General features: G+C 44.6%; 1 long non-coding RNA gene across 5 annotated transcripts; it reads right to left on the bottom strand.

The window, feature by feature from the left end:
• Positions 1-17,053: 17,053 nt before the first annotated feature.
• Positions 17,054-54,897, bottom strand: LOC123618733 (uncharacterized). 5 transcript variants are annotated; one of them, XR_012506937.1, is made up of 7 exons: positions 53,919-54,897; positions 28,148-28,276; positions 24,817-24,947; positions 21,963-22,126; positions 21,656-21,875; positions 21,251-21,475; positions 17,054-19,381 (listed from the first exon to the last, which is right to left on the bottom strand). It is a non-coding gene; the product is annotated as an uncharacterized LOC123618733 (long non-coding RNA). The 5 variants fall into 5 exon arrangements; XR_012506936.1 differs by having other exon boundaries at positions 24,152-24,947; XR_006727196.2 differs by having other exon boundaries at positions 21,251-21,398; positions 21,963-22,204; positions 24,152-24,947.
• Positions 54,898-72,089: the final 17,192 nt, after the last annotated feature.

Below are 72,089 nucleotides of genomic sequence, written 5' to 3' on the forward strand. Positions count from 1 at the left end.
GGCCTTTAAATATGCTTTGCTGAACCCTTCAGGGAGTTCGTGGTTTTCTTGGGCACAAGCCACCCTGTCCTCCTTGCTCAGCCCTACCCTAAACCTTCCTCTGCTCCAAACCCTAACATTTCAGTTTGGCCTCACAGTGCATCGGGCACACGAGCTTGCCTTTGGTAACAGTCCCAGAAAGAAAGGACAAGGGTCACCCACAATGTGAGAGACATTGCATTTCCCACCTGGACATCCTGCCTCATGAAGAATCCTCCTGCGCCGTCAAATAGATGAATGTTAACAGGCAGGGCACTACTGTCCTAGAAAGGGGTTTCCAGTGAAGGGGCTGGGAGCCCAGCCAATTAGAGTGCGTTTAGGAGAGACTCTGAGATGAAGAGGTGTCATGGCATCTGGTTTCATATGACAGATTAATACTTTCTAGAGACAATGTACATTTTGATTTGTTTTGTAGTTACAAATGCTTGAGAGGAAACCTTAAATATTTGTCACAAGCCTCTGTGTCTTGTTCCACTTTGAATTTCTGATCTAGTGTCTCTGCTAACTACTCCATTCAAAAGAAATTGAGCGATGACATGCATCGCAAATGGCATAAAGTGCATTAATCTTAACATGCACAGCTCGATGGTTTGTTATGCATGTGTAGACCGTGTAACCTCTGCTCAGACCAAGATATAAAGCATAAAGGGAACCCGTCTAGAACATAAGGTTCCCTTCTGCACTTTTCCAGTCCATTATCTCCCAGAAGTAAACCAATATTCTGACTCATATAAACACCCATTAGCTTTCCTACAAACATTTTGGAGGGAAACAAAAGAAAACTCTCAGGGGCATTTAACCGGAAACTGCATTCGTGTAAATTGACCAACTGCCTTGAGTAAGTACACCTGCCAATCATGTGGCCCCCAAATCCTGATGCGGACCTTTAAGCCGGTCCTCTCCAAAGCCCCGCCCCACTTTCTACGCCATGCCCCTCACTTGCTCTCCCTCCTGAAGGACACTGGGGCAGACCAGGAGGTGGGAGGAGACCCCTTTTTTGTCATGCATACTAGGGAACAGGCACGTTCCTTCTTTCTCAAAGAAAAGAAATCTCCTGCACCAGGTCCCATCTCCAGGGTCTCATTGATCAGATTTTGTGAGATAACAGGAAAAATACATATTATTCTGCCCCCAGTTCCTGGCACAGAGCTTCTAAAACCCTTGTAATTTCCTAAGTAAGAACAGTAGAAGCATCTCTTTTCCTAATATTTGTCTTCGACCCCATCCCTGACTCTAGACTTGACTCCTGGATGGAGGCTGGTCACCAGAAAAACCAAGCCGTGATTAAAAGTTTGGAATTTTCAGCTCCATCGACCCCCTCCCCCATCCTCCAGGGAGAAGAAGAGGAGGCAGGAAATGGAGATGATTACGGATCATGAGGAAGCCTCCATAAAATCCCAGTTGTAAGGGGTTCAGGATTTTCTGGTTGGTGAACACGTGGAGGTGCTGGGAGAGGGGTGGCCTGGAGAGAGCCTGGAAACTCCTCACCCCTCCCCACACACCTCGCCCTGTGTGCCCCTTCCTCGGGGCTGTTCATCCGTAACATTTATCGTATCCTTTAAGAAAATGGTAAACGTAAATCTCTTCCTGAGTTCTGGGAGCCACTCTAGGAAAGTAACTGAACCCAAGGAGGGTCATTAGGATCTCCGATCTCTAGTTGGTTGGTATGAGACAGGAAGGAAGGGGGCAGGGCACAGCCATTCAAAGACTAACACAACAGTTAGCACCAAGATGGAGAAATGCTCAACTTCCAGCAGGACTTGAGGCCCAAGATGGCAGGAGATTTGACTTCCAGTGACCTTGAGCTTCATTATACACATGTAATACATTAACATGGTAAATGGCACTCCCACAGGTGCCATGACGGTTCCGAGGCTGACCATAAAAGGTCAAAAAGTGCTCAGTGGGCCACTTCCTGGGAATCCCAGCCCCTTGCCCAGAGTAGTTGGAATAATCCTGCCACTTGTTAGCTTATGAAGTTTCTGAGCCCATAAAAATTAACAACCCCACACCCCATGGCCTTTCTCTGGCCTTCTGGAACAGCCTGCACTCTGTCTATGGAGTATGTATCTCTCTGAATAAATCTATCTTTACTCAACTGTGGGTCACTCTTGCATTCTTTCTTGGACTAAGTCAAGGACCTTCACTTGACGGGGTTTGTCCCAGAGACTGAACCGAGACCTGGGACACAGCCCTCCTCTCGCCCCACATTCCTTCTCCTGTATCAGATAGAAACACAGGTGACAACCTGGACTATGGACTGGCCTCCGAAGTGAAGCAGGGGCCCGTCTTGTAGGACTGGTCCCTTCACCTGTGGGATCTGGCACTTCCTCCAGGTTTACAGTGTCAGAATTGAGATAAATTGCAGGACTCCCTGCTAGTGTCCTGGAGAATCACTTGGTTTGGGAAAACCCCCACATTTGGTGACCAGAAGTGAAGTGTTCTGTGTGAGGAGAAAAGGACACTGTCAGGAGAGACACAATGGGGAAGAACTGGGCTTTTCCCTACACGGGAAAGCAAAAAGCTGAGTTTTTCATATATGGATTCCCTACCAGGGGGAGAGAGGAAGTGGAAACTCTAGGGTCCCTCACACACAGCAGCACAGAGGGCCCCCCTCCTGCCAGCGCATGTGGACCAGAGCACTCAGGCAGCAGCATCCCTGAGTGCAGGGGCAGGAAGGGGACGGAGCCCCCGCTGCTTTAATTCAAAGGGGCTCAGGTCAGGCCACAGAGGACTGGGGGGCTCTGGTGCCCTTACAAATCATGCCCAGTGCTGCAGGCACTCTGTCCCAGAGTCCGCTCCAGCGTGTCCCCAGTGCAGCCACGGCTCTTCCCAGGGCATCTTTATTGCCTCCCAGATGGTTCTTTCTCTGCACCCTTCTTGTGTTACCGAATACAAGTTCATGAGCCCAATGAACCATGAGGCCGAACAAATGGAAACATCGGAATTCAGAGTAAAGAAAGTTTTACTGCAGGGCAGTGCAAGAAGGAGAGGGTGGCTTATGCCCAAGAAAACCCCAAACTGCCCAGAGGGTTTCAGCAAAATGTATTTAAAGGCCAGGTGAGGGAGTGGGGTCTCAGGGTGAATGATCAGCTTGTGTACGATTCTCTGATGATGATTCTCTGATGGGTTGATGCTGAGGGAACAGGGCGGTCAACACTATCAACCCCCAGGTGCCAGAAGGTCTGGGGCCACGTGCTCTGGATCATTAAGTAGTGAATTTCTTCCCTTTGGTGCTGGTTTTGAGCATCTGAAACATTCAGGAAATAAACATGAGATACTGTTATCTGGGTCCTTCAGAGAGGAGCCACAGCAGAGGATACAGGGAGGGGTCTGACCCTGGAAGGCCCTGCAGGGTCCTGCTGGGTTACATGTGGGGCTCTGGTTTATGGATCCAACACCTTCCCTACATTTCTTCTGGGTTTGGGACTGGGCAGCCTCTCAATTCCTTCCACCCTTGTTCTAAGAACTGTAAGTAGTTCTGGCTGAGGGCCCTCTGGCTTGGTGTCCAGACCCTTCTTTCTGTGCGGAGGGGAGACCAGAGCCCCCGTGGCATCTCCCTCCCTTGACAGGACACTTACCCGTCACATGGGGCCAGCAGGGCTGGTGGGGCTGGGGGCCTGCATAGCGTGTGGGCAGCCTGAGGAGTCATTCCCTTTCAAGGCAAGTCATTTCCTTTCTTCCAGAGCCTCCCCTCACTGGAATTATAACTCCCAACCCCCAGGGCTCCCTGCTCAGTGTAAACACCCCGAGGGGCTTCCTCCCACCTCCCGGGTGGCCTCAGTCCTGCTCAGAGCACAGACCTCAGGATGCACACAGCCCCCAGACTCTCTCCACTTCGAAACGACATTGCCTGTTGCAGGGGTAGCTGGCTTGGCCATCAGCCACACTTCCAAAGGGAGCATGCTCCCTCTTGCCTGGCAGATCTTCGGTGGCCCAACCATACTCTTCACTGTCCAAGTCGGGGCACTGATAGAATGAACAAAGGGGCGATACTAACTCTGCTGGGACAACAGGTTCACATCTGGATGGAGACAGGCAAACGGGATGTGTCCTATTTGCCGAGGAGTTGGGAGAGGCAGGAATTACCTCACTGATCTGAGATCACCCAACTGATTTGAGCTCTGCCATTGGAGTTACAGGAATTTTCCCATTCCCAGGTGCCTGTGACCTTGGGGGCTTGTGCTTTGGCACAGGGGTCAACCCGAGGCCCTGGGAGCCTGCCTGGGGGAGAGCAGCCAATTCATCTAGAAGACAATTGTTTCTATTCATTACAGAAACTATGCACATTAGGACCACTTAAAGATGAGGAAATAGTTCTGAGAGCAGTACACTAGGTCCCCTTAGGTCACAGCTGGCCAGGCCAGGCTTTTCTAAACTAACTCGAAGCGTCTGTGTTCTATTTATGTCCTAAAAAAATCTGATGACAAAACTTTTTTTTTCCTCCTATTTCAAAACCATAACAATCTCAACGTTTCCCATCTGAACTCATCCATCTTGTCCTGAAGTCAGCAGTTTCCTCTTAATCCCTTATCTCTGTCCACGCACTCCTGCTCCATGCGTCCGCAACAGCGCAGAACCCAGCTGGGGACCTGGATGGAGTGGAATTTACTGGAAGACTTGGAGCATAGCAGGTACTGAAAGTTGGCCAGGTCGGGGGAGGTGGGTGGCCAGGGTCTGGAGTCAGTGCAGCTGCGGGTGGGAGCCAGGTGTGCGAGTCGAGGGCAAGCACCCGGGTGGGGATGCCAGGCCGTGCCCTCGCCTGGGCAGATGGGGCCCAGGCCGCAGGGACTCCGGGCGAGGTGAGTAGAGGGTTGGCCAGGGGAGGGGGATGTGGGAGCAGAGGAGGCTCGGGATGGAAGACCAGCAGAGTTCACGTCCATCCCCAGTAATGCACTTTCACTTTCATTGTCGAGATGTAGAAAATCAGAAAATCTAAAAGTGGAGGAAGACCGTTACCCACAAGCCCAATGCCGAGTCATTAGTACCATTGATCTTCAATAAATCCTCTTTGGGCCCCTATCTTTCAAAATTTTTAAGATTGTGTTTTAACCTTATCATAATGTTACTCAACTCTTCACCTACTTTTTTTCTCAAAATATGGCACAAGCATTCTCCCATCTTATCAAATGGCTAGCAGTCACCCTATAATGTGGGTTGCAGAACGTTCTGTCAAATTCATGGGCATCTGGTTTGTCTCCTATTTTCATTATTACAAACAGTACCCCAAGACACACAAGTATTCTTGAAACGTTGTCCTCGTTTCAGATTAATTTCTCAGAACTGGGATGAGTGGGCAGAAGCTTAACACATTAAGGCCATGGATACGTGTTGCCAGATTGCTTTCTATAATTTCTAGATTGTGAAATGACAGCTATTTTAGCAGTAATGTTACAGCAGGCAGAGAGCTAGATATGAGCAGAGAAAAAGGGACGCAGGCCAAATGGCAGGAGTTGGGCAAAAAAGGAGAGGAGCAGGGGCCAAGTGCAGGAAACCACACATCATGTGAGCACCAGGGGTCCCTGGGCAGACAAAGAAAAGCAGGAACCTCTGGGCTGATCAGCGGTCACATATTTTGGGGTGACAAGTGCCCTGCAGGCCTACAAAGAAAGGTGGGAAAAGGCAGGAATCTCCAGTGTCTGAATGAAACCTTTTGCTCATTATGCCCTTATTTCAATAAAATTAGCCTTGTAGATTAGAAGCACCCATCATGCACCGAGGCTGTGACACTTCCGATTCAGACTAAATAAGGACAAAAATTCCTCCTCCCTTCGGGAAGGTGGAGCTGGGATGATAATCAGGGAATAGGACCCCAAACCCTTCCCTTCCCAGTGAATATTCTGCCCAACCATTTGTACACCCTATGGAACCAACTTGCCAAAGAAACTCAGGGCATCTGCTCACCTGAGCCCGCCGCTCTCCCCTTGAGAGTGTACCATCCACCCCTTAATAAATCCTCACTTTACTTTCTTAACCTCCATGTCTTGACTCTGAATTCTTTCTGCGACGAGACGAGAACCTGGTCACCGGCAACAGTAGTAACAGGAACATCTCACCTGATTCTTTCCTTGAGGCCTTGCATGCACTGATCAGAAATGTTCAAACATTTTCTAAGCACTTGCTCTAAGCCAGACCCTTTGCTAGAAACATATCCTTCCCAGAAGTGACACCTCTGGTCCCCGTTCAGCCTTCTGCTGAGCCCAGATGGGACATCCCCACATAACCCACCCTGGACAAGCTTTGAGGATCTGACAGGGATGGGGACACAGCCTCTTGTACCCTTAACAATCACACATAACTCCGAGATCTCAGCCAGGGCCGAGGGACCACCACCAGCCATGTGCTGGGACACAGGGGGGCATGTTCTTCCCCAGGCGGTGTGGTCAGACCAGCAGCCTCGTGGGCTTCATGTTAAGTAACAAACATGGATTATCCTGACTTATGTAAGGGACAAAGATGTGTGTGAGTAAAGGGAGTGTGTTAGATTGGACTCTATGAAATTGCCAACAGTCTGCCATTTTTTCATCATCAAAAAACGGCAATTTTATGCAATTTTGTGCAATTTTAATTGTACATTTTAACCTTCAAAAATAGCAATTTCATGCGGTGCAAACTAATACAATTTATGAAATTATTCATCACACAGAGTTTTCAGAAAATGGAGGGCTTTGGAGTTAGAATCCCTAGGTTAGATTCCTGGTGATATAGTTCATTTTGCTGAGCAAACATGGTCAAGTTGCTCACCCTCTCTGAGTCCTTAAAATAAAGGTAACTATGTCCTCATTTCAGGGTTGCTGTAGGATGAAGCCAGGGCCAACTTTATGGACCCGCAACCCATGTGGTCATACAGGCCAGCACTCTGTCATACAAGCCAAGTCCCCTGGTTTAATGCTGTTGACTCGATTTTGAAATTATTGATAATTTCTGAGCAAGGGACCCTGCTTGTCATTTTGTGCTGGGCCTTGCAAATCGTGTCCCAGGTCCTGGGATCAAGCCACTAAGACTAGTACTTAAAGCACTACCCACATCATACTATATACTCAACATGTTTCCCTTCCCACCCCTTGACCTTGGTGTGTCTCAATGTCATTCTCACTCATTCTTTCAGAAATTCATTTAAAATGAATTCTGTGATTTCTTTCTGGAAAGAAAAGTTGTGTCTGACAGCTTTTGAGTTTCTTGTCTAATGCTGTAGGTGGCTAATAGCCAACTAAACCTCCCCCAGTCACTGTCGTGTGTGGGGACCGTGCTCTGCCCCACACAGCCGCTTCCAGCAAGGTGATCATGACCCAGTGGGGTGGCCCCAAAGCAGACAGACAGCTGGGGCACAAGGGAGGGGAGCCAGGAGGGAGCCCTGCAGCAGGAGTCCTTTGTTCATTGGGAGCCGAGTTCAGGACAAGCTTCCAGGGCCAGTATTAGAGGCTAGCAGACAGGTATTAAAGTCCCTGGTGGGTGGGAAGGTGAGTGGAGAGATGGTACTGGAGGCAGAAAGGATGGCGCAGGTAAAGGCCTCACACACTTCACCCCTCGTCCTCATTGCCAGGCCGGGGAAGCTTGGAGCTGACTTTCAGGAATTCTTTTGGGATAAAGCCTTTGCCTTCCTGACGCACCCACTGTACACAGTCTCCCTGGGCAACCTCATCACCCCACCTCCCTCTCCTTGGCTCCAAGCACCAGATCTCTATCCTCAGCACAGATTCTCCAAGGGCCAGCTGGACATTTCTGGCTGAACGCCCCAATGAACTACATGCAAAATGAACTGAGTTGTGTTGCTTCTTTGCTCAAGGACTCCCTAGCGTGGCGCCTGGTGGTTTTGCAGTGTGGCTTCCAGGAACCTCGTCAAGCCCTATGCCCAGTCACCTATGGAATCTGTGTGCCTCCAAGAGCCCAGGCATGTGCTGCTCCCCTGTCTCAAGCTGCTCGCCCCATCCTCACCCAGCTTCATCTCGGTGACTCCTCCTTGGCCTTCAGGTCTCCATGCAGAGCTCCTGTAGCATGACCCCTGCCCTAGACCCAGCATCTTGCCCGATCTCCCCTGGTGCATCCTCTCCAAGGCATCCCAGACGACCACACCTTCATCGGGCTTCCTTTAGGATGCTTGCTGCCCAGTCTGAATACCCATCTAATGTGGAATCTGGCATCTGCTCCATGAATGAAGGACTCAAGTTCATATGAGACCTGAAGGTGTTGCAGACTTTCTTTCTGTCACATGGATACGTATTCTTTGCCTGCGGCTTTAATTGTACCTTGTTAATTTCTCCTAAAACGCTCCCTACGTACAGTTGGCTGTTTCAGGATGGCTCCCTTCTCCAGAGTCCCCAGAAATTCTTGACAGTAGATCCCTGGGCTTCCTACTAAGACTAAACATAACATGAATAAATAAGTCATATTCACTTATAAAGGACACAATGGTTTCAAGATTCCTTTCTGTATTTCACATCGTCTAATCCTTCCATAACTAACCCTCCATAAACCCTTTCCACAATCTGATACAGATATACAGCTTCTTTCTCCTATTTCTCCTGCTCCACTTTCTTCTTCTCCTCCTCTTCCTCCCACTCATTCTTTTTCAGCCCAGCACTGCTCTTTCTTACCCTTTAAGAGTAAACAGTACCTTTAATGGTAAAACTGAACGTCCAGAGGTCCAGCCAGGGCTTCAAAATGTCAACGTTAAACCAAGCTCAGTGTTCAGACCCCTGGGGATTTCAATTTGGGTAATTAAGACCCCAAAGTTTAGGCAGCCAATCATCTCTTGTGAGCACATACCCCAACACCCACTCAGAGCCCCAAAATACATGAAACAAAACTGACAGAATGAAGGCAGACATAGATAACTCAAAAATAATAGTTAGAGACTTCAATATCCTACTTTTAATAGTGGATAGAGCAACTAGGCAAAAGATCAGCGAGGAAACAGAAAAATTAAACAATACTATTAACCAACCAGACTGAACAGACATTTATAAAACATCCCACCCAATAATGTCAGAACTCACATTCTTTTTAGATACACATGGAACATTCTCCAGGATAGACCGTATGTGAAGCAATAGAACAAAACAGAATAAATTTAAAATGATTGGAATTGTATAAAATATGTTATTCAACCATAATGGAATTAAATTAGAAATTAATAATAAAAACCTTGGTGGAAATTCATAAGTCTGTGGAAAGTAAATAACACACTCAATGGGTCAAAGAAGAAATCATAGTGGAATTAAAAAATACTGAGATGAATGAAAATAGAAACACAACATACCTAAACTTATGGGATGCAGAAAAAACAGTGCTCACATGAAAATGTATAGTTGTGTTTTTAAGATATATTCACATATTTTTTTAAAAACTGAAAGCTAAATAAATAATCTAAGCTTCTGTCTTAAGAAGCTAGATAAAGGAGAGCAAACTAAATCCAAAGTAAACAGAAAAAAGGACATAAAAATCAGAATGTAAATAAATGAAGTAGAGAATAGAAAAACAATTTTTAGAAAAATCATTGAAAGCCAAAGATGTTTGACAAGTATTTAGCCAGACTGACCAACTGAAAAAAGAAGGAAGATTCAAATAACTAAAGTCAAGACTTCACAGAAGAAAATTATATAAGTGAATATCATGAACAAGTGTATATCATGAAATTATATATCCTAGATGAAATGGACAACTTTCAAGAAAGACACAACTCCAGAAACTGACTCAAAAGGAAATACATAGTCTCACCATAAAGTAAAGAGATCAAATGAGTATATTTATGACTTTGGACAAATAAAATTCCAGGCCCAAAAGGCTTCACTGATGAATTGCAGCAAATGTTTAAAGAAGGAGTAGTATCAATATTTCATAAAATCTTCCAAAATATAAAAGAGGGAACACTTTCCAACTCATCCTATGAGGCTTGCATTACCATAATACTCAAATCAGACAAAGGCATTACAAGAAAAGAAAACTACAAATCAATATTCCATGAATATATGCCTTCAAATATCCTCAACAAATATTAACAAACCAAAACTATAAACATATTAAAAAGATTATATACCATGGCCAAGTGGGATTTATCCCAGGAATGAAAAGTTGGTCTAACATAGAAATTAATAAATGTAATATACTGTATTAATAGAGTAGAGGACAAAACCTAATGATCATCTCAACATGATGAAGACAAAGCATTTGACAAGATCCAACAGATCTTGTGATAAAAACAGTCCATAATCTAGGAATAAAAGGGAACTTCTTCAACCTGACAAAAGACATTATTGGAAAAAAAAATAGCTAACATCACACTTAATGGTGAAACACTGAATTTTTCTCCCCTAAAATCAGGAACAAGACAAAAAAGACTTCTGTCAATTGTAGTCAGCATTGTACAGGAGGTTCTAGTCATGGCAATTAGTCAAGAAGAGGAAATAAAAGGCATCTGGATTAGAAATAAAGAAGTAAAACTACTTCTATTTGCATATTACATGATGTTTTATGTAGAAAACCTAAGGGAATCACCCATACAAAAATTATCACTTCTAATAAATAAGCTTAGCAGTATGACACACTACAAGATCAATACACAACTATCAATTAAGAAAATAATTACATTTACAATAACGTCAAAAAAAATAAAATACTTGAGAAAGTTAATAGAAGTGCAAGACTTGCACACAGAAACTACAAAACCTTGCTAAAAGGAATTAAAGGAAATCTAAATAAATGGAAAGACAGCCTACATTCATGGATTTAAAGACTTAATATCGTTGAGATGGCGACACTCTTCAAACTGATCTACAGATTCAATGCACTCCTTATCAGACTCTTATGTCGATTTTTTGCAGAATTGACAAGCTGATCCTAAATTTATGTGGAAATGGAAGGGACCCAGAATAACCAAAGCAATCTTGACGAAGGACACAATTGGATGACTCATGTTTCTTAACTTCAAAACTCACTACAGAGCTATAATATTCAGGACGGTGTGATACTGGAATAAGAATGAACATATAGATTAATGGAATAGAATTAAGAGTCAAGAAATAAACCTTCACATTTATAGTCCTTGATTTTGCCAAGGATGACAAGACCATTCAATGCGGAAAGAATGTTTTCTTCAACAAATGGTGCTGTTACAACTGAATATCCTCACACCATATACAAAAATTAACTCAAAACTAGATCATATTTATATTTGCCTTCACCAAAGAGAAATTAACCCGTGCACTTACAGTCAATTAATCTATGATAAAAGAGGCAAGAATATACAATGGAGAAAAGACATCTCTTCAATAAATTGTGCTGAGAAAACTGGACAGCTACATGTAGAAGAATGAAATTAGGACATTCCCTCACACAGTATACAAAGATAAATTCAAAATGAATTAAAGACATAAATCCAAGACCTGAAACTGTAAAACTCCTAGAAGAAAACATAGGCAGAACATTCTTTGACATAAATTGTAGCAATATTTTTTGGATCTGTCTCCTAAGGTAAAGAAACAAAAGCAAAAATAAACAAATGGGACCTAATTAAACTTAAAAGCTCTTGCTCAGCAAAGGAAACCACTAACAAAATGAGAAAGAAAATCTACTGAATGAGAGAAAACATTTGCAAATGATTTGACTGACAAGGAGTTAATACTAAAAATACATAAACAGCTAATACAACTCAACATCAAAAAAGGGAACAATGCAATCTTTAAAATGGGCAGAAGACTTGAGTACACATTTTTCCAAAGAAGACATACAGACAGCCAACAGGCACATGAAAAGATGCTCAACATTGTTAATCATCAGAGAAATGCAAGTCAAAACCACAGTGAGATATCACCTCACACCTGTCAGGATGACCATCATCTAAAAGAGCACAAATAACAAATGTTGGCAATGATGTGGAGAAAAGGGAAGCCTCTTACACTGCTGTAAGAACACAAATTGGTGCAGCCACTGTGGAAAACAGTTTGGAGGTTCCTCAAAAAACTAAAACTTGAACTATTATGTGATCCAGCAATTTCACTCCTGGGTATATATCAAAAAAAAAAAAAAGCTGAAATACCAATTCAAAAAGATACAGGCACTTCAATGTTCATAGCAGTATTGTTTACAATTGCCAAGATATGGAAGCAACCTAAGTGTCCATCAATGGATGAGTGGATAAAGAAGATGTAGTGTTATATATACACACAATGGAATACTACACAACTATAAAAAGAATAACATTTTTCTGTTTGCAGCAACATGGATGGACTTGTAAGGTGTTATGCTAAGTGAAATAAATCAGACAAAGATAAATACTGTATGCTATTTCTTATCTGTGGAATTGAAAAAATAAAACAAAGTAGTGAATATAGCAAAAAAAAAGAAATATACTCATAGATACAGAGAACAAACTAGTGGTTACAAGTGTGAAGAGGGAAGAGGGGAGAAGCAAGATAGGGGTAGGGGATTAAGAGGTACAAGCTACTTATGTATAAATTAAATAAGCTAGAAAGACATACGGTATAGCACAGGAAATATAACCAATATTTTATAATAACTATAAATGGCATATAATCTTTAAAATTGTGAATCACTTTGTTGTACGCCTAAAATTTATATAGTATTGTAAATTGACCACAGCTCAATTAAAAAAAAAAAAACTGTTTCATAGACATAAAGGTAAGAGAAGAAAACACAGGAATAAATATTGCTTACCTTAGATTAGGTGATGATTGCTTACATGTAACATCATCAGCACAAGCAAAAAAAAAAAAGGAAACATAAATACATTGGACTTCATCAAAACTTTAAATTTTTGAGCTTCAAAGGATACCATAAGAAAGAAAAAGGCAACACATAGGATAATAGAAAATATTTGCAAATTTTATATCTGATAGAGGACTTGTAAGCAAAACATATAAAGAAATCCTACAACTCAACAATGAAAGGATGAATAATCCAGTTAAAAATAGGCAAATTATTTAAGTAGATATTTACTTAAAGGAAATACACAAATGGCCAGAAATTACATGGAAAGTGTTCAAAATTGCTATTTATTATGAAATGCAAATCAAAACCACAATAAGCTATCACTTCACACCCACTAGGTGGCTAAAATTAAAAAGACTACAATAGCAAGTGTTGGTGAAGATGCAAAGAAATTGGAACCTTCATGAAGCATGGGTGGGAATGTAAAATGGTGAAGTCACTTTGGAATATAGTTTGGCAATTCCTAAAATTGTTAAACAAAGAGTTCCCATATGACTTAGCAATTTTATTCCTTGACATACGTTGAAGAGAAATGAAAACATGTCTATTCAAAAACTTCTACGTAAATGTTCATAAAAGTGTTATTGACAATAGCCAGAAGGTGGAAATTACCTAAATATCCATCAACTGATGCATGGATAAACAAAATGTGATCCATCCATACAATAGAATATTATTCAGCAATAAATGAAATATTGACTTGCTAGCTATAACATGGAGGAACCATGACAACATGCGAAATGCAAGAAGCCAGGCACAAAGTGTCACGAATTGCATGATTCCAGATGCTTCAGTATATACGTACTGAGTGGCTGCCATGTGCCAGGCACTGTTCTTGGTCCTGGGGGTTAATGACTAAACACAGCAGCCTTGAGAGCCCTCCTCCTGAGGCTATCATCCCAATGTAAAGAAGACTTGAGAAACATGATTGTGCACATAGTTAATTAAACAGAATTACAGTTGTGATAGACGTTAGCAGGCAGAAGTATGGAGGACCATGTCTCAGTCTGGGAAGTCAGGGAGGGCTTCACTGCAGAAGTGAGACAATTGTGTTTCCTGCTTTTTTTTTTTTTTTTCATTACATTATATTGTAAGACTCTCCCCATGATTAAAAACTCTTTATATATATAATTTCCATGTCTTCATAATATGCTTCTTGCATCGTGTCTCGCCATCCCCTGGACAATGGAAAGGTAGTTTGTTTCCATTTTCCCCCTCTTCTATGTACTGATTCAGGCAGCACCTTTATGTCATATCTTTGCCCAGATTCCTAATTAGAGTTTGAGGATAAATTCCTGCTAAAGTCACGGATGAGCCAAAAGATGCGAGCTTTTTAAATCTCTTCGCATGTATCACCAAAATGCTTTTCAGAAGGGCTGTAGCTTACACACACTGCATTCTCACCACATCCCACGGCGTAAATTGGAAGGCGCTCCCTCTCTTTGCATTCAGCATGTGGAGCTGTCCAGCCTCCTTAAAGTCCTTCCATCCCGTAACAGGGGTCCAAAAAGAATCTCCTCTTAAGTGTCATTAATGGGTCCAGTTCTACCCCAAGGAGTGAGAAAGAATATATCGAATTGCGATTCCACCTCCCACCTCTCCATTTCAGTATAATCGGAGCTCAACGCCAAAAATCTATATATCCAACTATCTTAGCATGATTCCTTATTGTTGTTCATTTATTAGCCCGATCGGAAGTCATGCAGTGATTGTTACTGGTTTTAATATATAAAATTTGTTCAAATTCTGCTAGGACAGAGCTGGATCGAGGCAAAATTGGCAGACAGGTAATTCGGTTTCAGAGCTGCCTGACTTCATTTTTCTAGCCTCAGAGAATGAGATCAGACAGGCTGGCCTCCAGCTCTCGGATCCTACGCTCAATAGTTCTGAAACCTGGGGCTTGTTCCTCTTAACCTGTCTGAGTTTCTGAAAACGTGGATAGCCCTTGTTTCAGCAGGGCGCGTGAAGATGAAATCAGAAAGCGTGCTTCCTTCTGAGCTCCAGTGTCCTGGCGTGAAACGCATCCACCATCGGCAAAGACCCCAAGACTGTACACAGAGTCACTCTGGCTGGCAGACAGACATCCGTGGAGCTTCCACCCAGTCCATCAGGCACAGCAATCATTTGAGCTTCAGTGAGTGTCCATGATCCTCACGGGCCATAGTTCATGGGAGTGTAAGATCTTCAGGTCTACTGGGTACACGTGAAACCTCGAACAAGTTCCAAAAGAGTCTTCAGAGGAGCCCTCAACATTTAGGGAAGCTGCAGGCTGAGGATGGGAGTGGCCTGGCCTGAAGGATGGGTTGGGTTTGGAGACGGATAAGGAAGGCAAGAGGATGGAAAATGGTCCTCTCCCATTTCTCTGCTGCATTTCTCTCCTTGGAACTTATCATGATAAAAGACTTAATATCTTCCATTTACTGATCTTTGTTATTATCTGTCTCTTTGCAGTAGAAGGTATATGCCATGAGAGGCAGAGATTTATGTCTGTTTCGCTCTCTGCCACATCCCCACAATGTGATGAGCATGGCTGGAGATTTTGACGTTCGTTTAGTATTTGTTGAGTGAGTGAATGGATGAATACATAAATGAGGCAGCTGAGGGAGCAAGGACAAAGGCACATGTGTATTTCCAGAGAGGAGAAGTGGGGTCTGGAGGGAAGAGAGGAGGGGCTCGCAGCCCTCCAGAGCCTCAAGGGACTGGCAGGCCAGAGGCTTGCATGGAGCTCAGGACCTCAGCTGCCCGGGGCCCCATCTACATGCACACATTCACATAAATCAGTGCTTCCATCTCAGCTGACTCGTCAGTAGACTGAGCCACCTGCTCCCTCCAGAGAGACAGTCTGCCACAGCGACTGAGAAGAGGCTTGCCTGTGAACACCTGCATTTCACGTCCTGAGGGATGGGGAATTCCACAGGGAAAAAGACACCTGTCCGGGTGCCAGTACACTGACACCAGTGTGTTGTGTACGCAGGTGCGCCTGGCTTGGTTCCTTAGTCCCAGGTTCACTGCTCTGCCTCTTTGCCACAGGAAGACTGGAAATGCTGGCAAGCGACAGGAAATTTGAGGTTGCCGTATTTGCTCTCCTTGGTGCTGGAATACCATGGTTCTGAACTTACGGGAAAGTATTTGAAAGGTCCCTTCATTAGAGCATTTCTCCCAAGACGTTTCTTGGCTTCGCTGCTGCCTGGGGAAATCTGGATTAGACAAGAGGAACTGTCTTGGACCCCTTGCTAAAAGCTTCTATGGAGCACAGATGTCTCACCTTCCTGAGCATGTTTGCAAGGTGTGAGAGGCCCCTAGAACCAGCAGGGGGTCAGGGGAACGACCCCATATTATCAAACCATGGAGCACACAGACCGTGGAGGCTGGGGGCTCTGGAGGGTCTGAGGCCCATGGGAACTGGATAGAAAATCATGTACTATCCTTGAACATCTTCTGGAGGAAAACATCTTTGTGTTTTAGTAGGTCACCAGGTGATTTCAAAGGCTGAGGAGAAAGCTAGCCATTCACTCATCCTGCCTGGGAGATCCTAGGTCCTAGCTGGGGAAGAGGGCGTGAGACAGCCCACCCTGGGGAAGGGGATGTCTTCCTGTAACTAAGCAGGACCCTGCGGGGCCTTCAGGGTCAGACCCCTCCCCATATCCTCTGCTGCAGCTCCTCTCTGGAGGACCCGACAGTAGTATCTCAGGTTTATTTCCTGAGTTTTTCAGATGCTAAAAACCACCCATAAAGGGAAGAAATTAACTACCTGAATATCTAAAGCACATGGCCCCCAGACCTTCTGGTGCCTGGCGGTTGGTGGTGTTGACCGCCCTGTTACCTCAACATCATCCCATCAGAGAACTGTGCACAAGCTGATCACATACTCTGCAACCCCCCTCCCTCACCTGCCTTTAAATATGCTTTTCTGAAACCCTTCAGGGAGCTCGGGGTTTTCTTGGGTATCGGCCACCCAGTCCTCCTTGCTCAGCCCTGCAATAAACCTTTCTGCACAGTTCCCACCTTAGACTTAGTGACCTTAAAAAAAAAAATTCAGTTATTTTACCAGTAAAATGAGGTCATCCAGAAGAACAGAGAATTGCAATTCGGATCAAGGAAACCATGGCAAACCAGAGGTGAGTGTGGAGAGCTTTGTAGAGGGAAGGAGGGACCCAGGCAGGCTGTGGTGGTCCTCGCTGGGTGCAGGCTGTTGGGTGGGGAGCTAGTTGTTACGGGGTGGGGAGGAAATCCTCCTCCTGGGTTCTGTGAGCTGCTGCTGCCTCTGCATGAGAGCTTCCCACTTCAGGGCCCCTGATTCCACTTTTATTTTTTTTCAGAGTTTTTTATTTTTTTACTTTATTTTTTATTGAAGTGTAGTTGATGTACAATGTTAGTTTCAGGTATACAGCAAAGCGATTCAGTTATACATACACATACATATTTTTTCAGATTCTTCCCCATTATAGCTTATTACAAGAAATTGAATAGCTCCCTGTGCCATACAGTAGGTCCTGGTGTTTATCTATTTTATATACCGTAGTGTGTATATGTTAATCCCCAACTCCTAATTTATCCCTCCTCTGCCCTTTCCCCTTTGGTAACTGGAGTTTTTTCTATGCCCCGACTCCACTTTAAGTGAGGGCTCCCTTATTTCCTTTCACAGACTCCCCAGTGTGGTGCCTGTTTTTCCCCATTGACCTGAATAGCCTTTTCCCCCAACTCAGTGCCCGGCACATCCAGGAAGCGGCCACCTCATCATCTGCTCTCCAGGCTGTGATCAGCAGCCCAAGTCTCCCTAACAGGTCCCATGACGGCCACACCTCCAGAGAAGCTCGGCCCTGAGACCCGGGAGTCAGGGTCCCTGGGGATCTGCCTCACCACAAAGCCTCCTGAGGCAGCATCCCCTTCCTCTGCGGATTTACAGAGGAGCTCTGCTGCCCTCACTCCAGGGGGTGGCCTCACCTGGCACAGGTGGAAGGAAGGACCCCGCCCCAGGCCGGGAGGTACCAGCCTGGAGACTGACACACTTCACCCGGGTTGGCCAAGGCTTGAGGGGTTGCCTGGGGACAGAAGAGTGAGGACTTGAGTCAGGGAGGCAGGAGGAAGCTATGGGGTGGGAGAAGGGAGTCGGGCTCCCAAGCTTTCGCAGAGGGATTTGACCATGAGTTTTGAGGTCCTGGAGAGACAAGTGCACAAACCTTGCAACAGGGCAGTTCTCGCTGGCCCCCAGCACAGTAGCGGGGCTGGTCTGGGGAGGCTCGGAGGGCCTGGCAAACTATTTAGGACTCACTCACGAGGAGACCTGAGAGGGATGCACTCCTCCATCCTGCATCCCATGTCCCCCAGGCTCTGGAGCAGGTTGACTTGAGCATCCTGACTGACCCCTCCATCTGGAGTGTGCCTCCTGCTGGGACAGGTCCACTCAGAGAGTGGCCTCACTTTCAAGGCTCACTCAGAGTTCAAGCAGTTTGCAGCCACCCAAAGCACCAGGACCCTCCCTGGGCACAAGAGTTTGTCTGTCTCCTCATCCATGTCCCCATCAGAGTGAGCCTTTCCTCGGGTCAGCAGTCCTGAGTGTCAACTCTGGGGAACCAGGATCTTAGCCAGTGAGAACCATAGTACTGTCATTTGTTGACCGAATGAGTGACTATGACCAAGAAGTTCTGATTGGAAGGCTCAGTGTAATAGAAAAGAACAAACCTGACTCCATATTAGATCTGTTCCTTTGGCTCTAAACCTGTTCTCTGTCTCCTGTGCTCAGTTTTGCTGGTTCAGCACCTTTTGTAAAAGGATGTTGCCTAGAGCCTGAAACAGACAGGAGAGCCTGTTCTCAAGGCTCTGACCTTTAAAGATATTAACACTTTTGCACTCATAAAGATAAGTTGCAGAATAGAAAATAACATTTGTTTTGTTGGAAGTTTTACTGGGGCACTGTGACTGGTCCAGGTGGACAATAACAAAGGATTCTAAGAAGAAAGGATTCCTACACCAAGAAGTTTGCAACAACCAACCACACCCTCTCCCCTTTTTAGTATAAAAGGAGCCTGAAGTCGGACTTGGGGAAGATGGTTCTCCAAGACATCAGTCTGCCATCTTCTCAGTCTGCCGGCTTTCTGAATAAAGTCGCTCTTCCCTGCCCCAACACCTCGTCTCCCAATTCATTGGCCTGTTGTGTGGCAAGCAGATTGAGTTTGGACTCGGTAACATCAGGTCATGGGCCTTTACTATACACACGAAGAAGCCAGGGTGAGAAGGGGGTGCCAAGCAGACCATCCATCCTTATAGTCATATAGCACATATTTATTATTATATTATTTAAAATGAACTTACACTGTGACTTAGCAATTCAGCTTCTAGGTACTTCCCATAAAAGACAAAAATCAGAAAAGTGGCAACTTTCAAAGCTCAAGAACATTCTCTGCCGTTATTTTGACACTAAAAAAGAAAAAAGAAAAAAAAAAAGAAAACAGACTAAATGTCCCAAAATTGGAAAGCAGTCGTTGTAAGTGACAAAGCAACCATGGGGGAGGACAACACGATCCTTGCGTGTTGACATGGAGAGGTTCTCAGTCCACGGCCAGATGTGAAGGACAGCTGTCAAACACCATCACTGCAGGTCCCTACGCACCTGTGGCTATAGACGTGACAGAGAAAACACACAACATTAAACAGGGATGGTCGGCATATGGTGATGCCTTGTGTTTTTTAAGAGTGTTTGTTTTTAGTTTGAGTGTATTGACTGTGTAATTAGAAAAAACCCCAAGAAGAAGTAAGAGATAGCCAAGTTTTCCTTCAAGATCCCACCCCTGGTTAGTGGGAGAATCAGGACTGAAACCTAGAACATGACCTTTCTGTCCAGTGCTTATCCCACTGGTCTGCCTGGGTCCAGTCAAGGACTCAGAGCTTCCTTCTGCCTCAGGCTTGAAATACGTCTGTCTCCTGTCCCTCTTGCCAAACCTCCTCTTAGCTGACTAACAAGGGATTTCATAACACTATCGGCATGAATGCCTGCGTGTCTCAACCAGATACTCACATTTTAACATGCTTTATTTTTCTATCCCATTTGGAAAACAGGTTTACGTTTTCCCAACCAGCACCTTGCTCTGTGCTGCTATCAGTTGTCATGGATGCACCTCTGGTTTGACCACACAGGTTTTGCACATTTCTGTTTGACATCACTCCTGATGTTTATTTTTTTTCCTGATTGGACATTGTTTCCCACTTTATTTCTCAACTGGTTTTTTGTTAGCTGTGTAAGAAAGCTTTGGCTAGTGGATACTGGTTGTGTAACTGGCCAGTTCATGTGCCCCCTGTCTCTTGGCATCCAGCCAGCAATGGTTCCCAAGGCCAGTGGCAGCTCAGAATTTCCTGGGGAACTTGTGAAGAATAGAGATGCCGTCACTCAACCCTTGGCAAATCTGCTTCAGTAAGTTTGGGGCAAAGCCCTAAATATTTAGGAAGCTTCCTGCAGGGGTCTGGTGGGTGCAAACGCTTCCCAGGCAGGCATCAGGAATCCCTTAATGTCACCATTGTCTCTCCCCTTTGCATGCAATCTTCCCCAGCTTGACTTCAGTGTTGTGTTAAGATATATGTCTGTGTGGATCTCTTTTTACTGATTCTGTTTGGCCCGTGGTGATGTCTTTTGATCTCAACATTGATGTCTTTGCTTAGCTCAGGGGAAATGTTTCATTAGTTCTCAGCTAACATAGTCATAATGTCCTAAGTGTACCCCACGGGGCCCTAACCCATCTTACCTTCATGACATCATCATCTTCTCCCTTGGTTTTGGAAGAATTTTAGTCATTTTAGTAATTTGTCTTCTAATTCACTTGTTTGGTTTCGTTTCCCATATCTAATCTATTATTCACTATCTACAATACATTTTCAAATAAATTCATGTATTTTCATCTGAAAATACATTGTCATAGTGCAGTGGCCTCTTTTAACTAGAGATTTCTGGCATGTCCTCCTACTTTTTGTTTGGGGGAGGGGACAATTCCATGGCATCTTGGGAGAACCTTTTCTTTAACTCTTCAAATTAAAACTTATATATATACATATATTTCTCTCTTTTTTTCTCTTTCTAGTCAATTACAATGGTCAATTTCTGGTGTGCAGCACAATGTCCCAGTCATGCATCTACATACATATATTTGTTTTCATATTCTTTTTAATTAAAGGTTATTACAAAAAACTTTATTTTGAATGTTGAGGGTTTTCCTATTATCACTGATTTTGTCTGTTTATTCACTCTTAGAAGGTCTTGGAGACTCTGTGTTTATCCAGTACTAGGGGTTGATCTGGGTCTTCTCAAAAATTCTAGATCCTTTTCATATGGTTTCAAGTCAAATGAAAAGCATGAAAAGTCAATACATGTTGTATTGCAGAGATATACTTAGGGGAAAAGTTCTAACTCTGGCATTCTTCTAGTTGCATGATTTTGTACATGTAGCTTAACTTTTTTTTCTTCCATGCTCCTGTCTGTATCAAGGGGTAGACTTACATGAGACAATGTCTGTGAAGCACACACCGTGGTTCCTGACTCCTCGCGAACCGTCAGTAATTGAGGTGGGTCGACCTGGTGCCAGTGTTGATGCTGCAGTCTCTAGCTTCCTGTTCCTGGCAGGTCTCTGATTCTCTTGGGACTTGTCCTGTGTACACGTGCAGCTCAGACCAGAGGAGGGGCCTGAACCCTGCTCTGGAATGTTCTGCAGCATCCTGTACCTTCCTAGGCACCCATTTGGGAGAAGGGAGGGGAGAGTGTTAGTATAAAGGAGGACAAGCTAGTACAACCACCACTGGCCATCAGTACTTAGAGTGAATTTCTGCTTTACTGCCACAGTCATTGCTCTTAAATTCAGCAGCTTGTCCTGACTCTTATAAGCAGATGGTCCCCTTCAGCACTCACCCACACAGGACTTTGTTTCTGTCTGGGGTCTGATCACCCGACTCGACTCTGGCCCAGACCTGTGGCTGCTGCGACTTCAGTCCGTATCTGTGAGGCTCCAATGAGGCTTTAGCCCAGGCTCCCCCGCCTAGTCGTCTCCCATGCTGAGCGTCCACTGCACTTTCATGTGATCGGAAGCGACTTCAACATCCTTCTTCCTCCTCCAAATTTAATTTCCTAACTGCAATTTTATATAGCGCAAAATGAAGATGCTGAGTCTCTGATCTCGCGAAATAAAAAGAAAGAAAGAAAAGAAACAGTTTCTCACCTGTGGGGGAGCAGGGATCCGACTGATGTGTTAATGCAGTACGATGCAGTCCTGGAAGAAGGTGCTTCTAAATACACACCATATGGGGCCCAGTGCTGACTGCTGTTGGCTGTGCTGTCAAATTAAATGGGATAAGGATGGGAGAGCGAAGCCAGATCTTCTTCCTGCCAACAGAAGGGCAAAGGTCTGCAAAATCCTGGCCAGCCACTTCCGAACCAGGGAAAGGGGGCCTCGTTCCGTAGCTGGAAAAAGGAAAGCCAAGTTCAAGCTGGGCATTAAAATGCTCAGGAAGGCACTCTGCCCCACAACCAGAAGCTACACAAGACAAAGAAGTTTAAAAAAATTCCAAGAGCTCTCCCGAAGCTCCTGCATTTGGAGAGAAGGTGATGATGGGGTAATCAGGCCAGCATGAAAAATACAAAGACCAACTGTAGGGAACGGAAGGAGGCCCAGCTGGCTTCTTCCTGGCCCCCAGAGAGAGGGAAGAGCTCCAGGGTGCCCTGCCATTGAGGGTTTCCCATGGAATGTCCCAGGAATATTCCGCCGCGGGGACAGGGAGAAAGAAAAGAAGCTGATAAAACACAGTTCAGCCCTGGAACTAAGACCCACAGAGACAACGTCACAGAAGGCAGAATAGTTCTCGAGGAGAATTTTCCTAATGATATTAGAGCAAACGGAGTTAAGAACAAGACAGACAGAAAGAAATGACACAGTAACCGGATGAACATGTTTCGGGGAAAACTATGAAAGGGGAAGGCAGTACAGAGCACGCTGCAGTCTGATGAAGAAAAGTGGTCCCAGCGAAAATAAAACCTGAAGACACAGAAAGACTCCCGTGAGCCCTTCACATCAGAGAAAGCCTGCGTGAAAATATGAGTGAGTTAGACCGTGAGATTAAAATGCACAGAATGGGCTTGGATGAAAACTTTTTTAAAAATTTAGTGCCAAAGCAACATCATTAACTGAACTAGTAAATTAACAAAACAGCCAGGGACACGGTGGGTAATCGGTTACTGACAGAGAGGAAGACAGGCTTGAGAGGACAGCTGTGAACACCCAAGAAAAGACTACAGATCAAAACAATTATGGAAAAAACAAGAGAAGGAAGGACAGGCAAAGGAGAGTCAGATATGACTCCTCGGTGTCCCTGGGGTGGAAACCTCACAGAAGGGGATAGAATGTCTTTTAAAGTATGTAATAGAAGAAAATGTTCGTGAACAAAGGAACATGAACTGAAACCAACCTAAAAGATGAACTCTGCTCCTTTTATTAGTTAAGAAACATTCATTAAGAAACATCAATACAGAATGAACGCCACTGAAATATTTCCTGGTTGAGTCAATAAACACGAAGGACAAGGCTTGCTTCAAGCATTCAGACACAGAGAGCAAGGGAGGGAGCTGGCCGGGGACATGCAGACCAGCAGGCAGTTCTCAGTCACGGCAGCACTCAGAGTTAGAAGACAGTGGTGTGGAGAGGAAATTCTGGGCAAAGAACATGTTAACCAAGAATATTATACCCAGCCAAGCTGGCTTCTAGGAACCATAGTCACAGGGAAGCACACCAAAAATAGGGTCTTGTCTTGAGACATTTAAAAAAAAAAAAATCAGCCCACTAGCATGAACAGAGGAAGGACAAGTCAACACTTAAAACCAGAAGACAAATGGTTAAAATGGTACATTTCATATTACGTATATCTTACCGCACAATTTTTCTTTAAATCAGGGAAAAGAGAAAAAAAGGAGGACATGGGGTATAAATTTTGAGAGAAAGATAAAGTTGTTTATCTAACTAAGTTTCCCTTTGATTACAAAGGCCACAGGCAATCTTGGACAGGCAGGAATTTAAGAATCCAGCAGCAGTGAGACCCTGGTAGGGGACAGAGGAGTGGAGAACGGCTCAGTGATAAAAAAAATCCAGCCGAGCAAGGAGATAAAGCTAAATAGAAACCCAACCAGGAGAGGGAAAGCTATTGGGAAAAGGACTCCTAAGTATCAAATCTACTTAAAAATAGAAAAAGACTCAACAGTGGGAATCACTGTTACATAATAGATTGCAAATGCTATTCGCCTTGCAAATATCACCAACAAAAATCATGAGAAATAGTCAAAGTGTCAGATTGCCGGTTTCCCCCTTATTAAAATTTTCTGAAATTAAAACATGGAGTTAAAAAACATAAAGGAGCCCACCTCAATGTTTTTTGCCTTCTTGTTCCTGAGCTCAGAGGGCTCTCTTACAAAAATTACATCTTTTGTTGCAAGGCAACATTTATTTGGAGATCTGTGGTTCCCTTCGTTCAAACATCACCCCATCTTCTCTGAAATTACAGTAAAATTTAATAAAGTACTTTTATATTGAAAATAGTAGGTGGCACTAATCCCATTTTTATTGAAAGATATTTCTTGGTTTATCTACGCCTGCCTCTTTCACAGTTGATACGGGGAGAGAGATGTCTGAGGTGAGGGCCACTGGAGGCTGAGACGTTTGTGGCAGAGAAGTTGGATGTGAAGTCGTTTTAAATCTTTCTTTTCCTGTTTTAGTTCCATTCTTTATAACGAACAGGCTTCATTTTTCCCAAATCAATCATTTCAGAAGATGAATAAGTTAAAAGAAATCAAACGCTTGAAAACTAAGACAGACACTAATTTCTATAATATTGTTTCGTTTTGTTTTCAGATTTTGTTCAGAAAAGGTTTCATGCTGTCCTGGTGGGTAAGGGAAGCATTTATTTCTCCCACGTCCGGAGGAGTCAGGTGCGGAGTGGCCAGGAGGCTCGGCCAAGTGTCTAGGGTCCAGGACTGGCTGTCTGATGACGTAAGGTGGCCGGGCTGGGGTGACTGAGAAGACGGACTACCTGTATCCCTCCTTCTTCGGGTGCCCCATGCCAGGCGGGTTCTCAGGACAAGGGGTGGCCGCATCAGAGGACAAAAGCCCATCGCACAAGTGCTTGTTCATGCCTCTGCTTGCAACAAGCCTGGTAACATCCTATGAACCAAAAGAGGCAAACAGGTTAAATTCAGAGTCAAGTGGTGGAGAAATAGACTCTGCCTGTTTAGCTGGGGGAGACGGCAAAAGTCACGTGGTACAATCTGCATCTGCAGGGAGGAGTGAGGGGTTGCTTTCAGTCTCATGTGGCCAGGGAAGTTGTTTCTGCTAACTTTTGCCACTTAAAATCAACAAGTCAGCCAGTTTTAGTCCCAACACCTCTCTTCCGGTGGGATCTTGTAAGATTGGGAGGGAATCTCAGTAGCTCCTTAATCCATTTACTCAAGGACGTGTAATAGGGAAAAATAAATCTGACTCCATATTAGATCTGTTCCTTTGGCTCTAAGCCTGTGCTCTGTCTCCTGTGCTCAGTTTTGCTGGTTCTGCACCTTTTGTAAAAGGATGTTGCCTGGAGCCTGAAATACACAGGAGCGCCCATTCTCAAGGCTTTGACCTTTAAGGGTGTAACACTTTCCCATTCATATAGAGATAAAAAGTTGTGGAACAGAGAGTAACATGTGTCTTGTTGGAGGTTTACAGGGACATCATGACCCAACCTAGGACCTACATGGACAGCTGCAAGAACAAAGGATTCTGACACTAAAATGTTTGCGGCCACCAACCACACCCTGTCCCCTTTGAGCATAAAAGAAACCTGAATTCCAACTCGGGAAAGATGTTTTTTTGAGGCACTAGTTCACCATCTTCTCAATCTAACGGCTTTCTGAATAAAGTCACTATTCCTTGCCCAGCAACTCCTCTCTCAATTTATTGGCCTGTCGTGCAGCGAGCAGTACGAGCTTGGACTTGGTAACAAATGGAAAGTGCAGAGATTTTTTATTTCAGAAAGCTGAGCTAGACGCTACCAGTCTCTTTAGTTTAGGAAAATAGATTAGAGATCCATTTACACGAACGGTGACCCCCAGGCTTGGGCAAAGAAGACCAATCAAAAGGTTCCAAGAAGAAGATTTTGGCTTCAAATAAAGAAACCCAGGGCAAACCCTAGTGCAGATAGGGGACAAGGTCCCCAGATGGCTGGTTGTAAAGGCAGCACACATCAGAGAGCCCAGGGAAGGAGGGACAGGACTCCAGCTGGGATTTCAATCTCCAGTGCGCAGAACAGAGATTTCTGTCCCTGAACAATTCGATGGCTGCTTTGAACCCATGTGTGGGCAAACGGATGGGAGGGTACGTTCACAAGAGTGAATTCTACTAACCTGTGGGATGTTAGATAATAAACTTCTTAAGTCGAGATTTGCAGATACTAACTAATGTATATTAAATAGATAAACAAGTTCATACTGTACAGCACAAGGAACTATATTCAATATCTTGTAGTAACTTATGGTGAAAAGGAATATGAAAATGAATATATATATGTTCCTATGTGACTGAAGCACTGTGCTGTACGCCAGAAATTGACACAACGTTGTAAACTGACTGTACTTCAATCAAAATATATATAAAAAAGAATGTGTCGAGGTTTGAGAATTTAAAAAAAAATAAAATAAACTTCTTTAGGATGCAGATGTTGGGGATAGATTCTCTGAAGAGTTCTGGCATTTCTGAGAGTCACTCTTAAGCTAGGTCCTATCAGATGGAGAGGATTTCAGACATTGGGGAATATTTCAGCACATTCCCCAACAGACACACACAGTTTGGGACTGAGTTGTACTCCCGGTGACACAGGAAAAATGAATGTGGAGTGTGAGGAGGGCCGTGTCCCAGGTCTCGGTGGAGCCCCTGGGACATGCCCTGCCAGGTGTGGGTCCTTGGCTTCGCACAGGAGAGAATTCAAGAGTGGGCCACAGTTGAGTAAAGGTAGGTTTATTTTGAGAGATACATACTGCATGGAGTGTAGGTTGTTTCAGACAGCAAGAGAAAGGCCGTGAGGTGTGCGGGTTGGGTTCTCAATAGATACACACCCCATGGACAGGGTGCAAGCTGTCTTCGAGGATGAGGGAGCGAGAGAGGCAGCCATGAGGCGTGGTGTCGCCGGTTTTTATGGGCTCGGTAGCTTCATATGCTAACGAGTGGGAGGATTATCCCCCTGGGGAAGGGGCTAGGAGTCCCAGGAACTGGGCCCACTCTGCCCTTTGGTGGTCAGCCTCAGAACTGTCATGGAGCCTGTGGGAGTGCCATTTGCCATGTTAATATTACAATGATTGTATAATGAAGCTCAAGCTCTACCAGAAGTCAAATCTCCCGCCATCTTGGGCCTCAAGGCCCACTGGGAGTTGAATCTTCTGCCATCTTGTTGTTAACGGCTCTGTCAGTCCTTGAATGGCTGTGCCCTGCCCCCTTCCCTTTGTCTCATCAGTTTTTCTATTTATCTGCCAGAGGATCTTGGACTAGTCACCTAACTTTTCTAAACTTCAGCTTCATCATCTGTAAAATGGGCATAACACAATAGCCACTATCATGGGGTTATTCCAAAATTTGCATGAGATGCTGTTTCTGAACTGGCATATGATTAGCGCTCAGCTGATAGTAGGTACCCTGATTATTAAGGGTCAAGGGTAAGAAGAAAGACGTGTAAAGAGGGGAAGGGCAATGCATGCTAATACAGCCTCTTTTGGGATTCACTATTTGCTTGGAAATTGTGCTTAGTTTTCTCAGTGTCTACACGGGCTGGTTCTCAGGGAAGCTAAGGGAATCTGTCCCTGCCTCCTTCAACCTCTGCTATATTCTGAAGCATTTAAAGGACAATTAAACTGTGACAACTCACTGATGAATAACTGTGCTCTCTGCTAATCTTGTCACATTGGGCACTGGCTGGAGACACAGTTAATACAACATGGTTGAACAGCTTACACATTAATTACGTGCCCCACTAAAGGTGACAGGGCTGGGAGGCCTGCAGCATGTTAATTCCCCTCCCTCCAGGGGCTCTGCCAGTGAAAGTGTGGCTTCAACATGTCAGCACAAATCAACTTTGTCATAGTAGAGCTCAGAGCTACACCGAGGGGGACTCGGTCCTCTGTGCCCCACGCCCTCCGTTCCAAGATGGGGCTTCAGGCTGCTGGGTAGAAGTGATTCATGGTAAGCCCTCTAAGATAATCTGTTAGAGCTCAAGGTCAAGGAAGGTCAATGAAGCGAAGAGTGTGGCGTAATAATGTGCAGCACGTCGAGCTTCACCCTCAACTGCAAAAGGAACTTGTCTTTTGCAAACATAACGGGCTCTGTGGTTGGTGCCTCACCTGGGTTTGCTCCATCAAGCCTCACAGCAGCCTGAGGGCTTCAAACAACACACCGCAGGAATCTTCCCCATCACCAGCCTCTGGGCCCCTCAAGGTCAGCTCTGCAGGAGGCAACATCCAGACCCTCTTCTGTGCACACACACAGCAATTTGTATGAACATTTAACATTTTAAAAGTCATTTTAAAATTTCTGAACAACTGTATATACATACATTTCTTTTTCTTGTTTAACAATACTTCTTTTCTTATCAGTTCGCATAGGCCTACATCATTCTATTTAATAACTCTGCATCATATTCCAGAGTAGAAGTTTGTCAGTTGAAACATGTGCAACGTGAGAGTTGTGAGTTAAGTTTTATTCTGGGTCTTACTGAGGACAACAGCCCAGGAGACAGCCTCTCAGCCAGCTCTAAGGGACTGCTCTAAAGAGGTCATGGGAAGGCTAGCGGACATGTGCTTTTTGTTACAGAATACGCACAGTCAGCGTATAGCTTGGTAAAAGATGACTGCTAATCTTCTGTTTGCATGTTGGCCTAGTGCTTCAAATTTTCAGTTTATAAAATATTCTAGAATAAGCATCTTAAGGTGCATATAAAAGCTTTTTTTTTTTTTTTAAGGCTAAAGTCCTCCAAGTGAAATGTCCTCATCAAAGCGTAAGTGCATTTTGCATTTGAACAGGTGGGCAACGTCATTTCCAGGAAGCTTCACCAACCTTCTCTTTCACCTACTGCAAACAAGAATGCTGGGTTCTCCACGTTCTTGCCATCGGTAGATATTAGTCTTTTTAATTTTTGCAAACCAGAGAAACAGAACAAAATATAGTACTCTGGCTTAAAATTACATTCCCTTTAAGTTGAACATCTTTTCATATATTGTTCTTAATATGTGAATTTCCTGTAAATATCTTTTGCCTATTAAAATAATTCTGTTCAATTATTTGTATTTTTCTTATTGGTTTTTAAAAGTTCTTTATGTAATTATAGATTGTAATCCATAACCTGATAAATATTATTTTGCAAAAGTTTATAATTTGTCTTTTAATTAATTAATGCATTTTGTCTCTTCTAAGAGTTGTTTTTAGTTTTTGGTCAAATACTCTGTACATGCTTTTTAAAAGTATCTAGATTATATGTGCTTCCCCAAAATATTTTTTATCTATTTTCTTAACTTTTTCCCTAATGCTTGTGTTTTCTTTTAATTGGCTCTTTAATATGGCTACTTTATATTTCATGGCATCAGTTAGGTGTCTTATTTTGTTATTCTAAATGTGTAGTCAACAATTCCAGCAGTGTTGTTAAAAATTCCATACTCCACCCACACCCGCAATTTGAGATGCTACTTTAATCACAGATACAGGAATAGGTTACCACAAATGGTTAAGTCTATTGCAAAACTTAGCATCCTGTTCAGTCAACCGGTTGGTTGAGCCCCATGCATGTATCATAAGGTTTCAGTAATTTATTAGCTTAGTAGTAGACCTTATATTATTTATTAATCTTCTATGTTAAATGTTCTCTTGTCATTCTCATGCATTTTCTCTTCCATTTAAATTTCCATGAAAATGCTGGCAGAGATTTTATTATGTTCCACAAGTTGGTGGGGAGAGAATTAACACCTTTAAGTACTGAATTTTCTTTCTAGACACATTATGTCTATTTACTTAGGTCTCCTGTAACGACTCACGTTTCACAATTTTGCAATTTTCTTGTTATACATCTTGCATATTTCTTGTACAGTTTATACCTAAATAGTTTATGTTTTGTGTTGCTGAATACAGGGGACATTTTTTAGTTTCAAATTTTATTTCTAATTCTAATTTTCTAATTTCCTTTTCATTTCTAATCAGTTACTGCTGATATATAAGAATGCATTCTATTCTTGTACATGTATTTATATTTAGCTGATTTATCAGAAATTTTTGTTTCTTGTCTTGGATATCTTCTGTATGTAGACATGGGCAAATATTGTTTCCTATTTGCAATACTATAATTCACTTTAAAAATTTTTTTGATTTATTCTGACCCACTTCCAGTGTAATGATGGTAATCAGAATTCTCATCCCATTTCTGCCCTTAATCATAACGCACAGTACCATTAAAGGTAGTATTTATTGTATGTTTCTATGTCCTTTACTGGAAATTTTTCTCCTATTCAAGCCCATTGAATTATTTTTTAAAACCAGAAACGAGAATTGAATTTTTTCAAATATTTAGCCAAATATAGAGTGACCAAATGATTTGTTTCTCTAACAATAGTTAATATGGTGAATTATCTAAAAATTATCCCTGATAAAGGATACCACTCATTTGTAATTAGGTGCTAATAGCAGACTTTAATTTATTCCTTATTATATATCATAAATACCATAAATGGATCACTTCTTTCCCAGTCATGGTATATTGTATTTTTAATGCAGTGCTTGATCTAGTTAGTCAATACATTATTGGGGACTCTTGCCTCTGTGTCCTTAAGTAGCCGAATGTTTTGTTTGTTGAGGTGATTTTTTTTTTTTTTCCTGTTCTGATCTGGGGACTTTTCCAGATTTTTTTATTTTTTGGATTTTTCTAGGATTTTTTTTTTTAATTATTATACAATATGTCTTTTTACTGAAAATTTGGTTTTTAAAATCGCCCGTAAACCTGTCTAGACACATTGACTTTTTTAGGGGTACGTTTTTACTGCTTTTTAAATTGTATTGGTTGGTTCTCTGTTGCTCCTGCCCCTAACAGCTCCCCTAGCTTCTGCTCTGGGTTTCATAGTATGCACCCCAGACTAGAGTTTTCTTTATTGATGTGGTTCTTTCCATCTTCTCAGTTATTTCTCAAAATGCCTGCAACACTGGTGATATTCTCTTGTTATCTGACAATGGTGAGTATTTAATCTTTGTAAAATATGTTAATGCTGTACCTTCTCAAGATTGGAAGTATGGAAGGAGGTCGGTAGATTACGCTTAGCCACCTTGACCTAAATTATCTGCTGCAAGAAGAAAATGAGTGGTAAGGAGGTTCTGTGCTTTGCTCAGGGTCTCAGCACCTGTCAGTGACAGTTGGGCTTGGTCTTGGGCTCCGGTGGCTTCAAAGCCTGTGTCCTTTCACACTGCGCTACATGCAGGATATGTCACTGCCCTAGAGAGCATTCCTGGGTGCATATAAAAGTGAGGGGAGTCGCAGGGTGGGAGGCACAGCTGGTGATTAATAGTTAATAACAGTAGAGCTCACTTTGGAGAAACTTCTCTTGGAACAGTGGTACAGTCACGAGAAGGAAGTGGCCAAGCCTGCAAACTGAAGGGGTCAGACAGGGGGCTGGAGGCAATCGGATGAGTGAGGGTCAGAGAGGTATCCCAGATGGACAAGGGAGAGAAGACTGTGTACCTAGACACAGATATGTATGTCTTTAGTAAGAGGACATGGGATAAACCAATATTAAACCATTACGACCAGTAAACCCTTGCACATCTTTTTCTAAAGTTCTGAACTACTCAGCCTATCTGGGTGGCCTAGGTATCAGCCTGTTGCCCGCAGAAACAGTGCTACAGGCATGCCTTCCTGTTTGCCGGTCTTCGCCTTCTTTGCCGTTCCTCCCCTCATTCTGCAAACCTGCCCCCTCGAAGTGTCCTCTCTACATACGAGCTCACAGCTCGGACACTTTAGATGGCAGCCTGATTCGCCGCGGTCACTGGCTCAGTGTAACCCAGGAAGCATTTGTCTGTGAGCTGAATAACTGGCAGGCTCTGAAGAGGGTGGCTTTGCTGCTCATTAAGAATGTAGTCCCGAAAAGAACAGGAGCAGGTGACGCTGTTTATTCCCAGAGTCCCAAAGTGCCCCCCAAGTCAGGGCACAGCGTCACAAACACCTGGACCTTCCCAGACCCTTCCTTGTGGTGTCACATCTGCCCAAGCGTTCACGTCCTCCAGATCTTTGCCCTCCTGCTTTGTAGAGGTTTTTCTGTCACTTTGAGGTTTGTGAATAAGACGGATTTCTGCACCACAGAGTTAAGTTCCTAGACAATCTCAGCTGATCGCAGATCTTGAGAAAAAGGACCTCCATTAAAGTGACCTTTTCCACAAGCACCTCTGACCCATTGCCACGTAACCTTTAAGACCAGACCCATCATCAGAGGTACCACAAAGAAGACCAAGGCAGCTTTCTTTCTGGTTGGTTGTGTGGGGGAAGGTTCAAATTCCTAGTGAGATATTAAGCTCTTTGCTAACACTGATCGCTTATCTTACCCATCTTATTAACGAGGCTACTCTCCTAACTACAAATCCCCGGCCGTTTGGGGCCATGCTCAGATGTTCCCTCTTCTCTCACAATGCTTTGATCCCTCCACCAAGCCATGCAGATTCTCTCCAGGCTTTTAGTAGCCAGATCAACATCACACTCATCCATGAAGTCTTCTGGGAGCAACACAGCACATACTCACTTGTCTGAACTCCTGCAATAGTCACATAATGAAAAACACCTACCATATGTTCATTTGCTGTAAATCTCGGCCATTAAAGGCTAAGCTCTTTGAAAGCAAGGACCCTGTCAATCACCTTTTCTCTACGCATCCAGCACCAAGCTTGGCTTCTGGGGAAGAATAGGTTTCAGTGTCCTTTCCCTGGGAGATGGGATGGAGCCCTGATGCTGAGAGCATTCACAAAGACCTGGGCAGTCAGGCAGCTGTGGGAAAGGTGGGGCCAGCATCAAGGTCATGTGTCAAAGTCAAGAGTCAATGCTGAATTCATATCTAGGAGATACACAAGCCCGGATACTAGTGAGTCTGGGAGAAGACACTGTAGTCTGGGAAGATCTCTAAGTGTTCCCTCAAGCGCTCTAATGCGCTTAAAGAGCTCGCCAAAAAGTGCTCTGATCCCCTGGCTGGTTTTTGCTGCCACCCCTGCACTTACTAGGACTGGTCACGTTGCTCGTTTTCCTCCAGTTTGTGAGCAACATGAGGCACTGAATGCCTGTGTGTTTTTCGTCTTTGCGTCTCAAGAGTGTGGCATGATGATGTCAAGCCCAATCTGGGGAAAGCACCTGGCACATTTTATTGGCACTAAACAAGTTCCTGTTGGACAGAGAGGTAGTCAAGTACAACAGTCATTTTAAAATAAGTTTTGGATCTCCAAGCCCACTCTCACATCCAGAACCGTCTTCAATAATCCCCTTACCTGGGCCGACCCAACATCGGTCAGGGCTCACCAACTTGCTCCTTTTAAATTGCCCAAAGTAGAGAAGAGTTCAGAGGTTGAACATCTACCCAGACACAGGTACAGAGATGGCAAGGGAGTGGCCAGAGGAGCCAAGGCAACCAGAGAGCATGGGGTCCTGGTGTGCAAGCAGCGGAGGACTGCTCGGAGGAGCGGTGAGCACCAGCCAGGGCCGGAGGATAATGGGCTGGTAATGGGAGGCTCACTGATGCCCTTTAACAAGCAGTTTGGGCAGAAGCTGAAGACAAGCCCTGCCTGCAAAGGACTGAGCTGTGACTGGCTGGCAAAAAAGCAAAGCAAGGAGGTGACATTTTCAAGAGCTGATATAAAGGCAAGGAGAGAATTTCATGCTGAAGAGGAGACAAGCTGTGCAACGAAGTGAAACATCAACTCTGCCCTCAACCCCACCGGCAGACACTGGCCTGAAATTCTCTTCTATTCTGATGTGATTACTATGAGTCATGAGGGAGGAGACGGGCTTCCCAAAAGGAGAGTCAAACATGTAGGTAAAAGGAACATCCAACCAGGGGACACACGCATTATTTTATCAGAGGTGTAAGCATATGGCTTAAGCAGTGGCCAGCCAGCTGAATGCAGCCCAAAGAGGTGTTTGACTGACAGATCTTACCTTTTAGGTTGGGTAAGAGCATTTTTGTTGGGAAGAGACCTCCCTACTCTGTATTTTATTTAGAGTGTCTGCCATATGTATGTTATTTTCTTGACCAACCTGGAAGGCATTTGAGCTGCTGGCACCTACCTTACAGGGTCCAGGGAAGGGAAAGGTAAGTGTCGATTATGTGTCTGAAAGTATCCAACCCCTGAGGGCTTAAGCTAGGGGAGAAAGGCAAACAATATGGAAGACACGATCAACCTCTTAGAACTAAGAGGAAACATTTGAGCCCGGAGGAAGCAGAAGTCAGGGGCTTCCCTCTGGCCCTGGTCTGCGGAGCAGAGTCGGCAAAGTGACCGGCCCTTTTAGCTGCATGCCTTCCAGCCGTCCCCGGGGGATGGGAGGCTCTGAAGAAGGGGCTCCCACGTTTGCCTGGAGGACAGAGACTCCTACTGGTAGTCCACACATATGTCCATGTGAAGAAAGGGGCTTATACGGGCCTGGCAGCTTATATGCTTTTCAATCGTCCGCCTTTCTTACAAGGAATTCAAACCTGAGCGGCTGGCTACACAAGTACCACTGAAGGGGGCTCAGTTTGGGGGGCAAGCTGTGCGTTCCTAACCATGACCTTTTTTGCCCAGCACCCCTGAATGATTTCATATCCTAATTAAGAATTAGCACCTAATAAAAGATGACTCATAAAAGAAAAATTTTAAGGACCCTCTAGGTTACTGATGTTTAGAAGGTTGACGCAGCCATCAGGAATGGCTCGTGAGTGGCATGTAAAGCTTCTGGGGGCATTTCCATTCTCAAACACCAGCGAATCAGCAGAGCAGTGGCCCACCAGGGCCCTGCCACTAAAGGACATCTGGTCTACCACTCTGCGCGCTTCAGCCCAGAGTAGGGTAAGTCACGGATTCTTGGGGAAGTCTCAGAAAGGGTTAAAAGTGGCTGCGCTTAAAGTCACTGAAGCAAAGAGCCTGAGGCAAGAAGAAGAGAGTCCATCTTCATAAGTGTGACATGGGGTGGTGGGTTCTGCTACAGTCCAGCTCAGACTGTGCTTTCAGGGGGCTTTCCCTTCATATCACTGTCAGGCTGCAAAGACGTCCACGCCTTCTGCCTTCCTCTATGGTTGAGGGGCTTACAGGTTTCAGGTCTTGGCAGACAAGAGAGGATTCACATGGTGTGGTCCAGCAGACGAGGGCCCGGACAGATGAGGGGTTGGGCAGCATCCTCAGATGTGGAAGAGAGTGACTCCAGTCAGACATGCTACAGGCAATGGCTGACCATCCCAAGGGACGGCAGAAGGGACAACTCTGGCTCTGGTGTGCAGCCCAGACTTTTTCCAAAGGCAGGGTGTCAAGATGCACAAAACAAGCATACGTTCCTGCCACACACCCCCCCCCAACAAGGAAATGAACCCAAACATGAAAGTAAATGTTTAGCAATCACAGTAAGCCGGGGAACAGATTCCCGGAGAGAAACTCTGAGGTCAGTAGAGGAATGTGCAGCATGGTCCGTGGGTAAATGGTGGTGTGTGATTCCCACACTTGCTGCTCACAGAACTCAGTACCTAGGTTCTCGGTTCATGGGTCATAAAATAAAGGATGTCCCAATTGGAATAGAAGGGTCCATCTAGAAGTCAAGGACATGGGCAGGAAACAGACGTCCACTGAACACCTATGTGGGAGGCTCAGAGCCAGGCATTTTATCTTTACATCCATTATCATATTAACTTTCCTCATTTAGCTGATAAGGAAACTGAGGCTCAGAGCACTGAAGATTATTATCTTGTCTACACCAGCTCTGAAAGGGTCAGAAGCAAGGAGAGCAGAGGGCCTGCGTGCTCTGTGGTCCACACCGGAATGCCCTGATCTCAACGATGGTGTGAACAGAGAGTCATACATCCAACTGTTTCCTTTAGAGCAAAAGGGACACAGTGGATTGTGTGGCGTTTCGAAGCCTCCAGTCACAAATCAGGTTCTGAGTTAATGGAAAACTTATTAGAGAAAGCTTGACTTTCAATAATGAAATTAAAAGTTTATGAAAGTAGCATAAGTGACTGTCCTCAGAATGAATCATAATTTACATTTAATTACAAAAGCAGTGCTCAGGTTGGGAGCGGTGCCAAGTAAGCTGCATGCATGTTTCTCCTCTGCTATATTTTAGGGGTTTGCAGCCATAAAAAAAAAACTGGTTTCAAAAAAACGTGCATCGATGTGGTGTATGTAAACAGCACCCAATATCTGTTTTTAGACAACTATTAAATGCCTGCTGTATGAGGAAGATAGGATTCCCAAGGAATCCAGGAGAAGCACAAGAAACACTTCACTTCCTCCTTCCAGAAGTCGACCATATTTCTGCAGAGAAATCACAAGGACAAATGTAATTGTCACTCCAGTCCTGTGTGCTTGGCATAAATAAATGAAAAGTCAGGAAGAAAGTTAACGGCACAGGCTGGCATTTTCAGGGAGGATCCAGGGAGGGTTTGGGACTTGAGATTAACAGAGTGATTTATTTCAAATATAAATCCAGGTATGGTGCTGCCCGCAGTGAAAAGCCCCGCAAATTAAGTCCACATCCCTCACAGGTGTGGGCGCGACCTCGGTGTGGGCGTGGCCTCGGTGTGGGGCTCCAAGCCCAACGTGTGCGGTGCGCCCTGTCCGGCCCCATGTTTCATCGCTCTCCACCTGTCAGACGTCACATCCGAACGATCTCAATTGCTTGTCCACACACCGATTTTGCTTCCCCAAATCTCTCCTTCTTCTGTCTCTCTGTGCGCCCCGCCCCTTTGCTGCCTACTCAAGCCTGGCCATCGTTCACCCCTCAGGAAAGGGCACCAATGTGTGACCACACATGCCTGTTGTCTCTGCTCGTGCTGCACTGGACACCCCACCCGTGCCTCAGAAATACCTGCAACAGTCGGGTGTGGCTAAATGTGTCTCCTTAACAAGCCCTTCTGATCCAGACCCTCCAGGGCAGCCCCGCAGATCTGCTTAGAACCCATACACTGCGCCTCCCAGTCCCAGGGCAGCTCTGCCGGGCCACGTGAAGCCTGGTGTGTGGGGTGCTGCTTCTCAAAGTGTTACCAGCCAGGGTTCTTGGCCTCCTTAATCAATGGGAATGGGTAAGAGTCCAGACGAGAAATTCAGGCAAGGCTTTCTCGGGACTTAATGCTGCAGCAGGAGGGAGTGAGAACAAGAAACAGCTGGCCTTGCTGGCTCCCTGAGTGGGGGTGAGCTGGTCCTTTAAATGGGGTGAGGGTAGGGGCGGGTCGGGGGTTAGGTCACAGGGGTGGCTCAGGTGGCCTGCCCACCCCCTTGGTGGCGCTGTGTGCAGGCGTCATGCAGGGTATCCTGTTTCTGCTCCTGACACTTTCAAATGGCAGTTGGATTTTTGGTCTTTTTGTATCTTGTTGTTCATAACTTGCCCCAACTGCGCATGCACGGTCCAGGTGCAAGGATCGCGGTCCAGGGTCCCACGGCCAAGCCTGGCTCAGAAGAAGCACACCTGCCCAGGGTCAGCGTCCAGCCCCGCTCCTCCAGAGCCAGCGCTGGTGCCTGTGGGCCCTGACGCCCAGGATGCTACCGGGATGATCGGAAGGAGCTTGGCCATGTGAACATCTGCGGCTGGATCCTGTGTTTATCACTTAGTAGTTGCATTACCTGGGCCATGCCACTTCTGTTGTCCTCAGTCTCCCATCTGTAAAGTGGGAGCAGGAGAATTAAGCACCTCTCAGGGCATATTAACGACAGGACCCAGGCCTCTGCTCTTGGCTCTTCATGCAGAAAAATGGCAGCTCTCAGTCTGTCTGGTCAAGGTCCCCACGGATGGACCTGCTGCCTGGCCAGAGAGCCTGTAGCCACAGCCCCAGAGGGGCCAACTCGGATGCTGACCCTGGTATCCTGGGGAGCACAATGTCCCGGTCTCGTCCTGCAAGCCTCCGTCCTCATCCATGTCCCTGAGGCGCTGCCTGGCGCCACCTTGTGGCAAGGATGAGAACTGCAGGCAGCCCTTTGGGGAGAAGTCTTGTTCTCTGGTGCGTCATATGTAGTGGATGTGGGTGGAACATTTCTAGAGCTGCCAAGAAGTGTTGTTTTGGGTTTTAATTCAAGTTAAACATGGTCCTAGGCTTCTAAGAATACAAAGGCCCCATGTAGGCTTTGCCACACCACGGCATATTTCTGAGTCAGTCATGACCGCTGGCTCAGGGAAGGCTGTAATTCCCAAGTTGCCAGCATTCCAGGCTCCATCCACCCCATGGCTTGAAATCCAAGAGGGACAGGCAGTTGCCCTCATAGCCTTACCCACATCTGTCCAAACCAGCCACTCTAAATTACATCCTTTCTTTGCTAGCTCATTGCTCACCAAGGTCTGCAGTGCTTCCAGAATGGCTTTGCCAACACAGGCATGTGGTCTGAGCCAGCAAACCAGGCCCACAGGACAGAAAGAAGGACAAGAGGGAGACACACAGAGATGGCACGTGGGTGGACACAGCCCAGAGCAGGACCCCTGGCACAGGGCCTCTCTTGAGCTCCAGACTCCAGATCAAACTGCTGATGGCATCCTGACCTGTGTGTCTGGAAGGTGCCGTGTCCAGCTGACCTCACCAGACCTGAGCTCCTTCAGGGCCTCCCAGCTCAGTGCTCAGCACTACCTGAGCCAGCCCTGGGGCCCTGGGACCAGGCACAAAGAGTTGTCGTACAGAATCCCACCCCGTTTTTCCCTAATTCTAGAACTCTGAGATGGTCAGGGTGACGCTGTGTCCAAATCAAGATTTTGTTTCACCAGATGCTCCCAGGAGGGTGCTCCTTCTAGAACCAAAGGAAAAGCCTCACCGGAAGGGGCCTCCTCCACCTTTCTGCCTCGTTCCATGTATCCTGAGCCCAAGGTCTGGAAAGTCGAGGGCCATCCTGCACCCTGGAGTGTTACCAAGTCCACACTCATTCTGCTCGCCACGTGACAGGCCAGTAAATCAGGAGACAAGGTGTTAGGGTAAGGAATAACGACTTTATTCAGACAGCTGGCAGACTAATGTCCTAGAGAATCATCTTCCCCAAATCAGAATTCAGGCTCCTTTTATACTAAAAAGGGGAAGGGGTGTGGTTGGTTGTTGCAAACTTCTTTGTGTCGGAATCCTTTGTTCTTGCAGCTGTCCACGTGGGTCAGGTCACGGTGTCCCTGCAAACCTCCAACAAGACAAATATTTTCTATTCTGCAACTTGTTGTCTTTATACGAATGGGGAAATTTTAATATCCTGAAAGGTCAGAGCCTTGGGAATGGGCTGTCCTGTCTATTTCAGGCTCTAGGCAACATCCTTTTACAAAAGGTGCAGAACCAGCAAGACTGAGCACAGGAAACAGAGCACAGGGTTAGAGCCAAAGGAACAGATCTCATATGGAGTCAGGTTTGTTCTTTTCTATTACAGGGGCAGTGAGCAGGAGGTGCCAGCCTCTGTGTGGAGGGCAATGAAGCAGGAAGATGTGAAGACCTGGTCCCCAGGGCCTCAGGGAGCCCCCACCGCAGCCTGGCTCCCCTCTCCCCACCCGAACCCCTCACTGCACTAAACCACACCAGGCTTGGACCCTCTGCCCTGGGAGCCGAGTACACGCCCACCTGATGGTGCTGGTGGCGCACCTTACCCCCATCCTCCTCGTCCACACTCCCTGCTGTCAACTTCACCTCCCACTCCCACCCTCTTCTCTCCATTTCCCTTGCAGTGACCGTGATTCAACTCCCAACAGCAATCCCAGCCACACCCCACCTTCCCACAGCCCTGTCCCTGCTGTAAAATTGCCCAGTCCTTAGAAAAATCATCGGAAAATGCAGGTCTGATCGTGTTGCTTCTCTGACTCTCTCCTCTACCCAGTGGCCCCCAAAGTTTTCGGGGAGCTGGTTTCTTGTCCAACCTTCCCCCTTCACCTGGGGGGCAGACCCCTCTCCACCTTGGCTTTCTTTCTTCCTGGAGCACCTCTTATTATTAGTAGGGCGGCCAGTATTTGGAACAGAGCCTGGAGGGCCCCAAAGCGCTGGGCTGTGTCTACCTCTCACTCTCCTGCGTCAGGAAGGGTCAGATTTGTGTGCCCTGGGAGTCTCACTGTCCCCATCCGCAAAATGCAAACCAGGAGACCACACCCACAGGGAGGTTGGCGGGGTGTACCCAGACAACAAGCATTTCCTCTCCCACTGCTTGCCCCTGTGTGTGCGAGGAGGTCGTGCACACCCAAAGACAAACAGGACAAATGCAACCGATGAGTCAGCAGAAGGGAATGGTGTCATTTATAATTGTGTGCTCTGCTCCATCGGAAGTCCCGGTCTGGAAGAATTGCTTTTGCATGTGTATTTGGAGGTGATTTTCCCTCCAGAGGAAAGAGGATGCTGTGCTGCAGTGCAAGAAAGACCAAACGGGTAATTAGGAAAGCTGAATCTCTCAAGTCCCAGCCTGCTGCCACAAATAAAGACGACGGGCAAGCCACGCCTCTCCCAGCGCCCCGCCCACCACTCAGAAAAGCCGCCTCCAGCCCCTGATCCAGGTCAATCTCCTACGCAGAGACACCGCCAGGATTCATTTTTATGATGGTTTTAGAACGGGGACACTGAGATGAGACGATTCCTCCCGCACTGCGGAGTGAGAGCAGGCAGCGCCCGTGGTTCCCCTTTGTCACTCGGGCAGCACTGACGCGGGAGCCTCCACAGGGTGGGAGCCTCCATAGGTTAGGAGCCCGGTGCTTCCGGGCACTGATTGGTTCACGCCGGCCACGCCCCGCCCCCAGACACCGGCCCCCGGAGCCACTGTCCAGTGAGGAGCAGTGACACGTGAGTCCAGCCATGGATGCTGAAAACAAAACCAGACTTCCAGACACGCACTGCAACACTCAAAAGAAAAGAACCAGTTACACTACCTAGTCCTTAACTCAGGGATGGACAAGACTTAACTGGGTTTGATTATCCATCAAATAGTAATGTGTGTAGTTCTGAACAGCAGCCCTTCACCACATTTGAGGGGCAGGCGTTGCTTACAATTACGTATAATTAAAAAAAAATTTTTTTTAGTTTATTTATTTATTTGGGGGCAAGGGAGGGAGGAAGTTAGGTTTTTTAAAATATATTTATTTAATGGAGGTACTGGCAATTGAACCCAGGACCTCATGCATGCTAAGCACGCACTCTACCATTGAGATATACCCTTCCCCCCAAAGTTACCTATAATTTTAAGTGTAATTTCTCCCACTTAATATGAATTGATTCTGGAAGAAACTAGTGCCGGGGGCGGGGAGGAGGAATGGTTCTAAACCTAATGCAGCCCTTGCAGCCAGGTGAAAGGGACATTGGGCAGGGTCACTGGGTCTGGACACTAAGATGAGTTCTATTCGACTCAGTCAAGGTGCTCCTTTCCAGAGCCTTCTTCTGTCACGTCGAGACTCCGGGCTGGGGAGGAGGCAGAGATAATGCAAGCCTGAAATGGCAAGAGCTATGTCAAAAAATGAAAAGGGAACTCTAGCCCTGGTCATGTAAAGATCACAATTACTGAAACTGACTGCAGGAGAGTGTCTCTCAGTGAGGTTCTGAGGGGCCTGCTTTAATAAGTTGCTAAGACCTAGCTTCAGTTAGCTCAGGGTTTGTATAAAGACGATTAATTTCTGTAAAGCCCTTGGACAAATGTTGCTGTGTTAATTGCGCTAGCGGCCCCTTCTGCAGTCTGCATCCCACTTAGCCGTGCCTGGCCGACGCTCTGTCACACACCAGGTCACCAGATTGCTCAAGCATGCTTCTGGGCTAACATCAACCACAGACATCTATGGCCAGCCTGGAATATGCCAGGCCGGGTGAGGTAGGGATGGCCCGGATCATTAACCCACGTGCACTGCTGTGACTTGCCTGAGGCCACCCGTATCACGAGCAGATGTCTGGGACGAGACAGAGGTCTGATCAGCCAGGGGCCAGCGCTCTCTCTGCCAGCCTCTAAGTCGGCACACATTCTGCACCAAGGAGTTTGGCTGACTACTTCCTGCCGTGGACTGAGTAACTCCCCCCTCCACCCACGGACACTAATAACTTTGCCTGCAGTTAGCAGAGCTCTGGTCTGGGCTCCAGGGGTCCCAGGCCAAGCCCACTGCACTCTTCCCACACTTTGCAGGTATTCAGCTGTACCTGCCAGCCAGGTACCCTGTGGGAGAACAGAGAATTGTATAGGGAAAAACAAATCTGACTCCATGTTAGATCTGTTCCTTTAGCTCTAACCCTGTGCTCTGTTTCCTGAGCTGAGTCATGCTGCTTCTGCACCTTTTGTAAAAGAATGTTGCCTAGAGCCTGAAATAGACAGGACAGCCCATTTTCAAGGCTCTGACCTTTAAGGGTATTAACACTTTCCCATTCATATAGAGATAAAACGTTGCAAAACAGAGGATAACATTTGTCTTGTTGGAGGTTTGCAGGGACACCATGACCTGACCTGCACGGACAGCTGCAAGAACAAAGGATTCCAACACCAAGAAGTTTGCAACAGTCAACCACATCCTGTCCCCTTTTTGTATAAAATGAGCCTAAATTCTGACTTGAGGAAGATGGTTCTCCAGGACATTAGTCTGTCATCTTCTCGGTCTGCTGGCTTTCTGAATAAAGTTGTTATTCCTTGTCCCAACACCTCATCTCCCGATTTATTGGCCTGTTGTGCAGCAAGCAGAACAAGTTTAGACTCGGTAACAAAAGGAGACAGGAGAGGGCTAACAGTCCCTAGATATCCATCCTCTTTCTGATTCATTCAGACACAGAACCTTCCAATAACCACCACCTAGAAACCGCAGTCTGACCCACATTTTCTGCTCTGGATGGACATGTGGCCCACATGGCACCACATGGCCTCATGGAATGTAAGCAGTGTGGAGGTGCACAACTTCCAGAGCAGTCCCTTGAAAGGAAGTTGCTGGCCCTCTGCTCCTCCTCCCCCTCTCTTGGGCAGGAATGGAAATGTGGGGATGGAGGGGGACAGCTTGGACCATGAGAGTGAAGATAGGTCCCCAGGGAACAGTGAGCAACAAGACAGAAAGGACCTGGGTGACTTCTCAGAGTGAAGCCTGCACGGCCCCCACCAGGACTCTCACTAGCTGCTCCCTTTGCCTTCCATGCTCATCCCAAGATCTCTCCAGGATTCCCTCACTTCTTTCCCATCTCTGATCACAAGGAGACCCCATCCGTGAAAGGACACCCCACCTTCTATCACATTCCTGCCCCTCACCCTGCTTTCTTCTTTTTCATTGCAGTTAGCACCACTCACCATGCTACTTACAGGGTAAGTGTGCAATAGCATTATGTCTTTAAAAACTGTACATACCTTATTTTAAAAATACTTTATTTCAGGATTGGAAGGAAGATGGCAGAGTCGGAAAATCTGAGCTCACCTCCTCCCATGGGCACACCAAAATTACAATTATTTACAGAGCAACTAATAATGAGAAGGATCAAGATCTAGCAGAAAGGATCTCCTACAACTAAAGATATAAGGAAGGAAGCACAATGAGATGGGTATGAGAGGTGGAGACATGGTACAGTCAAGACCCACATCCCAAGGTGAGCCACCCACAAATGAGGGGTTAATTACAACTACAGAGGTTCTCCCCAAGCAGGCAGGGGTCTGAGCCCCACCCAGGCTCCCCAGCCTGGGGGCCCTGCACTGGGAAGATGAGCTCCCTGGACATTTGGCTTTGAAGGCCAGCAGGACTTACATTCAGGAGACGTTGAGGAGTATGGAAAATAAGGGATTCCGTTCCTAAAGAGCTCACACAAAATCTCACACACTCGAGGACCCAAGGCAAAAGCCACTCTCCATGGTCAGGAAACAAAACCAACCTATCAAACACACATAAATAAAAATAGCAAATTAGGCAAAAATGAGGGAACAAAGGAACACGTTCCAAATAAAGAAACAAGGTAAAACTCCAGAAGGAGAACTAAGTGAAGTGGAGAGAGGCAATCTACCCGAGAAAGATTTCAGGGTAATGATTGTAAAGATCATCAAAGAACTCAGGAGAAGAATGGATAAGCAGAGTGAGAAATTATAAGTTTTTAACAAAGAATTATAAAATATAAAGAAGAATAAAACAGAGATGAAAAAACAGTAACTAAAACTTTAAAATACCCTAGAAGGAATCAACAGTAGATTAGATGATACAGAGAAATGGATCAGTGAGCTGGAAGACAGAGGAGTGGAAATCACTGAAGGCACACAGAAAAAAAAAAATAATAAACAGATATGAGGATAGTTTAAGAGATTTCTGGGTCAACATTATGTGCACAAATATTCATGTTATAAGGGTCCCAGAAGAAGGGAGAGAGAAAGGGACAGGATACATGTTTAAAGACATAATAGCTGATAACTTCCCTAACCTGGAAAAGGATACAGACAGACATCCAGGTTCAGAAATCACAGAGAGTCCCAAACAGGATCAACCCAAAGAGGACCATACCAAGATACATTGTAGTTAGAATGGTAAAAATAAAAGATAAGAAGAGTACGTAAAAAGCAGCAAGGGAAAAACAACAAGTAACATACAAGGAAACTCCCATAAGGCTGTCAGCTGACTTTTCAGCAGAAACTCTGCAGGCCAGAAGGGAGTGACGTGATATATTTAAAGCGATGAAAAGGAAAAACCTACAACCAAGAATACTCTACCTGGCAAGGCTTTCACTCAGATTTGACAGAGAGATCGAAGTTTTACAGTCAAGCATCAGCTAAAAGAGTTCAGTACTGCCAAAAGAGCTTTACCAAAAAATGTTAAAAGGCATTTCTCTAAGTGAAAAAGAAAAGGCACACACACACACACACACACACCAAAGAAAAACACGAATTATGAAAGGATAAAGCTCATCAGTAAAGGCAAATATACAGTAAAGGTGGTAAGTCCACCACATACAAAGATAGTAAGAAAGTTAAAAGACAAAAGTAATAAAATCATCTGTATCTGCAATAAGTAGTTAAGGGATATGCAAAACAAAAAGGTGTAAAATATGATGTCAAGTACAGTAAGTATGGGAGGGGAAGTAGAAGTAAAAATGCAGAATTGTTAAAAATTTTTTAACATTTTTTTATTGAGTAATAGTCATTTTACAATGTTGTGTCAAACTCCAGCGTAGAGCACAATTTTTCAGTTATACATGAACATACATATTAAAATGTTTTCTTTTAATTTAAGAGATCAGCAACCTAACATGATCACGTATATGTATAAATAGATTGCACTATATAAACTTCATGGTAATCACAAACCAAAAATCAATAGTAGATATAGACATAGAAATGAGAAAGAAACCCAAATATTAACACTAAGATTGTCATCAAATCACTAGGAAAGACAGCAAAAGAAGAAGAAATGAACAAAAAAGAACTACAAAAACAACCCCAAAACAAAATTAACAAAATGGCAATAAGTACACACCTATATGTGTAAATGGACTAAACGCTCCAATCAAAAGACATAGTTTGGCTGAATGCATAGAAAAACAGGACCTGTATGTACGCTGCCTACAAGAGACTCACTTCAGATCTAAAGACACACACAGACTGAAAGGGGATGGAAAAAGCTATTCTATGACAGTGGAAACAGAAAGAAGACTGAGGTAGCAATACTTATAACAGACAAAATAGACTTTAAAACAAAGACTGTAACAGGAGACAAAGAAGAACATTTTGTGTCTTATACATATTATTCCACCATCTTCTGGAGACGTATGTATCTGATAGGAAGTGGCTGTCCATCTGAAATTTTTCCTTCATGCTTAAGACTTTCATTTATGGTAGATTTTAGGATTTTCACCTTTCATTTCCTGTTCTACAGTTCCACCATGATGTTTCTAGATGTCTTGTTTTCAGTTTTCCTGCTTAAGTCTTGATGTGCTCCGTCAACGTTAAGACCTGTCTATCGCCTTCAAAAAACTGTCACTTTCTCATGCTTTGTCTTGCTTCAAGAGTTTCTATTAGAGCTCTCCTTCAGCTTTTCACTCTAGCTCCATGTGTCTCAAGTGATCCTTCTCTCTCTTTCTGTATAAGATTCTGAGAGATTCCATTAGCTGTTTCTTCCTATTCACTAATTGTCTCTTCAGTTACATTGAGACTACTGAAGCATTTATCTATTGAAGGCGTCATTTCCTTTCATTTTAATGACTGTATATTTAATTTCTAGATTTATCATTTGGTCCCTTTCCTTAGTTGTCTGTCCAATTTCATAAATGGTCTTCCTTTGCTTATAGAGTGTCCCCTTTTCTTTGTCTTACTTGACATTTACCTACACTTGCTTCCTCAGTAAAAACTCCCATTTTTTTCATATACTTCCTCTCTTTCATGGCATTAGGTATCCTCATTTACTCTGAATTTTAGCCTGCGAATTCATCTTCATCAGGAGGTAAGTTCTATAGGAATCCAGGGCATCTCCTGAGCTGTAAAGATGTCCCTATGGGTGACATAACATTTGCTTCCATCAGAACTTTATAGTTTCAAGAGGTCAAATTCTGCAATGGCTTCTTGTGTTTTGTTTTCTTTTGTTTTTAGCGTAGATGGTGTAAAATGTAGCCCCACACCTCTCTGTGGCAGAGGCTTGGATTTTATTTTCTCAAAGGTGACTTTTTCTACTACATTCCATCATGGTTGGCTCTTCCCGTGCTACAACCCTGGGCTAGACTGTCCCTTTCCATGTAAATTTCCACCTGGAGCAGAGTTCCAACTCCCACAGTGTCTGAGGCTGTGAGCCTTCTTTACACAGCCTTAAAACCCTGTCCAGAGGTGTCAATTCAGTCCCTTAGAGCTCTGCAGCTTCAATATTGATTCTCCTTTATGGCTGTGATGTCCCTCTTTGTTTATGGCTCCTGGTGATTTCTCTCAATTCTTAAATGGAAATTTGGCTTTTTATAAAAATGTCTTCATGTCATCTATCTTGTCTAAATGAGCTTAGACTTGTAGTCAAGATAATAAGCTGACATCTCTACGTTGATATCTACAGACATCTGAACCTCTTCCCCAACCACAACCTGGCCTCCGTCAGTCTTCCATATTTCAGCAAATGACACCAACAGTCACCAGTTGCTTGGAGCAGGAGGCAGAAAAGAGTGCTCAGTTTTAGTTTGTCCAATGCCTTGACCAGAAATTTGAGCTCAATAAACAGTGGTTGCCATTGACTGTGCTGTCAATCAGCCCACCTTTCTTATGATCCTGAGTGATGCTGTGCATCATCCCACTTTTAAGATGACAGGCCACACTTGCAGTGTGCTGGAATCTCTGGTCAGCCAGCCCAGGGTGAGCATTCAGAAAAATGAACAAGATTAAGCACGGGTTCCTCAACTTCAAGAAATGCTGTTGGTTCCTAGTAATCACATTACATTTTCTAGATTACCACAGCCAGGTATTTAATCTCACTAGAAATCATCAAACTCCCTGATCTATAACTTCTAAAATCTATTTGTACCCTCCTTTTAAAGACTGATAGAATATAAACCTTCTGGCATCTTCTGAAAACCCTTCCTTGCTCTGAGCTTTATCACTAGTTATCAATGGTGGTTTTATGATCCTACTGATTTCCTTATTCTGAGCCCTGATTTGTCTTGCTCTGAGCCTCATTTAGGCTGAGTCCTCTGCCTCTTAACCATGTTGCATCCCTGCTTTCCATTTTGTAAGTTTTGCTTTTTTAACAAAATTGTGGCAGTAAAACAGGAATTGAGACATTTTGCTTTCTCTCCATCACCTTCTAATGTTACACCATATGCCATCAACAGTTGGACTCTGTCAACAAAACTTTTGAAATCCTTTTAAAAAATATCTATAACATATTTTTCATTTATGAAATTCTCCTATCTTCCACCTCCATTAGAATCTTATTCCAGATTTGTGCCATGCTTTGACATTTTTTTCTTTTTTTAACATTTTTTATTGATTTATAATCATTTTACAATATTGTGTCAAATTCCAGTGTAGAGCACAATTTTTCAGATATACATGAACATATATATATTCATTGTCACTTTTTTTTTCTCTGTGAGCTACCATAGGATCTTGTATATATTTCCCTGTGCTATACAGTATGACCTTGTTGTTTATCTCTTTTATATATAATACTTAATATCTACAAATCTCAAACTCCCAATTTATCCCCTCCCACCTCCTTCCCTCTTCCACAGAAACCAACAGCAATCTCTAATTTGAAAAGATACATACACCACAATGTTCATAGCAGCACTATATACGATAACTAAGACATGGAAGCAACCTAGATGTCCACTGACAGATGACTGGATAAAGAAGCTGTGGTATATTTATACAATGGAATACTACTCAGCCATAAAAAAGAATAAAATAATGCCATTTGTAGCAACATGGATGGACCTGGAGATCGTCACTCTAAGTGAAGTAAGCCAGAAAGAGAAAGAAAAATACCATGAGATATCACTTATATGTGGACTCTTAAAAAAAAGGACAGAAGTAAACTTATTGATAGAACAGAAACAGACTCACAGACATTCCTATGACTTTCAAAATCAAGGATAGTCTGACAACTCTACAGTCCATTTTTCCACCCATGTTCTCACTCTTTACCACCAAATTTATTCATCAAACTGCATACTTGACCTCTCCATTTGGATTCTAACAAACATCTCAATCCCTTCCCCCAACAGCACCTGGCCTCCTTGCCTTCCCCTTTTAGCAAACAGTATCCACAATCAACCAGTAGCTCAAAGCAAAATCCTAGAGTCAGTCTTGTGACCACTTTCCCCTGTATTGTACATCCAATCCATCAGCTAATCCTGCCACCTCCACCTTCAAAAAGAGTTCCAAAGTCCAATATTCTTTTCACCTTATATCTTACCTTGACCAACGTGATAGTGTCCTATGCAGGGTCCCTGACTCCGCTTTCTTCCTGTAATCCGTTCTCCACACAGGAAGGCTTTTCCCACATTTCCCCCAGACCCCAGACGGACCTTTCAGTCTGCCTTCCCAGCTCCTGGAAGTCTTCCAGTCATAGTGGGCTGTTTTGCCCTCTGCCTGGAATATTCTTTCCAATACAGTACATCTTCCTCACCTCACGCAGATCTCAGCTCAAGAATCACGTCCTTAGAGAAAGCTAAAATCACAAGCCCTGTCTATGCCCTTATTTCTTCATAGCTCTTGTCACTAGCTCGTATATAATCACATTACACATTATTTGTTTCCCTATTTGTGTCTGTCCCACCACTAGAAAGTAAGCTACCTGAGGGCAGGGGCTTTGCCATTCCCTGCTCTTCAGGTCCCAGGCTCATTGTTCCATCATCTGCTGGTTTCTAGGATGGTCTTGGAATGCGTGATACATCTTATGTCTTGATTCTTCACATGAAAACTGATTTTTTTTTCATTCTTGTAAGCTCTTATATCTTTGCCCCTAGAGTTTGGAAAAGTTATTAGTTTCTATTTTTAGCTATTATGTAGATTTTTTCAATTTGGAAACTCATGCCACTCACCTCCAGAAAAATATATTGACTTCTCTAATGAGTTTGTTCCCACTGTTTTCTGTTCTTTCTGGAAATGCTGTTCTTCTTAACTTGGACTTCCTGAATTCATCCTATAATTTGCTTGTCTTTTTTTTTTTTCCAATAATATCCAGGATTCTTTATTTTCTCTGTATATGCCTTTTAAAAGTAGTCTCCTGTTCCTTCACAGATAAAACATCTACTCTCACCTGTCTGTTAATACTGATATATTTTTGTTCTCCCTAAAGAGTCTGTTTCTTTCTTGTTGAGTTTGTCTCATTTTATTTTTTCTGTTTTTCCGTTTCTTTATCTTGCTTCTTTGACATCTCATGTTGTCTTCAAAGATCTTGAGACCCTTGATTAATATTTTTCTGAGTGTGATTATTAAGTCACAGATTTTATCTGTGTGGTATGATTCAATACTTTGCAATTATTATTTTGGGGGGGTAGAGAAAAGTCGATGGGTGCTCTCTGTGTCAGAATCTCATTGGCTGTCTTCCCGGCGAAGGATGTAACTTGAACATATCCTACAGGAAACCCCATTATCAGTATCTTTAGGTTTTTATTTCTCTTGAGCTGGTCAGATTCTTCAGCGAATGCTCTTCTGCCTTGAGAGGAGAAGCCAGTTGTCGGAACCCAGGATGGAGAGGCATGCAAATGTTCTCTCATGTCCCCTGCTGTCTGTTTCACACCTCTGCTCTCAGCCGGATTTGCTATCCAGTCCAGAGACCCTCTATTTTATCCTCTCCACAGATTAAACCTCAGTTTCTTCCCAGGGTTGGGGGATCAGTTGCCCCATTGCAAAGACTTGGGAGGAGATCCGGGACATTATCTGCCTCTCAAATAGATCTGCAATCATTTCCCTTGGTTTTATAGATTTCCAGAGGCACCGTATGCTGCAAATTCTTTGGCCTTTGGGGGATTCTACTTTGTAAACCAGGTTGCTTTTTGGGTTTTTTGTTTTTTACTTCTGCCAGTGAAAAATTCAATTTTCTCAGCTGAGCTACATCACTTGCCACTCACCATCTGTTTTCCAGTTCCCCAAATTTTGTTATTTTAGTCCTTATAGGATTTTGCCTTTTTAAAATGTTCCCTTTTGAAGTACAATATGAAAAATAAAGAAGATTGCATATATCATAAGAGTAGATCTTAATCAATGTTCAAAAATAAAACACGATCTTATAACCAGTTCCCACATCACAAAACAGAACATTACCAGGATCCCAGAAGACCCCTTTAGGCGACCTTTCAGTCTCAGTCTCCCTCCTCACAATGGTCTCCACTCTCCTGACTTCCCTAACAACGCAGATGAATGTTTCCCTTTTTTTTTTAACTTTATGTACATGGAATGATGCAGTATGGATTCTTTCTTGTCTGGCTTTTTTCACTCCGCGTTTTGTTTGTGGCATTAATCCATAATGTAAAATGTAGCTAGTTCATTCCCACTGCTGTATATATGGTTCATTTCTCCACTGTACAAATGAACCACAATTTACTTACCCACTTTTGATGGACACCTGGTAGTTTCCAATGTGGGACCTACTGTTGATAGAAATATTCTTGTGCATGTTTTTGGTAAACATATGTATGCATTTCTGCTACGTATATGTCTAGGAGTGAAACTGTTGTGTCATAGGAGATATATATAGACAGAGAGACAGAGACAGAGAGAGATAGCGTGCTTTATATATATGAGTGATATATATAGAGAGAGAGAGAAGGAGAGAGATAGAGAGAGCGTGCTTTAGCAGAGACCATCATTCTGTTTTCCAGATTGTTTGTATCCACTGACACTCCTACCAGCTGTGTATGAGAATTCTGGCTGTTCTATTTCATTATTAGCATCTCTTTTCACTGCAAACTTTCTAGTGGGTGTTTCTGCATTTAAAAAATTCTTCTACTGTCATTTTCATGAGGATCGAAAAGGAAGTAGACTTCATTGTGTCAATTAGAAAGCCAGTCAAGGCTTTCATTTAACCAAAACACCAATTTGATCACGTCTCTCACCGTTACTAAAACCTTTCAGTGGTTCTCAGAATAAATTTCAAATTTCTTTCCTTGAGCTGTCCCTGGATAGCTCCATCGCATCTTTTCCATGGATGTGGGTATAACTATAGAGAACATCGTGTAATTTACCAAACATGTGCTCTTTTAGGCAGCTCTGTCTGCAATTGCAGTAATTGTCTCTTCTTCTTCAGTTACTTTTTCCAGCCTAGTTACTCCACCGCCACCAACAAGAACCACACCTCCAGAACATCTGCCTTGAGTGCCCACCAGGTGCCCTCCTCTGTATCTCTCTGTCACCCTTTGATTTCTTCTGTCAGGGCACTTATCATAGAATGATCTCTTGTCTCTCCTCCCCAATGCCTGGGCAGCTCACCAAGAGGAAGAACTGTCTTACTTCATTTTGTAGCAACAACACCCAACACCGTGCCCCAGACAGGACACTGAACAAGTGGTCCTTTCATTCTTTCATTCATTCATTCATTCATTCATTCATTCATTCAGTTACCTACTCAACAAATATTTAATAAGGACCTGCCATGTGCCAGGCTCTGTTCCAAGCAAAGGGTGAAGCAACAAGAAAAACCTCTGTCCTCAGAGGCTGAAGGTAAGCAGGTAAACACAGAGAGAAATAGCAGACAACTTCCCATCCAGCCCCCTGGCCCCTCTGAGGACACACATTTCTGCCCGTCCTGCTCCAGTGACACGACTCCTCTGTCCTATGTCTGTCCCAGGGCCTCTGCTCTGGCCCCTCCCTGGCCTCCACCCCCAATATCGCCGGGTGGGTGGAACCTTTTCAGCATTCAGATTTCAGCTTTAAATGTCAGCCCCTCAGAGGGCTACTCCTTGACCACAAAGTCAGTCTCTATCACAGCATACTCTTTTAATTCTCTACATAAAATACACAGCTATCTGATATCTTTATTGTACATCTGGGGGTTTTGTTGGTTTGTCTTCTTTTTCCCCTAAACAAGCTACATGAGGCTTTTTTTTTTTTATGTTTTAACAGTTCAATTCCTTTATCCCACATAATAGGGCTTGGCAAATAGTAGGTGCTCAATATATTGACAAACTGAGTGAATCAATGAGTTCACCGAAGGAAAATTAGAAATGGAAGAATTTCAGAAAGGAAAGCTCACTTCCACAACCCAGCAATTGTATTCTTAGCGATTTACCCAAGAGCGAAGAAAACATGGTCACTAAAATGCTTTTCTGTGAATGGTCACAGCAAGTTTATCCCTAACAGGCAAAAACTGGAAGCAGTCCGACTGACCGCCAAGAGGAAAATGATAAATAAGCAAGTGTGTTCTATCCAAACAATGAACTACCACCTGGCAAGAAGAAAGGAGGAACCTACTGAGAGGAGCAAGCGGGGTACCAGTCTGATGGCTTGAAGCGATGCGAGATGCTTTCAGAACACTGGGAATGTGCCACGTCTCGACCGTGGTTATGAACACCTGGTGTGCACATCTATCAAAGTTACTGAACCATATTCTTTTTTTTTTTTTTTTCTAAAATTTATTTTAAATAACCCATTTGGTACTTTTGGGGGGAGCAATGTAAAAATTTTATGTACACTTAAAAGCTTCCTATCAAAGAACAGAATGCGTGTTTCCACTAATCTTTAGTGATGTTTTAAGTTTTCTTTTTCTCCTCCTTACGTATTTCTTTTTTTTATTCTTATTTTCCATTGAAGTGTAGTTGATTTACAATGTTAGTTTCACGTGTACAGCAAAGCGATTCAGTTATATATATATGTACATATTTTTTTTCAGATACTTTTCCATTACAGCTCATTACAAGAAACTGAATATAGTTCCCTGTGCTGTAGAGTAGGTCCTTGTTATTTATCTATCTTGTATGTAGTAATGTGTATCTGCTAATCCTAGACTCCTAATCTATCTCTCCCCCATACTTCTCCCCCCTGGTTTCTATGTTCTACCCTCCTCACACATTTCTTGCTAAGTTTATTCTTAGTGTGGCCCATCTTTTCTGCTGTGATTGATTGATTGATTTTATTGAAGTATAATTGATTGACACTGTTGTGTTAGTCTCTGGTGTACAACGTGGTGATTCAGTTAATATATACACACATTCTTTTTCATTTCATAGGTTGTTACAAAGTATTGAAAATAGTTCCTTGTGCTATACAGTAGGTCCTTGTTGTTTATCTATTTTGTATATAGTGGTTTGTGTCTGCTAATCCCAAACTTAAATGGGTACTTTTTTAGCACTGTAAAATATACTTCAAATGTTTAATTAATTAATTAATATTAACATTAATTAATTAAACATTAATTAATGGATGGATTAAATTTTGATGAATGCATTAAAATTTTAATTTTTAAAAAATTTTTAATTAATTTAGTTAATTTAAAATTGAACTATTTTCAAAGGAAAATTTGAGAATTATTGCACATCTCATCTCCGCTCTCACACTCAGCCTTATTTGAAACTTATCTTCAACCTAAAATCTTACCTTACGATGTCCTGGTCTGCCTGAGAAGTCCGCCCCACGCAGGCTTGGGCTGACTTCTCCACCCCACGCGGTAGGAGTCACAGTGTCACCATCAGGTTTGCAGCCCCAGCAGCTCCTGCCTTATCAGGTTCCCAGGGTCCAATCTACCAATGGACAGGAGTCCAGGACCTCAACCGGCACACCTGGGCCCTCACAGCAGACTCTGCAGGACCTCCCATTGCCAATAACTACAGTCAGTCAGAGCTCGCCCTGCAAGCAGCTGCGTGTCCTGGGCAGATGACACAAGCCCGCACTCCTCAGAGTGCAATCAGCAGACCGCCAGCATCTTCACCGCCGGGACGTTTGTCAGGGCTGCAGAGTCCCGTCCTGGCCCAGACCTGCTGACTCAGAACCTGCACCACGACGTGACCCTGGGGTGACGGGGATGGACACTAGAGTTTGAGAGGCGCCGAGCTACCCTTTCTGAGCTTCAGAGTTCTCTGTAAATGGTAACAATCCTGCTGACCTTTCCAGTTTACAGGAAGACTGAGCGAAGTCACACCACAAAGCCACCAGCTCAAGGGCTGTCACTTAGTCGGATTCAATGAATGGCCCCTTCCTGCCTCCTGGCCCCTTCCCCAGTCATTTCCAGCCAGCCTCAGGCCTGCTTAGTAAAGAGATTTGCCAGCAAATCTGAACAGCCGCCCTGGACAGCAGGGTAACGGACTTCACGGAGCTGGGAACACCACTGGGACCTCCAGAGCACACGAACGTCTCCCGGGCCTCTCCTCCGTCCAACTGCGCTGATATATTTCCATGTTAATCAGAAGACGGCATTTCCAATTGCGTCATCATCCCCAAGTGTCACCACTCTCTGAAGATAAAAATTAGATCTTGGTCCCTGAAACTTATCATTAGGCATCTGCCTGCCAACCCGAAGACATGGACACATCCCAGATGGGCCGCAGAGCTGCGAACCATAAAGAAAACACGGGACATCCTCTTCCTGTCTTCCGCGATTTCCCCTCCCCTTATCCTCTCTCTCTTTTTATCCTCCTCCTCCGGTTCCAGCACCTCCCCTCTCTGGGGAACCACTTCCCCTCCAGGGAACTGCCATTAGCTCACAGGCAGGGTAAAGATGGATCGGACCCAGCTGCTGGCCGGTGAACGGGCGGCTTCGCAGTGGCCTCGCTGTGACTGCAGCCCAGGGAAAGCCTTGCAGGCTGACAGGGAGCAGCAGCGCCAGTCATCCCTGCACAGCCTGCCAGGTGCGCCTATCCCGGGGGCTCCCCGAGCATGCCCAGAGTGCTCCCTTTGTGCTGAATAATTCACTAGACACTCTACGCACAGTCACCACTTAATGCTCCAAACCACTCTAGGGCCAGAAGAAGAGATCCCTGCTGTACAGGTGACGAAAGAGTAGGAAACTAACTAAAAACAAAGGCTTCCATGATGCTAAACCTGTTTGCTGATTGATTCTGACTTCAAATTCTTGCAACTTGTTTTTCTCTTTTCTCAGACTAACCCCCATCTCTGCTTCACTTGCTCAACTGCTTTGGTGCTAAACAGTCCCCAGCCTTTCCATGACACACTCCACTCCCTAGACAACCTTTACCCAGAATAGCTTATCCTTTAAGCCAGAAGCTGTGTTCTAGAGAGGTGGTCATGGGCTGATAGCCTCAGAAGAATGAACAGACCCTCTGGAGTTTCTCCATGACTCCAGGTGAATTCATCAAGATTAAGAAAAATACAGCACCCCGGAAAACACCCTGATGGTTGCCACCTTTCTGTTCTGCTCAGCTTTTCCATAAAACCTCAGGATGCCAACCCCGAGATGAATTCGCAGTCTCTGAGGCGTCAGCCTGCTGTGACTCCCCTCTGCCTGGCAAAGCAGTAAAGCAACTCTTCTCTAATTCTCCCAGAACTCTGCTCCCAAGTCTCAATTTGATTATTGCCGTACAGAGGCCCGTTTTTCGGCAACAATGAGACCCCAGGGAGGAGACATGGCCCAAATGCACAGATGGCAAGAGGTGATTTGGTGTCTTGCACAGCTGGGTCCTAACCAGGAACTCAAAATGAGGGCCAGGCTATACCAGGCTGAGGGGGTCAGCCTCCCTCCTCTGACCTCACTGCACGCCTACCTGCAGGAGCCTCCATGAGGTTAGTGGAAAAGGATGGTGGGTCTGAGGGTGGGGAGGGTGGGGTGGAGCTGCTGGTCCTAGGGGAAGGAGAGGCTTGGCAGGGGCACTTATGGCTCCAACATCTCCCTCCCCTCCCAAAGATTTTGGGGCTGCCTGGGGTGTCTGGGGTGATCCCGGATTGCTGGGCCTCCAAAGAGCCTGCCCCTGGCCAAGCCACACTGAGAGAGCTCTGCTCCCTTGCTTGTGAGAGGGAATAAGGGTTAATCCAAGACCGAGCCAGATGGAGCCCATAAGAGCAAGTTACTGCTTAGAAATCCAGTGTCAAATGACAGTGTAGCCAGCACTCAGAGCAGTAATTGGCATTAAGAGAGGCTTGGAACTGCAAACCAGTGATTTTCAGTTGGTATAAAAAAAGTAATTGACATTAAGTGCTGTTTGAAGCAGCAAACTAGTGATTTGCAAATGACATTCAATAAGAAATCATTTCTGCCTATTGACATTAAATAGGCGTTAGTTCACAGCGCGCCCCAGGGGCAGCCCAGCTGGGGCGGGGAAAATGCCAGGAGCCCTTTGGGATCGGAGAGGCTTGGGGGGCGAAGAGGCCTCACCCTCAGCGCCCTCCTGCCAGACTGAAGGTGCCCTGCGGGAGGAAGGGTCTATCTGAGATCAGAGGGTCCTTCCCCGCCGAACGGTCTCCTCTGCCAGTTCCCTCCCCTCCGCACTCCGGCCAGACTCAGCGCCACCGCTGCTTCCCCGGCGTGGGGGCTCCCTCGCCTCCAGCGCGTCACCGTCACGCCACCCGGCCCGGAAACCTCCTGCTCCCGGACCTCGCTCCCCCGCCCCTGCGCTCCACCAAGTCACCCTCTCTGGCTTCTGGGCGACCCTCCAGACAGCGACCGCACTGTGATGAGGCGGCGCGTCTGCGGTGGGAATCCTGGCTGCGGGAGCTCAGAAAGCAGAGGCAAACAAGCGCTCTGCCATCATCGGGAAAGTGAAGGAGGCGCCCAGCAGCCGTCCGATGCCGCGGCCTGCCACCTCCCTCCCACTCCGACCCTCACCCCCGACCCCCGAGGGCAGATGTGGTCCCACTCTTTGCGTGGGAAGAGCGGGAGGCACCACCGCCGTGATCGGCCAGCTATGGCTGCAGCGGCAGGGAGGAAACCCCACACCCCCCAACACTGCCAGGCCGCCGGCTGCCTTGCTGGGAAGGCTATTCCTGATTTATTCTGTGATGGGTGAGTGGACCGTAGAGTCCCCAGAGCTGGATTCCCAGGACACCTACCAGTGCCGGGTGTACATGCCTTTCCGAGCGCCCACAAGCGCACCTTGGGTGCATATTAATAGTGCAATTGTAGATGCGGATTTACCTGGCTGGATGGCGTGTGCATAAACCCAAGGAAGCCCAGCAGCAGAGAAGCCAGGCCCCCTCTGACCCTGCAAACCAGCACACTGTACCCCACAGCACAGCCCCTGTTGAACTTGAGACCTGGTGGACAGTCCTGTGTAACTTAGTCACCAGCCATTAAACCCTTCCTGGGAACCTGTGCGAGCACTTCCCTCCAGGCAAGTTTTGGAAGGAGCAAGCAGATAGATGATGTTGGCTTTGGCAGAACCCTTGAGAAGAGCCAGGGGACACCCCTAAGTTGGATCTTGTCCCCAGAATCAGGCAGTGTCCAAATAAAGCATGACTCCTTTCCAAGAAAAAGAAACGTGTCGCCAAGGAATGCTCCTCTTCTTCTGGGAAACTTGAGTTTTCCAAATTGCTCTTTTGAAATCTGTTGAAATTACAGAAAAGCAAAGTCAAAACCCCTTGGTCCAGGGCAAAAGTGGGAAGGAAACCTAGATGGAGTAATTAAAGCTTTCATCTTTTCTTTCTCCCTAGGGGCACACGTCACCGGGGCCCCAGGCGCTGTGTGGCCCCATCACTGGGTCAGGTCCTGCGTCCAGCCTGGGGACCTGGAAACTGTCAGGAGCTCCGGCAGTAACCAACAAGGAGAGGAAAGGCCAGGGTGCAGATGCGTCTGGTTCATCGTGGCGGTCAGAGTTGGAAATGGAATATGGGAAGAAAGGGAAAATTAAGAATAGGGAAGTGAGAGGTGAAGAAATAACAGAAAAGGGAAATAGCCATCTTCCTCAAGAAAAACTAAAAGTTGAGGTCGGGAATAGCAGATTATGTAAACCTCTTCCTAAACTACCAAGTAATCCCACTGGAAGAGTAATAAAGTAAGAGGTACATGTATTGGGGTGAAAAAAGCTCAAAATGGTCACTGCTTGCAAATGACATGCTTTTTTTATTGAAGTATAGTTGATTTACAATGTTGTGTTAGTTTTTGGTGTACAGTGTAGTGATTCAGATATACATGTATAAATATATCCTTTTTCATATTCTTTTTCATTATAGGTTATTACAAGTTATTGAATGTAGTTCCCTGTGCTGTACAGTAGGACCTAGTTATTTATCTATTTTATATACAGTAATTTGTATCTAGTAATCCCAAACTCCTAATTTATCCCTCCCACCACCCCTCTTTGGTAACCATAAGTTTATTTTCTATGTCTGTGAGTTTGTTTCTGTTTTGTAAATAAATTCGTTTGTATCATATTTTAGATTCCACGTGTATATAATACCATTTTTTTGTCTTTCTCTCTCTGGCTGACTTCACTTACTATGATCATCTCTAGGTCCATCCATGTTGCTGCAAATGGCATTTTCTTTTTTAATGAGATAGGCATGTATAGGCCAGCTATTCAATTCTTTTTTTTTTTAATATACTAGTGTATATCTGTCAATCCCAAGCTCCTAATTTAGCCCTTTCTGTTCAGTTCTTGGTCCATCCACAGGTAGTACAATTTTTTTCACTATTATGCAGTATCTCTCTGTTTCGATTATGTCCATGAACTAATTTGTCTTGATGTGTTTGAAATTATTCAGATGTGTGTGTAAAGATGACAGTTAAGCTACAAAACCAAGGGCTCTGCAGTCTAGATAATCTAAAACCAATCAAACAGCAACAAAAATCATATCCTCATTGTATTTAACTGGCACTGAGTGTTTTGTCCCATTCTCATTTTCTAAACCCGTGTCATCTTAATATGTAAAAAAATAATTACTTCTTTTTAAAAATTTTTATGTTATTCATTAGTAGTGAGTTAGAACATTTCCCCCAAGTGCCTATTACTAGATTATTTGAATGTCTTTTGTCCAAATTGAAATGCTACCATCATAGAATTTTTTTTTAGTCTCTTTGTAGCTACTCTCATATATTTAATTTTGCATCTTGCTTTGAAAATCTTAACAGTGTGTCATAAAGACCAATTTTTATGTGACTTCAAATAAACTTAATTTTAATAGCTCCATAATAGCCTTTAGTGGCTATAAAGTAGTTTATTAAGGGATTTCCTTGATGCTGGATATTTAGACTATTTCTTTGTTGCCTTTTAGTAACTCACACACATACACGCACACACAACAGTAATACCAGTAAAATGCTTGGTGTGAAGCCACGTCCACATGTGGGTTATTTATTTGGAAACAGGACCAGAAGTGGAAATACTGATGCTAAAATGTGAGCCTTCTCTTGGTCCTTGACCCAGCTTCACAAAGTCTTTCCAAAAGACTTGCATTAATTTGCATTCCTCCATTTCTCCAAAACTGTGAGTGTTTTTGTGTATTGTCTGTTAAAAAGAAAAACTCGCGTCTCTTCTTAATGCTCAAGAAAATCAGCTAGTCTAAGAAACCCACTGTGAAAGAGGTCTGCGCCACTCCAGCTCAGCATAAGCAAAAGATGGTTGGCATTTTCGCACCATGTTTGTCTGGTGTGGAGACCACACACATGGGGCTCCCACGGCGCTGACCCAAAGTTTAACTGGTGTCTGGAAACCGCCAGTCCCAGGTCATGACGTGCCTTCTGTGGAGAGCGGGTTCAGGACACCTGTTCCATTCTAAACAGGGACATATTCCCCAGTGGTCGCTTGGGGCGAGGTGCAGAATACGTCCTCTGTTGGCAGCTCCCAGACCCGTAGGTCCAAACTGAAAGTTAGAGACGAGGTACCTCCTTCCAGATTATTCTTAAATCTGTTTCCTGCCACATCCCCCACAGTGATCTCCACATGCCAAGGAACAGGAAGAGGGAAGGAAAAATTCAACCATGCATTTCCCGGCAGGGCACCTCCGGATGGGCCCCGGGGACTGGGCGAACATCAATCAGAGGGTAACAGCCTCTTGCCCAGAGAGAGCTGTTCACCCTTGTTTTCTGCACAGTGGAGTGATGTTGCGCACAAATGGGCAGGAGAGCATCTTCAGATGAAAGGGCAGCACGGCTGAGCGCTGCGCACAGCTTAATTGAAAGAGTATTTCTGGAGCAGGGCGCCATATGCTTTACATTTGCATGCGGTCTATAAATATCCCAGTAACAGCTACAGTCCATAAATACTATCTGCAGAATGCTTTGCTGGAAACATCTTTCACTACTCACAGTCGTCTGTTTACCAGCGTGATTGTTCATTGTCCTCCTCGTCGTGCAGAATTATCCCCACGATCGGGGTCATGTTGGGAAACGGGTGGGTGCCTGCAGATCCCGGGCATGGCTGGGCAGCCTGTCCTCTCTGGCTCGTGTGCTCTGAGCCCCTCCACCTGGCTCTCGGGCCACCTCCAGGCTGACAGTGACAGGTGGTACTCCTTTAGCAAAAGCCTGGGAAGGAAGACACAGAATCTTTAACTTTCAAGAGATTTCGATAAAGGAAGAGCCCTGTGTATTTGCAGAGTTGACCTTCATCCGGAGTATCCTATGTGACAAGAACAGTAATGAGAACTTTTTATTCTTCATCTTTACCCCAAATCTCTGCTGCTGGGAGAATCTGTATTCCATCAATGGGAAAATGGAAGCTTGGCAAGTTTAAGAAGCTTTCCCTGTGATTAGCCAGAGTTCCAACTCGGAGTTTACTAAACCAAACCCCACCAACAAGGGCAAGACAGACAATTCCAAGCACTGCCACCTATGGGCCATAGGGATTACAAACACCAACCATTTGCTTTTGGAATGCTGACCAAGCACATTTACAGGTGATTTAACATGCACACTCTTAGCTTCTACTTAGCGTTCTCCTAAAAGATATTTAGAGACTGTGTTTAGAGACAAGACAAGCAATGTTCTGAGAGGTTGAGGGACTTGCCCAAAGTCGCACAGCTATTAGAATACAGACTTAGGGGTAGAATTTTGATTTGCCCATTTCTATTTCAGTGTCCTTTCCATGCACTTAGGACATACATGTTACTTAAGAAGAGTCAAGAACTGAGCCATGGCCAGCCAGAGCACCTCAGAATGCACCCAAGAGGCAGACAAGCTCCTAGACCCTGTGCTCTGTGGCAGGACATCCAGGTCTGGGCCACGTGGGTGGTAGCAGACATGTGTGGCATCAAGTTCCATCAGAAGCAGGCAGGCCTGGGAGGAGCCTGGCAGAGAGAAACCCACCAAGAACTTTCTAGATTCCTGAGGAGGGGTCCAAGTGGAAGAAAACGGGAGGCTCCATAATTATGTGTCTGGTTAAGCCTGTAGCATTTGCCCCTCCCCACAGACTGTAAGCCCCAGGAGGTCAGCACACACTGGGTCATGACAGAAGGAATCAGAATGGCCAACAGAACCCATCTGCACTGTTACTCCAAACCCGGAAGCCAACTCTACCCAACAGTGAGCAAGGGGGAAGTCCTCAGCCCCCACAACCTGACATGCCAGGGGAAAGTGACAAGAAACAGGAAACCAGAAAATCTATTTCACATGGACTTGGTGCCCTGGAGGAAAGCAGCGATTGCTGTTAGAAAGTGAGTGGTGGGGCGCTGTTAGCCACGGCAGCAGAGCTCTCCTCTCTCTGCAGGGGGCATCCACAGAGGGCGGGGCCAGCCTGCTCCACTGGAAGCACGAGGGAGCCCCACATGGCCAGAGCAGAGCCAGCCAGGCAGAGAAAGGTGAGTCTGGGCAGCATCGTGGAGAGCCTAAGCCACCACAGAGCAGAGCTAGCATGTCACCCTGATATGACGGGAAGGGAGGCAGGAGTGGGGACCCAGGGTGCCGGGCAGGGGGGTGTGGGGTGGGTTTGCATGACCTGCATTTTGCTTTCTAGATCACACTGGCCCCTCCTGGGACACAGACCCAAGTGAGATCCCGTGGGGTCAAGCAGTCAGTAGCCCTCTCGCATGCCTGAGCAACTCGGGACCGTGCTCACTGCCCTCCACAGTCCCTTCCTACCTTGCCTGACTGCTCTTTAACGACCTCCTCAGGGAGCTACTCTGATAAAGAACCTACCTCTTCTCACATCCCAACCCAACCCCTCCTCAGGGTCCGAAATATCCCAGGTTCAGTGACTAGGGCAGAACTGGGAAGCCAGCATCAGGAGGATGGCAAGACGCTAATTTACATCAGTCAGAATCCGCGGGACATGGATGGATGTCAATCTGGGGAATGGATCGCAGCGGGAAACCGTGATCCCAGAAGTGTGGAATTGATTCCCCTGAGCCCCTCACCCACATTCTGGGCCCAGGGCTGGGTCCAGCAGCCGGGAGCAGCCCTACCTGTGAGCTCAGATGGTCTCTGGAACTTTGGCTCAGTGGTGGCCCATGCAAAATGAGGCTGAGAAGCCAGTGGCGTCCTTAGGAGATTTTAGGAGATAGAAACATTGGGGTGGTTGACAATATGTGCCATTGGGAACCAAAGTTTGCCATGGACCACATATCCCTGCAGTCTTACCAAATGCTAAGTGATTTCTGAGGCACTTGAGCGGGTCAAGGTGACCACGGCATGACCACCTCCCATGCAGCCAGTGTTTGCTGCAGTGTTAGCAGCAGTGTTTGCAGCAGTGTTTGCTACTTGCTTAAAGAGCCATGGGCCCTTGGCCAGGGTTCCTTGGCTGAAACACAAACCCGCAACATGCGTGATGTGGATCTGGGCCCACTGCATCCTTCGTGTAGTTTAGGGGCAAAAAAACACCCCCAAACTATGCTAACACTGGTTACTGCTTTTACTGTGAGTAATACAGTCTTTCATCTCTGGTCCAAGAGTCTAGTTTTTCCTGTTATTGTCCCTGAAACTAACCTGTTGGCTTGATAGAACCTCAGCCCTTTGCGGGTCTTGACAGGAAGCCAGTTACACTCTAACTGCATCTTTGGAAAGAGCCCACACCAGTCAGAATGGCCATCAGGAGAAAGTCTACAAATAATAAATGCTGGAGAGGGTTAAGAGAAAAAGGAAACTCCAGCACTGTTGGTGGGAATGTAAATTGGGGCAGCCACTATGGAGAGCAGTATAGAGGTTCCTTAAGAAACTAAAAATAGGGTTATCCTCTGATCCAGCAACCCCACTCTTGGGCATATATCCAGAGAAAACTATAATTCCAAAAGACACATTCACCCCAATGTTCACAGCAGCACTATTTACAATAGCCAAGACACGGGAGCAACCCAAATGTCCATCGACAGATGACGGGATTAATGAAAGAGCCCAGAGGGCACTCCTGTCACCAAGGCAAGCTGGAGAGGGGAGTGTCAGAATCTCTGAAAGACACTCTCATGACTCTTCACTGCAGGCCAGGATGCAGGTGGGAGGAGGCACTGGGGGATGGGTCCCTGGTTTACATGGAGGTGCCAAGATGCAAGCGGGGCAGGGCCAGGTGGTAGCACAGATCCGTCAGAGGCAAGGAAGGCGTGAGAGCACGACAAGCCACAGCACTGGCGGGGCATCAGGAAGGTCTGCCTCTCGCTAAGATGGGTGCAAGGATTGAAACAGATTGATTAGCCGTTAAGTCTGCACCAGTATAAAACAAATAACAGATAACAAATAATGCCCTCCAGGTACAGTTAAACAGGGTCTCAGTGGAGCCCCAAATCAGTGAGCCGTGGCTTCTAACTCAAAACCCAGAGCTGAGCCCACTGCTCGTCCACGCCCCCCAGACCTGAGTCTGGTTCACCCACAGGGCTGAATCAGTTTGCTGCTCACCTGTGTCCCGGGACCGTCTCCTAAATGGGCACTTAGAAAACAGTGTGGCTCGGACATAGAAAACAAACTGAGGTTACCGAGGGGTTGGGGGGGAGATTAGGAGTTTGGGATTCATAGATACACATTACTCCATGCAGGATAGATAAATAGCAGGGACCTACTGTGTAGCACAGAGAACGATATTCAATTTCTTGTAATGGGCCATAATGGAAAAGAATCTGAAAAATACATATTATATATATATATACACATATGTATGTATAACTGAATCACTTGGCTGTGCACCTGAAACTAACATTGTAAATTGACTACACTTCAATAAAAAATAAGACTAAAAAAAAAGAAAGCAGTGTGGTTATAATGGAAAAGAATCTGAAAAAGAATTTTTATATTTATATATGTATATATAACAGAATCACTTTGCTGTACACCTCAAACGAATACAACACTATAAATAAATTATACTTCAATAAAATAATATAATAAACTAAAATAATAATAATTAAAAATAATAAGATAAAAATTAAATAAAATTAAAATTAAATAAAAATAAAACAATAATAATAATAAAATAATTAATTTTTTTTAAACAAAACAGTGTGGTGATCACCAGAGCCCAAACTCAGTATAAACTGTATGCCAGTCTCTTCTCTTTTCTCTTTTCTAGGGTTGCTGCTGGCACTCATGCATTCATTAACTCTGTCTCTCTGTGCTGGACACTGTTTGTTCCCATTACTAGAAATAGAGATGTTAACAAGCCAATCCTCTGCCCTTATGGGGCTCATAATTCTAGTGGGAAATTAATTAGAATTATGTGCCATAGACCTCGTCCTGGTATTTGAGAACTTTGGCAAAAGCTCTAAGTGGAGAGCCGTGGGTTATGAGATTCCTACATTCCACAGAGAAGCACTAGACAGTCCTTATCCTTGTGCTCTGGACCCAGCACTCACCTCCAGCCCATGTGAGAGAAACCCAGAGAGTCCATGCAGGCCGACTTCTCTGAAAATTAGAGAAAGAGGATTTTGTGGCCTCTTCCTACTACCTCAAGCCAGGTTACTGGAGAGCTCATCCCCTGTACCAAAGAACTGTTTTTAGACCTTGGGACTGTCAGGTATAGGAACACTGCATCTTGGCTGGGTGAGGGCTGAGTTCAAATCCTGCAGGTCCCCTACTGTCTGGGGAGAGGAGCCCCCAGTAGCACCCAGGAGAGAACGGCAGTGGTCCCCAGGACTGTGGGACAGGGCATGATGGAACCACCTACAGGCAGGAGGAAGGCTGGGCACCTCTGCTGGCATCAGGTGGGGCAAGAATGCAGGAGTTTTCCTGACATCTCCTCGGTTAGGTTGGTAGGACTCTGAGTGGTCTGGGCTCCACTCATGTTAACCACCTCCCCAAAAGAGTTGCATCCTAAGGTGAGAAGACTCCAGGATGCGGGTTCTGCTTTAGGGCATGGGAAGTGCAGAGAGTCCTGCCAGAAGTTTCCAAGGAAACCATTCATGCGCCTCACAAAGGACCATGGATGTTTCCTACAACCAAAAGCTTTGAAAAGAAAGGACTACCCAGAGAGCCAGCCAAGTCAAAAAGCCCTTCATCTCTTTCCTTCTGATCCCTCTCAACTGCTCCCAACCCTAAAAGAACTAGAATGCGGTGGGGACAAGGAGGAGGAACAAAAGGATTAAACAGATGGAAGGTCAACTCCGCACTGATGAGCCCCACCCCGCAAGTCCGCCTGGGGCATGTGGGGCTGAGGCTTCAAGTTCACTGTGTGATCACGATTTCAGCTTAAACTGGACCAGACGTCTTCCTTCCTGAAAGTCATCAGAAGGTTATAGAATGAGATGCCCATGAGTGGTAAAGATGGAGGAGTGATGCATTGGAAGGCCAGTAGGAGAGAATGAATCTGTTTCTTAGTTGTAATCCAGCAAATGTGGTCCCTTGAGTAAACCAGTGTTGCAGAAAATAGAAAGTCACGTGATATGAAATGACTGAGATGACATAATGCCAGGTAATGTCTAGTGCTATGAAACAAACAAAAGCAGGACAAGGGTGAGAGAAGCATGGCCAAGGGAAGGGGTGGATGGAGTGCCGGAGAGAGGCTCTGCAGACATGAATAAGGAAGGATGCCATCAGGAGAATGTAGGGAAGAGCTCTCCATGGTAAGTGTCTTTTGAATTCACACCTTCTCCCTCCCCTCAGCGCTACTCCCATTTAAGTCGTCTTCATTGCCAACCTGGACAACACCAAGGACCTCCTGACTAGCCTCCCTGGTTCCCATCTTGCAACCCATCCCCTATCCTGATGTGGTCCTTCAGTAACACAGCCTGAGACAGCACACCTCTGCTTACACCCTTCAGAAACCTCTGCTCAACCTTAGAATAAAATCCCTAAGTCACTAATGACGTGTAAGTGGTCCCCAAGTATTCTGGCCTGGACTGACCCTCTGGCCTCCTTCTTACTTCTTCCCCTCACTCTGTGCCCTGATATGGCCAAATGTCTTTCAGCTTCTTGAAAGGCCCAAGTTCTCTCTCACTTTTCAAGCCTTTGAACATTCTTCTTCTATATATAGGACATTCTTTCCATCCTCTTCTCAAAGTCAACTCCGTCTCAACATCCAAAACTTATGTAGAAACATCAATACATCAAAGAAGGCTTCCTGGGCCTCTGGGCAAAGTTATTTGTTCCCATGGCAATGTGCAAAGTTTCACCACTCTTTGCTGCAATTGTGTCTCTAGGATCTGACTGTCCTGTATCATTGGTTCCTGTAAGCTTGGAGCAGTGTCCATCTGGTCATCTACTCAGCTTCTGGTGGCCAACATATAGCAGCCCTTAAAGAATATTTGTTGAATGAATGACTGAGTGACTAGATAGACATAACCTATCAGAGGGAGGAAGTTACCCAGATAAAGGCATAGGATGAGAGGGCCCACAGGCTGAGGAGTCTTTACCTGCTGGCCAGGAAGAGAGTATCCTGTTTCTTTGTGGTTAACACAGCCAGTGGTCAGGGCCTCTGCACTGCCAGATGGGCTCTTTGAGCTCTGCTTCACCACGTGGACAGTGAATGCTGGACCCTACATCTCCTTAGAAAGGCCCAGAGCAAAGCTTTAGTGGTGGAGACAGGTGTGTTGGGAGCTCTGCCTGGGCCAAGATGAGGAGGCCTGCTAAATGGCCTGGACCTCAAGGTGGAGGTATGCAGACTGAGACTTTACATGAATTGGGCTTCAGTCATGTAATGAATGCATAAGAAATTAAAGCCAGACAGGCTGGTATCAAAAGTCAGTTCACAACCTGTTGTATAAAAGATCAGCAGAACTAGTCCTTGGTGTTGGAGTGCAGGCTCCCTGGCTCCCAGTTGCAACTCCCAACTTGGGCTTCAGTTGTGCCAAGGAAAAGATACCGATTCTACAAGATCCCAAGAAGTCCATTTCAAAGCAGAAGATGAGGGACTTTGGTTTCTGCTCCAACATGTACAGCATGGAAGTCATCACTCTTGTCCTTACTGCAAAAGAAAGCTAGACAAAGTGAAAATCAGTAACTTTTCTAAGACCCACCACAGAACCAAAGTTTCAAGGCTAACATCCCAAAATGTGGACAGCCAGGTGCATCCGGAGAGGCAGAGCTGAGATCTGTTCAGACAGAAGCTGCTAGAGTCATAAAGTGGTAGAAACACTGGACATTGAGTGTAGACTCACATGAGAGGGAGGAATTCCTGGGGGCCACAGACTTAAGGATGACCCTACTTATTTATAGCCTTTGCATTTGGGAACCCCACCAGGTTCTCATGGTGAAGATCCTACAAAGATTCACCTCCTGACTCTGGCAGAAAGAGGGAGGAGTACCTATTGTGAAATATTCCAGAGCTTTCTCCATAACAAAGGTCTACTATCCAAGAGACCACATGAGACAAGACCAGAGCCTTATAACAGCTGGGAGAAGGGAATTCCTACCACTCAACCTTCCCCAATCTTCCTGTACTATCTAAGAGGGGCGAAGGGACACAGCCCAAGGGAGTAAGGGCTTCAAGAATATGGACTGTAAATGCTACATCCAGAGAAAGGAGCCAGGTCCAAGGGAGAAAGAGCAAAGTGCATACCAAAGGAATACACCAATTCCTTCAAAGACACAGGCTCACTCAGGGAGAAATAGATGATCTGAATTACCATATATCTATTATAATTTGAATCAATTATTTAAAACCTTCCTCCAAAAAGCAGCAACAAATATTTGCCAACAAATACTACTTCTCCAAAATCTATTCCAGATATAGAAGCAGGGGAAACAATTACTCGGTCATCTATGAGGCCAGCAGTATCCTAATAATAAAATCAGATAATAACTTTTCAAGAAAAGAAACTACAAACCATATCTCTCATCTATTTGAAAATAAACTCAAATATCCTTCACAAAATATTAAAGAATCAAATGGAATCACATATAAAGTTTGTACATCACAAGCAGTTAAGTTTCTTCCAAGTATACAAGGCTGGTTCAATGTTCAAAAGTCAATTATGTAATCTACCACATCAATGGTCTAAAGAAGAAAAATTATATGATCTTATCAAGTGATACAGCAATAGACAAAATCCAGCAAAAACATTATGAGAAAACTAGAAATAGAGTGGACATCTTTAACATGATAAAGGATATTCACATAGAACGAACTACAGCCAACATCATGGGTAATGGTGAGAAACTAGATGCTTTTCCTCTAATATTAATAACAGATCTTACCAATCCTATTCAACATCATACTGAAAATCCTAGCTCATGTAATAAGACTAAAGAAGGAGGAGGATAAGGAAGAGGAGAAAGAAGAAAGGAAGGAAGGAAGTGAGGAAGAGAGGAATGAGAGGCATACAGATTGAAAAGGAAGAAATAAAACCATTTTATTCACATATGACATCATTATCAATGTAGAAAACCCCAAAGAGTCTATAAAAATACTACTAGAACTAGTATATAAGTATAACAAGGTCACAGAATACAAGGTCAATATACAGAATCAACTGCTTTCTTATGAACCAGCAATGAATAATTGAAATTTGAAAAATTAAAAAATAATACCATTTAAAATAGCACCAAAACATAAAATACTTAGATAGAAGTACACATAGAATCTGTATGGGGAGAACTATGAACATTGATGAAAGAAGTATAAAAAGATCTAAATAAACAAAGAGATATCCCATGTTCATGGATTGGAAAACTCAATATTGATGTCAGTTCTCACAACTTGATATGTAGAGTCAATGCCAATCAAAATCCCAGTAGCTCTTTTGTAGACGTCAACAAACTAATTCTAACACTTGTATAGAAATGCAAAAGACCTAGAACATACAACATAATACTTAAGAAGATCAAAGTTGGAGGGCTCACGCTACCTAAATTCAAGATATACAATAAAGCTAAGGTAATCAAGACAGAGTAGTATTGGTGAAAGAAGAAATTCACAGATCAATGGGACAGAAGAGCCCAAAAAAGACCCACACAAATAGAGTCAACTTATTTTGTACAAACGCACAAAGGCAATGCAATAAAGAGAGAAGATAGTCTTTTCAAAAATAGTGCTAAAGCAATTAGATGCCCATATGCAAAAAAAAAAAAAAGAACCTAGACACAGATCTTACACCTACATGAGTAACTAAAAATGGATCATAGACATAAATGTAAATGCAAACCTATAAAACTTCTAGAAGAAAACACAAGAAAGAATCAACATAACCTTGGCTTCAGTCTTGAGTTTTTGATACATCTTAGTGTGATCCATGAAAGAAATAAAAATGATAAGTTGGACTTCATTAAATGTAAAAACTTCTGATTTGTGAAAACACTTAAGAGAGAGTGAAAATACAAGCTACAGATTGGGAAAAAATTTTGCAAAACAAGTATGATAAAGGACTCGTTTTCACAAAGTACCATGAACTCTTGAAACTTAACAGTAAGAAAGCAAACAATCCAATTAATAGACAAAATATCTGAGCAGATATCTTATTTAAAAGATGTACAGATGACAAATAAGTATATATAAAGATGCTCAAAGTCATTTGTCATTAGGGAAATGCACATCAAACTAACAATGAGATATCACCACACACCTACTAGGATGACCAACATTCAAAAACTAGTAGTACCAACTGCTGATTTTGATGTAGAGCCACAGAAAGTCTCATTTCTTTGCTGCCAGGAATGCAAAATGGCCCAGAAGACATTGGAACTTTCCAAAAGTTTGGAAGACAGTTTGTCAGTTTCTTACAGAGCTAAACATCATCTTACTATAGGATCCAGCAATCTCACTGCTGGATGTTTACCCAGCTGATTTGAAATTTTATGTCCACACAAAAACCTACATGTGAATATTTATAAGAGCTTTCCACAATTTCCAAAAACTTGAAAAAACCAAAATCTCCTTCAATAAATGAATAAGTAAACAAACAGTGAGTACATCCAAGTAGTGGAATATTATTCAGCACTGAAATGGAATAAACTATCAAATCACGTAAAGACGTGGGTGAATCTGAAATGCATACTGTAAAAGAAGCCAATCTGAAAATGGCACATTCTGTAAGTTTCCATTTATATAACACTCCAGAAAAGGCAAAACTATGAACAGTTAAGTGTTCGCTAGAAGTTCAGCAGGGGTAGGGCAGAGGGTTGAAGATGTGAAATGCAGATTTTTTTTGAGTGCTTCTTACCCTGTCAGCTGAGAAAGCTTAGAAACAATAACACCCCAGTAACAATGAGCACACCTAGCTCCAGTTCTTGGTTTCTAATACCATCCTCCAATAAAAGGAACCTAATTCCTTGAAGAAATAAATAATTCTACAAGTGGGGAAGGAAATACACAAAACCTAGAGAACTGTGTAGTGCCAGCAAGTAATACAGTGCTAAGACACACATCCAAGCACGCACACGACGACAGATTCTAGCAGAGAGACACAAAGCATCTGACCATTATGCTTCAGTGCTGTCAAGGTCATCAAAACCAGGGAAAGTCTGAGAAACTGTCACAGCCAAGAGAAGCCTTAAGAAACACAACGATGCAATGTAACTTGAAATCCTGGATGGAGTCCAGAAAAATGACGTTGGGTTAAAAACTAAGAAAACTGGAGTAAAGTGTGGACTTCATTTAATACGAATGTATTGACATTGGGTCAATCACTGTGACCAAAATAGCCTTCGAAAGTCAGATCTTAATAGCAAGGGGAACTGGGTGTGTGCATATGGGAACTCTCAGAACATCCTTGTGACTTTTCTGTAACTCTAACTATTAAAAAACTAAATAATTTATTGAGAGAAAAAAAATGGAGGACCAAAATTCCCACCACCATCTCCCCAAAAGAGCAAGGTCTTCCCTTTCCTCTCAATTATTTTCCAGTCTTAAGCAGTCAGACTTTCCCAGTATTAATACAGCAGCAGAACAGAACTGCTGGTGCATATACATTCAGGGGTGGTTATCTATGAAATGAGGTTTCCTGGAGCCAAGAACCCAGTGTCCAGACTCCCCCCTACTAACCAGCCCCACACCTGCCTACCATAAAAGCTTACTCTTCCTCTGGCTCAGAGCTGAGTCTGCTATTACGATGCTCCTAACTCAACGGCCTCAAGGAGCCCGCAAAGATCATGAAAGACAGGATGAGGTGGGAAGGTTCTTGGCTTGGGACTCTGTGATCCCATGGGACGGTTATACAATCTTTGAGAAGCGGCTTCACTTCTTTGAGGGTCAGTTTACTCATCTGAGAAATGGTGAAAGAGAGACTTAAATTGCTGGGTAGTTGAGATGAGGAAATAAAAGATTAAGCACAAAAGTAGCCAGTACTCTGTAACGCTGAACACCATCATTATCAGCCAGAAACTCACAGTAATTCTTGCTAAGGGGCCAGGGCGCACACCACTGGGACCACACTGGGTTATAAGATAGAGTGGATCATGAATGGTCTCCGTGCTCCCTGGCCAATGTCATAGTGAAGAAAGAGCCCACCCCTGGGATGCCCTCTCTCCTTGCGGGGTCTGGTGGGCAGAGACTGGTTGTGGAACTATGTAAGAATGAAGTCATCTTGTGAAATAGGGGT

This window comes from Camelus bactrianus, chromosome 5, assembly GCF_048773025.1.
Source record: "Camelus bactrianus isolate YW-2024 breed Bactrian camel chromosome 5, ASM4877302v1, whole genome shotgun sequence".
Taxonomy (NCBI): domain Eukaryota; kingdom Metazoa; phylum Chordata; class Mammalia; order Artiodactyla; family Camelidae; genus Camelus; species Camelus bactrianus.